The 62662-nt window shown below is 43.1% G+C and overlaps 1 protein-coding gene across 1 annotated transcript; it reads right to left on the bottom strand.

Moving 5' to 3' along the window:
- Window positions 1–412: 412 nt before the first annotated feature.
- On the bottom strand, window positions 413–24845 carry LOC140212217 (non-selective voltage-gated ion channel VDAC2). The gene is made up of 8 exons (XM_072282934.1): window positions 24774–24845; window positions 20516–20565; window positions 16215–16367; window positions 13750–13802; window positions 13435–13662; window positions 12878–13028; window positions 12731–12788; window positions 413–8064 (listed from the first exon to the last, which is right to left on the bottom strand). The coding sequence occupies exons 1-8, from the start codon at window positions 24838–24840 to the stop codon at window positions 7973–7975; spliced, it is 852 nt and encodes a 283-aa protein (XP_072139035.1). The 5' UTR covers window positions 24841–24845; the 3' UTR covers window positions 413–7972.
- Window positions 24846–62662: the final 37817 nt, after the last annotated feature.

The raw sequence follows: 62662 nt of genomic DNA on the forward strand, positions 1-62662 counted from the left end.
AGACAGCCCACCATGTCCACGATCATCACTTGCACTAATTTCATGTCCTTGGTGATACATCTCAACTGATATGATTCAAGCAGTGTGTTCCATATCCCAACCCACCTCTAGTTGAAAAAATTCCCCAGATCCCTTATAAAATCTTCTTCTCACTTCCTACTTTCCTACTTCCTATAATTCCTCTGGCTAGGAGATATGTCCCATTATATACACCTGTTATATCTTCATACCTCTTACCCAGGATTACAGTGTTGCAGCCAGTAAGAACACATGCTTGATCTGGGGGTCAGAAGTATATTCAGAAGATTGAATAAATGCAATTCTGCCAATGTGGATATGGACATCTTCAAGTCTCATTAGACAGAAATGTATGGCAAGGCAAAGAGAATCAGTTACACAAATATACCACCTGTGCTGTGCACATTTCTTTATTGGTCACTGTTAAGCTAAAGGCACATGACATGAACAAAGTTAATAATACAAGGTTAATGATATATTCTAATCATTCATTTTATTTTAATTCCCACAAATCCCTTGTTATTTATACTAGAATAATGGTCCAACCTAATCATAAGATGCAGTGGGAGTGTCCTAAACCAGATCTTCACTGGCATCAATATCGTTGCACAGAAATCCCACGTCAGGGTACTGAAGCACAAGCCTTAAACATATAATCTTTATTGTTTACACACATCTTCCCTTAAATTATAAGTAAGATTCAGGCAAACCTGGATTTCCACAGATCCTTTCCAAGAGGACCTAAGCAAATTATTCTGAGTGTGTGGTTCAGAACGTTTCACATCAGTAGGTTATTCCTCAGTCAGACACACACAACAGTAACACCGAGTATTGAAAATAAAATTTAACTTCAGGCCCTGCAGTATCCTCACTGCCAGAAAGATCTGCAACTAGTAGCAGTGTACGATTACACAGTATGTTAACTTTGATGAATGTGAATAATCGACAGTGAAATCACCACGACAGAGAGTGGAATTCATTTACCAATTTACATCTGCTCTGCTGTGCCGTTGCTCACTGCAGCTGATTATTAGAGCTGTTAAAATAGTTGCTTACCAGGACCACAGAGCTACTCCCATACCTCGCAAAGATCAGCCCTCTCCTGCCACTGAAATTCTCAGGGCAATGAAAGCCGCAGCACAACTCTAATCAAATGCACATATCTTCATTAATGAAAAGAATGGTGAGTTTCCTTTCCATCCTGTAATTCCTCAACCCATTCAGTTCTCATGTACTGACAGGTTTCAAGATTTTATTTTTATTGAGATACAGCACAGACCCTCAGGGTCTTTGAACAGTGCCGCCGAGCAACCCCCAGTTTAACCTTAGCCTAATCACAGGACAAGTTACAATGACCAATTAACCTACCAACTAGTACACCTTTGGACTATGGGAGGAAACTGGAGCGCCTAGAGAAAATCCACGTGGTCACGGGGAGACGTAAGACTCCTTAGACAGCAACAGCAGTTGAACTCAGATCTCTGGTATTGTAAAGTGTTGTGCTAATCACTACACTACCGCGCCATGCGATGCAAGATGTCCAAAACACTAGACTTTAAAATATTGAATTTTAGCTTCCAGGATTTTATTATTGGTATTTTTCTCACAAAGTAGCTACAAGTAGATTAATTATGTTAGACTCATCCCCACAGATTTAAATTTTGCTTATGGGTCATTTCTGCTGCCACTGCAGAGAGCCACAGGAAAAATATCAAAGTTTCACGGCAATAGAGACCTCTACCTGGCATCAGAAGGCAGCAACCCTTCTTGCACTATTCTCAAAACCAAGTGATACAAATGTAGGGAATGAATCTTCAGAAAATGTAAAATGGAGATGTGCCTCCTTTAGCTGCTGTACACTGCTTTCTGCTTTTCACACCCACAGACCACCCTGAAAAGTGGACAAGAAAGTAGGGAACAGACATTAAAACTGGGGAAAATGTCTGAAAATAGTGGCCTCCACTACAAAGCTAGCTTCACTTGAGCTGTGCTACAGACTTATTCCTGACAACCTCCTCCATAATGATGGGTTTTATCTTATTCTCTGTAGTGATCTAACATTTAGGTGACAAACTCGTCAAGGGTGTGTAAAAAGATCTACCTTTTAATCAGGAAGGCAATCACGATTTTAAAAGCAGAGTTTCAGGCAGCTTCTCTTAAGTTGAGGTGCGACCAATTAGCAAGAGGCAGTGCATAAAAAGAGTTACCTTTCAGTCAGGTCCATGTTTAAGATTTAAAAAGCAGAATTTTGCGGCAGCATTCTCAGAGTTGGGTAATCAACGTCAGGGCGCATAATTACAATGGCTATTGAGATTTTAAAAGCAGAGCTTCGTTGAAGTTTTTCCAAGTTGTGGAGCGTCCAACTTAGGGAGCAAGAGGGATTCATTAGAAAGGGCCAATAAAAATAACTTAACTGCAAGCAAAGCAGCTATTTTTTGCAACTGTGCCAGTCTTTCAAATAGCTTAGGCTCATCAGGCTTGGATGAGGTAATATCTTGTAAATTGCTGTTTTCTTATTTGTTCATTCTTCATCTGTTAGGGCATAGTAATTTGGTCAGAATAGCTCCAAAGGCAGTGTTTTGTACTGTGTGTGGGACGTGGGAAGTCTCCCAGATAAATATATCTACATCAGGTATATTAAGGAACAGGAGCTGCAGCACAATGACCTTCAACACACATGGGAGAATGAGGTGTTAAGACGGGAGCTAGTCACCCCTAGATTGCAAGAGACAGGTAACTGGGTGACTGTCAGGAGGGGAAAGAAGACCAAAGATATAGGAGAATTAGGCTATTCAGCCCATCAAGCCTGCTCCAGCAATTCATCATGGTTGATCCAAGGTTCCCCTCAGCCTCAGTCTGCTGTCTTCTCCCCATATTCCTTCATGCACTGACCAATCTAGAATCCATCACCCTCTGCCTTAAGTATACATGAAGACTTGGCCTCCACAGCCGCCTATGGCAACAAAATGAATGATTCACCATTCTCTGGCTGAAGAAATTCCACTTCAGCTCTGTTCTAAAAGGACCCCTTTCTCTTCCGAGGTTGTGTTCTCTCGTCCTAGACTCTCCCACCATAGGAAAACATCTTCTGCACATTCACTCTGTCTAGGCCTTTTACTGTTCAATCGGATGGGGTCCATGGCATTCTCAAGGTAAGGATGAGCAGCCACAAGTCTTGGTACTTATTGGCACCAATGGCATAGGTAAAAGCTGAAAAACAGGACCTCCAGGGTAATGGTAGTAATCACTGGATTGCTATCCACGCTTTGCACCAGTGAGGGTAAAAATATGATGATTTGGCAGGTGAATACATGGCTGAGAAACTGGTGGAGGAGGGATTCAGATTTATGGATCGTTGGGATCTAGTCAGGGGAAGGTACGACGTGTACAAAAGGGACTGAATGGTTTACACCCGAACCCGAGGTCCAATATCCTTGCGGGTAGCTTGGCTAGAGTTGTTCGGATAGGTAACTAATTTGGCAGGGGAATAGGAACCGGAACAATAGTGTTGAAGATAAGGTAGTTGGTGCTGACAATAGGACAAAATTGCAGTCAACAGGATGAATTGCAACATTAAAAGCAGACAAAATCAAAAAAGGTGAATAAAGGACTGAAGATGTTATTTGAATGGTTGTAGTATGCAGAATAAGGTAGATAGTTACAGACTGGCACATATGTTGTTGTGGGCATCACTGAACCATGGCTGATATTATAGCTGAAAGTTTAATGTCCAAGGATAGACACTGTATTCAAAGGACAGGGAGGAAGGCAGAAGGGGGTGGCATTGCTCTGTAGGAAAAAAATGAAATCAAATTAGCAGAGGTAACATAAGAATCATAAGATGTTGAAATATTGTAAATAGAACTAAGGAACTGCAAGGGTAAAAAGACCCCGATGGGAGTTATATACAGACCCCAAGCAGCAGTAAGGATGTGGTCTACAGATGACAACGGGAGACGGAAAATGGATGCCAAAAGGGCAATATTACAAGTCATGGGGATTTCAATATGCAGGTAGATTGGAAAAATCAGGTTGGTGCTGGATCCCAAAAATTTCTAGAATGCCTCATAAATGCCTAGGCTTTTTAGAGCAGTTCGTGATCCACTAGGGGATCAACTATTCTGGATTGTGCATTGAGCATTGAACCAGAATTGATTTTAGAGCTTAAGGTAAAAGAACTCTTAGGACCAAGAAATAATAATAATATCAAATTCACTCTGAAATTTGAGAAGAGGAAGAAAGTCAGATATATCAATATTACAGTGGAGTCAGGGGAATTACAGAGGCATGAGAGAGGCGTTGGCCAGAATTGATTGGAAAAGAACACTGGCAGGGATGACAGCAAAGAAATGGCTCAAATTTCTAGAAGCAAGTTGGAAAGCACAGGATATGTACATCCCAAAGAGGAAGAAGTATTCTAAAGGCAAGTTGACACAACCGTGGCCAACCAAAAAAGTCACTAAGGTAAAGGTGGAACACGTAAGCTAACCAATAATATTAAAGAGAATACCAAACATTTCTTCAGAAACGAAGTGTGAAAGACAGGCAAGAATGGTTATTAGACTGCTGGAAAAGGATGCAGGAGAGGTAATGGGGGACAAGGAAACAACGGGCAAACTGAATAAGTATTTTGCATCAGTCTTCCGTGTGAGACACTAGAAGTTTGGTGGAAGTTCCAGGTGTCAGGGTCATGAAGTGTGTGCAGTTAACATTACAGTACTAAGGAGAAGGTTTGTAGAAAACAGAAAAGCTCCATGTATGTATCCAAGTCTCTTAAAAGACCCTATTGTATCCACTTCCACCACCATCGCTGGAGTTGACTGTTAAGGACGAGTTCTCAGGGTACTTGCAGGCACACAATAAAATAGGTTGTATTCAGCATGATTTCCTCAAGGGAAAATCTTGCCTGACAAATCTGCTGCAATTCCATAAGCAGGATAGAGAAAGGAGAATCTGTTGATGTAGTGTACTTGGATTTCAAAAGGCTTTAACAAGGTGTCACACGTGAAGCTGCTCAACAAGCTACGAGCCCATGGTATTACAGGAAAAACTCTACCATGGCTAAAGCAGTGGCTGATTGGCAGGAGGCAAAGAGTGGGAATAAAGGGAGCCTTTTCTGGTCGGCTGCCGGACCCTCGTGGTGTTAGGACCTGTATTAGGACCGATGCCTTTTTTTTTAAACATTTTATAGCAATGATTTGGATGATGGAATTGATGGCTTTGTTGCAAAGTTTGCAAACGATACAAAGACAGGTGGAGGGGCAGATGGTTTGTGGAAGTAGAGAAGCTATAGGACGTAGACAGATTAGGAGAATGGCCAAAGAAATGGCAGATGAAATACCATGTCATGAAATGTAGTCATGCACTCTGGTAGAAAAAATGAAAGAGTTGATTTTTTTCTAAACAGAGAAAAAATACAAAAATCTGAAGCGCAACAGACTTGGGAGTCCTTGTGCAGGATTCCCTAAAGGTTAATTTGAAGATTGAGTCTGTGGTGAGCTAGGCAAATGCAATGTTAGCATTCATTGCAAGAGACCTAGAGTACAAAAGCAAGGATATAATGTTGAGACTTTATACAGCACTGGTGAGGCCTCACTTGGGGTATTATGGAAGTTTTCAGCTCCTTATCTTAGAAAGGATGTGCTGAATCTGCAGAAGGTTCAAAGGAGGTTCACAAAAATGATTCCAGGATTGAATGACTTGTCATATGAGGATAGTTTGAAAGTTTTGGGCCTGTATTCACTAGAATTCAGAAGAATAAGAGATGATCGCTCATTGAAACCTATTGAATGGTGAAAGGCCTTGATAAAGTAGATGTGCAGAGGATGTTTCCTATGTTGGGAGAGACCAAGACACAGTCTCAGAATAGAGGGGCCTTTTAGAACTGAGATGAGGAGGAATTTTTTTTTTAGCCAGAGTGGTGAATCTGTGGAATTTGTTGCCATAGGCAACTATGGAAGCCAAGTCTGTGTGTACATTTAAGGCAGAGGTTGATAAATTCTTGATTGGTCAGGGCATGAAGGAAAAAATGGAAGGTAGGAGACTGGGGCTGAGAGGAAAAATACCATGATGAGCAGACTTGATGGGCTAAATGGCTTTATTCTGCTCCTATATCTTGTGTTATGATCTTATTAATACAGCAACATATTCACCATTCAGCACCTTAACTGCATTATTATCCACATTAACCAATCACAGCTTGATGATTTATTAAAAGGTCTTTGAAAATGGACTGAAAGGGCAAAGGCAGATCTTTGAAAAAGCAATACACAACGATTCCACAAAGCTGAAGCTTTCACTACTATTAAAGATAGAAAAGGCAGACCCAGCTGACCTACAGGAAAGAAAAGGCATTTCTGGCTGACCAGTCAGAAAACGCAGGATGAAAGGCAGTCCTGGCTGACCTGCAGGAAAGAAAAGGCATTCCCAGCTGACCGGTCAGAAAATGCAGGATAAAAGGCAGTCCTGGCTGACCTGCAGGAAAGAAAAGGCATTCCCAACTGACCGGTCAGAAAATGCAGGATAAAAGGCGGTCCTGGCTGACCTGCTCAGTACTTCCAGCGCCTTTTGCTTTTATTTGGAATTTCCAGCACCGGCAGGATGGATTTTATGAAGCGTTAGCACTACCTCAAAACAGCAGCACTCCTGTAACGTCATTACCATATGAGCTGGTGCCTGCTACGTCTGGCTTCTGATGAAGCTAGAACAACTTTAGACAGGCAAAAGCAAGTGAGAGGGCCCAACTTCTATCAACAGCTGATTTGAAAAAACAAAATCTTTGTGTAATTCCAGAAAAAGATCAATGGCAAAGTAATAAAGAAAATGTTAGTAAAATGTTAGTTGACATTGTAAGCACATACACCACCCAGCAACCTCCCTCAGTGATGTAGTGTCTGGGTGAGCCTGGACCCATTTTCACAACAAAACTCCAATATTCACCAATCTCCAGAATTAATTGAAGCAGCAAACTACTTGGCACCTTCATTAATTTGTGGTTACAAGTATCCTGGCTATATTTTATTTGAAATATAAGTTCTATTATTTTACCAATTAATGCAAACCCTCCACATTAAATGATGATGTTGCATGTAATCTTTGACTCTGCAGTGAGTAATTCTAAACACAATAGTGGAAAGTAAAATGTAAACAATACTTTAAGTTGAGAGCTTGGGTACCATTCTGCTGTTCCCCAGATGTCAGCACAACCCTGGGCTCACTCAGTCACACAATGCTGCTGAAGCTAGCATCAACTTATGGGTTTGTTCTGCAGTTTTATTTTACAAACATTTCCCTTGGGACAAGGATTTGCAAAATTTTGCAGTTTCTTCATCCACATAGGTGAGCAAAAGCTGAAGATGTGAGCTCAGTTCATAAAGAGCCTGGTATCTTTCAGAGCCACAAAAATGTGCTGCAAGTAACCCACTGTGCCCTCCAAAGGACAGGTAGCAGATTCAAACAGTACATACAAAAGAGTAACAATTCACTGGATTTCATTTTTTTTAATTATCATTCAGCATTAACTGTATGGATTTGGGATACCGAAAATAGTTTGAATTTTTGCTATACACAGAATCCATAAAATGTTTTAAGAGCAATTTGGATAATTTCATTTTATCCGGTCACAGCTGAACTGACATAGCACAACGTCTCAAAGTGGACATTAATCAGGAAACATGCACTCACGACTTCCTTTATATAGGCTTTTTCATTATTTAGATTGGTGTATTAAGAGTTAAATACATTTTAAATTACGAGTGATCTATGACTTCTGTATCACCTTCTAGAGAACCAATTTCACACTAAAGAACAAATGACATAGTAAAGTACTAAAAATACAGGTATGCGGCTGATTTGAACCTTTCTTTCTGGAAAAGCCTGTTGCTCAAGTTGGAATTACATGTCACGGCCAAACGTCGTGCTCTTCTGATATCCCTTTCCATCGGTGGTTCTCATCTTAAGCTTCCAATTCAAGACCCAGGCCAAGTTTGTGACCACCAGCATTGAAGCCCTTCCCATCAATCAGGGTGCACAGATTGAGTTTTATCCCTGAAATCAACAAGCCAACGATTAAAAACATTAGTGCTGTATTAGCATCCTTGTATTGAAATCTACTGACAAAATTTTTGGCAGAACAAGACACTGCATAAAATAAGCAGACCAGTAAAACCCAGTGCACAGGTTTCCTCTGCGTCCTCTGGTTTCCTCCCACAACCCAAAGGCACACCTGGTCATTGTAAATTGCCCTGTGTTTGGGCTAGGGTTAAACAGGTGGGTTACTGGGCTGGTAGAGCAATTCCTCGCTATATCTGTACAATCAGCTGGCAGCTGAAGTTGCAGCCCAAAGCCTCCCTTCAGCATTCCTTCCACTTTAGTAGACAGGAATAAGGCAACTGGGAACAGCCCACATTGATATACTAAACCAATCATCCTCAGAGTGCAACTAGGTAACCACTGGCAAGGTAACTGGACAACAAGATTGTGCACAGATATTCACTGACAGCGAATACCCACAGGTATTGTAATTTAGAACCTCCATCCCCACAGACCACCACTGTCTTTTCATTTAACCTTATTTAGTTTAGAGAAATAAAACAACTAAAAGGCATTCGGAAGCATTCAAACAATATATTTTCTGCTCATAAGACTTAGGAGCAGAATTAGGCCATTTGGCCCATCAAGTCTGCTCTGCTATTCAATCATAGCTGAATCCTTTCACCCCACCCCTCCAGCCCACTCCTAGGCCTTCTCCCCAAAACTTTTAATGCCATGTCCAATCAAGAATCTACCAATCTCTACCTTAAATACACCCAACGACCTGACCACAGCATACCTGTGGTAATAACTTCACCACCTATTGGCTAAAGAAATTACTCCGTATCTCTGTTTCAAATGGACACCCTTCTATCTTGAGGCTGTGACCTCTTATCCTGAAACCCCCATCATTGTAAACACCCCTTCTACACCTACTCTGTCTAGGCCGCTCAACATTCAAAAGGTTTCGTTGAGATCCTCCCCCAGCCCCACCCCTCTAAATTGCAGTGAGTACAGACCCAGAGCCAAACGTTCCTTGTATGATAACCCTTTCATTATGGAAACATCCTTGTGAACCTCCTCCAATGCCAGCACATCTTTTCTTAAATGCGGACCCCAAAACTGTTCACAACACTCAAGGTGAAGCCTCATCAGTGCCTAATAAAGCCTCAGCAAAATATCCCTGCTCTTGTATTCTACACCTCTTGAAATGAATGCTAACATTGTATCTACCTTCCATACCACCGGCTCAACCTGAAAGTTAACCTTTAGGGTGTTCTGTACAAGGACTCCCAAGCCAGATTTTTGGATTTTCTCCCCGTTTAGAAAATAGTCTGCACACCTATTTCCACTACCAAAGTGTGTATTTTCCAACAGTGAATTCATTTGCCACTCTCGTAATCCAAGTCCCTCTGCAGCCTACCTGTTTCCTCAACACTACCTGCCCTTCCAATCTTCTTTTTGTATCATCTACCAACTTGGCAACAAAGCCATCTATTCTATCAACTAAATCATTTATATACAGCATAAAAAGTGGTCCCAACACTGACCCCTGCAGAACACCAGTAGTCACTTGCAGCCAGCGAGAAAAGGATAATTTTTATTCCCACTCGCTGCCTCCTACCAATCAGCCAATGCTCTAACCATGGCAGTAACTTTCCTGTAATACCATGGGCTCTTAACTTGGTAAACAGCCTCATATGTGGCACCTGAAAGTCTAAATATACAACATCCACTACATCCCCTTTATCTATCCTACTTGTAATCTCCTCAAAGAATTCCAACAGGTTCATCAGGCAGGATCTTCCCTGAAGGAAACCATACTGACTTTGTCCTACCTTCTCCTGTATCACCAGGTATTCCGTAACCTCATCTTTAACAATTGACTCCAACATCTTCACAGCCACTGAGGTCAGAATAACTAGTCTATAATTTATTTTCTGCTGCCTTCCTCATCTCTTAAAGACTGAAATGATATTTTCCCAGTGTCCAATGATTTTTGAAAGATGATTCCACAATCTCTACTGCTACCTACTTCAGAACCCTGGGGTGCAGTTCATCTGGTCCAGGTTACTTATGTACCCTTGGGTCTTTCAGCTCCTTGTGTACCTTCTCCCTTGTAATTGTAACCTCTTTCAGAACCCTAGGGTGCAGTTCCCTTGGGTCTTTCAGCTTTTGAGCACTTACTTGTAATAGTAACTGCACTCACTTTTCTTGCCTCACACCCTTCAACATCTGGCACACAGAGAGTCATCCACAGTGAAGACTGATGAAAAATACTTAATTAGATCATCTGCCATCTCCTTGTCCCCCGTTATTATTTCTCCAGCCTCATTTTGTAGCAGTCCTGTATCCACTCTCATCTCCCTTTTTTTAAAAAAACATACTTGAAGAAACTTTTACAATCCACTTTGATGTTTGCTAGCTTGCTTTCATATTTCATCATTTCCTTCCTAATGATTATTTTAGTTGCTCTCTATAGGTTTTTAAAAGCTTCCCAATCCTCTATCTTCCTGCTAATTTTTGCTTTGTTGTAGGCGCTCTCTTTTGCTTTTACATTAGTTTTGGTCAGCCACGGTTCTACTATTTTGCCATTTGAGTATTTCTTTGTGTTTGGAATACATCTATCCTGCACATTCCTCATTTTTCCCAGAAACTCAAGCCATTGCTGCTCTGTTGTCATCCTTGCCAGCATCTCCTTCCAATTTACTTTGGCCAACTCCTCTTTCATACCACTGTAACTTCCTTTAATCCACTGAAATACTGCTATGTCAAATTTTACTTTCTCCCCATCAAATTTCAAGTTGAATTCAATAATATTGTGATCCCTGCCTCCTAGGGGTACTTTTACCTTAAGCTCCCTAATCACCTCTGCTTCATTGCATAACACCCAATCCAGTATAGCTGATGCCCTAGTAGGCTCAACAAACTGCTCTAAAATGCCATCGCATAAGCATTCAACAAATGCACTCTCGAGATCCATTACCAACCTGATTTTCCCAATTGAACTGCATGTTAAAATCTCCCATGACTAGTCAAGTCACTTTTTATTGTCATTTCGAGCATAACTGCCGGTGCAGTACACAATAAAAATGAGACAACGTTTTTCAGGACCATGGTGCTACATGAACAATACAAAAACTACATAAAACAACACAAAACTACAGACCTACCCAGGATAGCATAAAGTGCACAAAACAGTGCAGGCATTACAATAAATAATAAACAAGACAATATGCACAGTAGAGGGCCGTACCATATCATTGCCCTTTCCACACGCCTTTTCTATTTCCTGTTGTAATCTATGGTCCACATCCCAGCTACTGTTGGGAGGCCTGTATATTACTGCCATCAGGGTCCTTTTACACTTGCAGTTTCTTAGCTCAACCCACAAGGATTCAATATCTTCCCATCCTATGTCAGATCTTTCTACTGATTTGATGCCATTCTTTACTTGAAAGGTCTAGAGTGGATGTTTCATGTTTCCTATAGTGGGTGAGTCCTTGAAGGACATCAATTTCCTTTGGAAACAATAAAGTATTTATGTTTAGAACAGAGATGGAGGAACTTCTTTAGCCAGAGGGTAGTGAATCTGTGTACTGAAATTCATTGCCACAGGTGTGTGGCAGAGTCATTGAGTATACTTAAAGTGGAGGTTAACATGTTCTTGATTAGTCAGGATGTCAAAGGTTACATGAAGAAAGCAGGAGAATGGGGTTGAGAGGGATAGATCAGCAATGATGGAATGGCGGAGCAGACTCAATAGACCGAATGGTCAAATTCTGCTCCTTTGTCTTACCATCCAAAGCAGGAGCAGCATGGACAATAAATCAGCCACGATGGAATGGCATAGCATTCAATAAGTTGAACTGCCTAATTCTGCTCCAGTGTCTTATAGTTATGGGTCTTGTGAGCTGCCACTCATTTCTTGGTTTGGCTTTTATCATATATTGACAGGAAAAAAGGGGAGTGGAGTCAGCTGAATGGTTTTACAACCAGCATTTTTAAATCGGAAATCAGTTGAAAGGTGGGGAATTTCACTGAACCCCACGGGAATCTTATTCCAACCATTTTACACACAAAATGCTGGCAGAACTTAGCAGTTCAAGGTCAATGGTGGGTCAATGCTTCAGGCCGAGACCCTTCATCAAGACTGGAAAGGAATGGGGAAGAAGACAGAATAAGAAGGGGGCGATGAAATAAGAAGCTGGGAGGTGATAGGTGGAAGTAGTTAAGGGCTGCGGAAGGAATCTGATAGAAAAGGAGTGGACCATGGGAAAGATGGATGAAGGGGCAGCGGAAGGTGGTGAATGAGCAGATAAGAAAAGGCAAGGGGGTAGCCAGAATGGCGAATGGAAAAGGAGGGGAGGAGGATGAGAAATCAGTGCTCACGCTGCCAGGTTCGAGGCTATCCAGACAGAATGAGCTTTTGATCCTGCATCCTGAGAGTGGCCTCTTCATGGCAGTAGTGGAAGCCATGGACCAACACGCTGGAATGGAAATGGGCAGTGGAATTAAAATGGTTGGACACTGGGAAATTTGCTTGTTGTAGACAGTGAAGGAGCTCCGACCGCAACAGGCTGGATTTCCCATGTAAATCGTTATACAGACTGGCAGCTTAGACCTCATTTAACTATTTATCACAGCAGCCAGAAAACAACTCAAGGAATTGGAGACTTACCTGGCCTAAGAACCTGGCTGTACCCAATTCCAATTAGGCTCGAATTGTCGACCTTTGCCTAAAACAACAATCAGTCAATATTAGAAAGGCAAAAAATTTTAATTACATTAAAAATTCAAGGGAAGAGAACAAGAAAAGCATACTCACAGAAACAGAGGCCGTGGGGTCAAGTTGGTATTTAGCAGCAATGCCAAAGCGAGTACTGTTGTTGCCTGCAGTCCAGGCGAGGTTCACCGCCGTTTCCAGATTATCACTCACTTTCTGGTAGATGGAGCCTCCAAATTCAGCACCATCATTCCTGCAGGTTCAAGTAACCAGCTGCATCAGCTACTTCATGCAAAACTCAAAAGAAACTTTACAAAACAAGATCATTCACCAATACAAATATTTAATTAAAATAGAAATAATTACCTACAGAAGTAAAAAAAAAACTCCAAATATCTTCATTATACTATTAACACAACTTAAAACATTAACACACACACACACACAAAGTGCTAGAGGAACTCAACATCTATGGAAATGAACAACCAGTCAATTTTGGGCCAAATTATTTCTTCAGATCCTGAAGAAGGGTCTTGGCCCGAAACATTGAAACTTTCTTCATTTCCACAGATGCTACCTGACTTGCTGAGTTCCTCCAGAATTTTGAGAGTGTTGCTCTGGATTTCCAGCAACTGCAGAATCTTGTGTTTACAACTTACACATTGGTGTGTAACTGGAAGTCGCCTGTTTTGTAACCTACTGCGAAGTTGTTTTTGGTCAGTTTTGACTTAGCCGTGTCAAAAGACATTTGGTAACCAGCAAGCCAGCCCTCGTAACCAGCTACTGCCGAGGCGTGGATGGCGGGGCCTGCAAAGTCAAAGTCTACATCACAGCCCAGGTTGATATATTCTCGCTTGTAGGCAGTCTTCACCCTGCCACTCTTCTTGCTGAAGAGGCAAAAGGGGAAAGTTTAGCACCCTTTCTATACCAAAAAACAATAAAAATACTGCAATATTGTTCAGTGCTGGCATTACCCAGTGTTAGGCGAGAAGGTGGTGTCAAATGTTAACTTCAGACCTTTGGCAAGCTGGCAAAGTAAAAACAGGTTTCAGTGCACAACCCAACATTGAAGTCACTACTCTGGTACAAATGGAGCCAAAATACATTATGCAATATCACAAGGATAATTAAGAAAACAAAGAAACGAGAGGAACATGGAGATCAAGTACCCACAAAAATAGCCCCACAATTTCTCCCTCAGAACAATGAACACCAGTGGGCGAGTTGTACCTCACTGACACTACCAGCTATCCAGACAGGTAGCCGCATAGCCTGAATCCTTTGCTCACAACCCTCAAGTCAACTTCCAACACACCCTGTCATAATTCAAATCTTGGGGTCTGAGTCCATAAGACACTCAAAGCTGCTGCGCAGGTTGACTCTGTGATTAAGAAAGCATACGGTGTATTGGCCTTCATCAATCGTGGGATTGAGTTTAGGAGCGGAGAGGTAATGTACAGCTATAAAGGACCCTGGTCAGACCCCACTTGGGGTACTGTGCTCAGTTCTGGTCGCCTCACTACAGAAAGGGTGTGGAAACCACAGGAAGGGTGCAGAGGAGATTTAGGAGGATGTTGCCTGGATTGGAGAGCATGCCTTATGAGAACAGGTTGAGTGAACTTGGCCTTTTTTCCTTGGAGCGACGAAGGATGAGAGGTGACCTGATAGAGGTATATAAGATGATGAGAGACATTGATCGTGTGGATAGTCAGAGGCTTTTTCCCTGGGCGGAAATGGCTAGCACGAGAGGGCAGTTTTAAGGTGCTTGGAAGTAGGTACAGGAGGTGGGGAAACTGCTAGGGTCAGTTATCAAAGATGTGATATCGGCACATTTGGAAAGCGGTGAAACCATCGGACAAAGTCAGCATGGATTTGTGAAAGGAAAATCATGTCTGACGAATCTCAGAATTTTTTGAGGATGTAACTAGTAGAGTGGATAGGGGAGAACCAGTGGATGTGGTATATTTGGATTTTCAAAAGGCTTTTGACAAGGTCCCACACAGGAGATTAGTGTGCAAACTTAAAGCACACGGTACTGGGGGTATGGTATTGATGTGGATAGAGAATTGGTTAGCAGACAGGAAGCAAAGAGTGGGAATAAACGGGACCTTTTCAGAATGGCAGGCAGTGACTAGTGGGGTACCACAAGGCTCAGTGCTGGGACCCCAGTTGTTTACAATATATATTAATGACTTGGATGAGGGAATTAAATGCAGCATCGCCAAGTTTGCGGATGACACGAAGCTGGGCGGCAGTGTTAGCTGTGAGGAGGATGCTAAGAGGATGCAGGGTGACTTGGATAGGTTAGGTGAGTGGGCAAATTCATGGCAGATGCAATTTAATGTGGATAAATGTGAAGTTATCCACTTTGGTGGCAAAACAGGAAAACAGATTATCTGAATGGTGGCCGATTAGGAAAAGGGGAGGTGCAACGAGACCTGGGTGTCATTATACACCAGTCATTGAAAGTGGGCATGCAGGTACAGCAGGCAGTGAAAAAGGTGAATGGTATGCTGGCATTTACAGCAAGAGGATTTCAGTACAGGAGCAGGGAGGTACTACTGCAGTTGTACAAGGCCTTGGTGAGACCACACCTGGAGTATTGTGTGCAGTTTTGGTCCCCTAATCTGAGGAAAGACATCCTTGCCATAGAGGGAGTACAAAGAAGGTTCACCAGATTGATTCCTGGGATGGCAGGACTTTCATATGATGAAAGATTGGATGAACTAGGCTTATACTTGTTCGAATTTAGAAGATTGATGGGGGATCTGATTGAAACGTATAAAATCCTAAAGGGATTGGACAGGCTAGATGCAGGAAGATTGTTCCCGATGTTGGGGAAGTCCAGAACGAGGGGTCACAGTTTGAGGATAAAGGGGAAGCCTTTTAGCACCGAGATTAGGAAAAACTTCTTCACACAGAGTGGTGAATCTGTGGAATTCTCTGTCACAGGAAACAGTTGAGGCCAGTTCATTGGCTATATTTAAGAGGGAGTTAGATATGGCCCTTGTGGCTAAAGGGATCAGGGGGTATGGAGGGAAGGCTGGTACAGAGTTCTGAGTTGGATGATCAGCCATGATCATACTGAATGGCGGTGCAGGCTCGAAGGGCCGAATGGCCTACTCCTGCACCTATTTTCTATGTTTCTATGTGTCTATGTCAGGGGTAAGTTTTTTTTTTGTTGTTGTTTTTTTTTAATATATACGCAGAGTGGTGAGTGCGTGGAATGGGCTGCCGGCTGTGGTGGTGGAGGCGGATACGATAGGGTCTTTTAAGAGACTCCTGGATGGCAACATGGAGCTTACAAAAATAGAGGGCTATGGGTAACCCTAGGTAATTTCTAAGGTAAGGACATGCTCGGCACAGCTTTATGGGCCGAAGGGCCCGTATTGTACTGTAGGTTTTCTATGCTTCTATGTTAAACCAAAACAACTATTACCTGGTCTTCAATAGCAATTTCTGTGCCCAGAGTGTTGTCGGTATTCCATTTCTCTGTGAACGTCAGACCATATTCAGACCATTTATACTTGGTTTCCAAGCTTCCGGAGACTTTGCCGCTTTCGGTGTTTGATGATCCAGAAGTTGTGAATTCCTGTTTAATTTTGTTGAGAAATAATTACAATTAGCACTCAATAATGTTGGTAAATACACACAAAGTTAAGTAGTGGATTCTTAAAAACCAATCCAGGGTTGGCTCCCCGGTTCAGTAGGACTGCTACAATGAGAAGATGACAGCCCATGATATTTATGAAATATGTATTACAATTCTATAGAGGACACAGAAGCACCTCAAACAGTATATGCCATTAAAGCTTTTAAAACTGGCATTATCCTAAGGATAGATTTATATTTCAATGTTTATTGTAATTTAAGGATCAAATCAGATGACTCAAGAAATTAAGTGCTTGGTACAAAATTCGTAAAAATAAAAATCACAGAACCCAGTTCAAAACTGAAGCAATTAAAAAAAAAATCCTGGTTTCAGATTTGCTGCTGCTACAACCATTCAGTAATTTAATTAACATAGCAAGTTTAGCACAACCATTGATGCACAAGTTATAGTTGAATTTCAGGATTTTGTCAAACTCTGTAAAAATATTTCCAATCTGAAAACAGTTCAGCATCAGGAAAGATAGAGCATGACTGTATTAAACTTCCTGGGAATGAATAAATGTTACTCTGGGCTCGATTAACATAGAGGCTAGTCAGGCAACAACCTAGAAAGATAAGTCAGTTAATTGCAAGTTTCCACTCAGCCACAAAAGGCAATCTTGTACCTGCATTATGTCAGATCCCAAGGTATCCTTGTGCCTGAGAGTATGACAGGCACATCTGCACTTTGTTACGTTTATAGCTGATTGGCGAATAAGCTCTCTTCCTCCTGCTGCCGCCGTCAGGAAGGAAGGACAGTAGCCTCAGGACCAGTTATTACCCCTCAACCATCAGGTTCCTGAACCAGAGAGGATAACTACACTCACCCCAACACTGAGTTGTTACCAAAACCTATGGACTCACTTTCAAGGAATATTTATCTCGTTGTCTATTTTGATTGCTTTATTTATTTATTGTTCCCTTTCTTTTTGTATTTGCAGTTTGTTGTCTTGTGTACATTGGTTGCCTGTCCGTATTGTTGGGTGCAGTCTTTCATTAATTCTATTGTGTTTACTGAGAATGCCCACAGGAGAATGAAATCATGGTTATGTATGGAGACATATAAACATTAATAAATTTACTTTCAACTAGAACTCTAATTAACAGCAGCCAAAAAAAAAGTAATTGGGGTGAAGCATAAGCAGCCAGCATGACAATGGGCCAGTGTGAGATTGGGGAGTCAAGGCTCCGGCTCAGGAGGAAGAATAAATGGCCCAGGTACGAGAAGCGAGAGCAGCTCTTTGAAGGTTTCAGTGAGAAAGCACGGGTAAGGTTTTGATTTCTTGTTTCTCTTTGGTCCTTGGTTTATTGTTGGCAGGATTAGATGTGGGAAGTCGGGGAACCCCGCAGTCTCCTAGATGATGTCTGTGGGACCAGCTCCTGACAAACTGGGTCAAGGAGCTGCATCTGGAGGGTTTCAAGAGCTTATGAGCATAAGAGAGCTCAAGAGCAAGGGTTTCATAAATGACTTTTAGTGGGGTGGTCAAAGTTCAAAGTAAATTATCAAAGTACATCTATGTCACCACGTGCAACTCCCAAGACCAATTTTCTTGCGAGCATTCACAGTAAATACAAAGAAACATAATACAAGCAACGTTAGACGACACCCAGCAAGGCAGACAAAGTGAGCAAAAGGCAAAAAACTGTACAAATGCAGAAAGAGAAAATAATAATAAATAAGCAATAAATATCAAGAACATGAGATGAAAGGTCCTTGAAAGTGAGTCCATACGTTGCAGGAACAGTTTGGTGATGGGGCAAGTGAAGCTGAATGAAGTTATCCCCTTTGGTTCAAGAGCCTATTATTTAACAGGTAATTATTCCTGAACCTGGTGGTGTAGGTCTTGAGGCTCCTGTACCTCCTTCCTGATGACAGCAGAGAAGAGAGCACAGCCTGGGTGGTGGTGGGGTCCTTGATCATGGATGCTGCTTTTCTGCGACAGCACTCCATATAGGTGTGCTCAATGATGGTGAAGGCATTACATGCCTAAGGTACAGGCTTCAGATAGACTGGTGACTACTAAGAAACTTAAGGTATAGGCAACTAGTACATATTTCTCTGTGGTCATTCCCCTCACTAACTGGGATACCTCTTTGGATACTGTTGAGGAGGATGGTCTTTCAGGGGGGTAGTAAGTGGCAGTAATCAGGTTTCTGGCACTGAGACTCAGAGAAAGGGTGCAGAGTGAGTGATTAAGACTTGATAGTGAAAGAGATACTATGGCCGCAGTTGACACGCCAGGATGGTGAGATGCCCTCCAGGTATTAAGGACATCTCTGAGCAGCAACTGAAAATTCAAGGGAGAAGGTGGACAGTCAGAGATCATTGTAGTGATATAAATGATACAGGCAGGACAAGAGATGAGGTCCTGCAGGATGAGTATAGGGAGTTAGGCAAAATGCAGAACCCAGTAGCGACCTCCAGATTACTGCTGGTGCCACATAGTAATAATTCTAGGAACCGAAAGACTAGCCAGATCAACGTGTCACTGTGGAGCTGTTGCTCAGGCAGGGATTCAGATTCTTGGATAATCTGGATCTCTCCTGGGGTGAAGGCAACCTGTACAAGATGGAAGGGGTCGCACCTGAAACCAAGTGGATCCAATATCCTACCTGGGAAATTTATTTTACCTCCAGGGAAGTTCTGCACTAGATCTAAGCTGGGCGGGCAGTGGAACACAGCCACTGAGAATACAGGAGTACATGTAGCAACTGGAGTCTCAACTGCAGCTAGTTTCCTCCTTCACTATCAAGTCTCAATCACTCACAGTGCATAGTGTAAGCCTTGCAATCTGGATAAGCAAGTTTACAGTAAAAGGGCAGACAGGTCCACTGCTTAAAACTGCATCTATTTCACTGCACAGAGCTTAATGGGCAAGGCAGATGAAGAGGATATAGATTTACTCTAGGAACTGGGATACCGTGGCTATAACCGAATCATTGCTGAGAGAGAGGAGAACTGACATCTTAATGTACCAATGCTTTAGGCATGACAGAAATGGTGGAGGGGTGTTGCATTTTTCATAAGGGAGGATCTTACAACAGTGCTTGAGGATATTCCTGAGATGCCATTTGGGTAGAATTTAGAAAAATGGATTTGGTTACTACAGACCTCCCAGGAGTGAACAGTAGTGAACCAGTGGAAGTAGTAGAGGTGGGTACAGTTGCAACGTTTAAAAGGCATCTAGATAGGTACATTGCGAGGAAAGGCTTGGAGGGTTATGTTCAAAACATGGGTAAAGGAGACTAGCGAGGAGGACCTATCCTCCCTGCTATATTATTCCTACTGTATAAAATCTCAGTCTGGTGGGCATCTTAAAGAAATGTTTTTCACACAGCATGTAGTTCCCATTACACTGATGTTACACAAGGTAAAAGAAAGCAGGAAGATAATTTTGAACATCTACAATGGGATTTACCAGTTTGCACTGCAAATTTTAAATATTCATACTTGGGTATCATGATGAAGCAATAAATTGTGCATAAATACTGTTTATGTTATAAACAGACTTCACATTTTGCGATGTACTCAGTTCACAATATTACACAACTTTAGTAAAGGTGTCTACAAGATTGAAAAATGACTCATGCTCCCAGCTGTAATAAGGACCAACAGAGGCAAGGAAACTCCCTGTCAGGGGAGGTGAAAGGTGGTCTCTGCTGACATATTGTATTGGAATAGGCCAGTCACTTTCGCAGTATCAAATTCACATCTCACCATTGCTCCTCACAAAGGCTACAGTTGAGGGACAAGAGACAATAAACAGGTTAAACCCCCAATTAATTTTTCATGGACAATCAATTACTGTAAACATTTCTTAAAAGATACTCACCAGCCAACACCGGGAACTAAACCTTGAGTTATGAGCATATAACACTTCCCATACACCTTATTTCAACATCACCATCAGTGTTCTAAACCTCCCAGCAATGTGAAAAGAAGCTGTCACATTCTGCCGAACAGCAATTCTGAAATTGATTCAGGCACACCGTTACAACAGGAAACAATGTACATTGTTGCCTGTAAAAAAACATGCTGTACACAAACATTACTGAGGACACGAGTAAACTGGAACAAGCTGAGCTCACCACTCCACTCTGTGACTTTGTTTTCACTTCGAGTTTTACCAAACCGAAACCTAGGATACAGGAACAGCCAGTCAGACAGGCCTTTACACTTATGAAGAATAAAGAATCAATTTGAATTGGTGACTAAAATCCATCCTTGTTAATGGCATCTAAATGTGAAATATTTAACAGGGAAATAGAAAGCAACTGAGATATGAAGTGACTTTAGTGACAGCAAGATACACTGACAAAAAAAAACAATGTTTTAATGAATATGAGAAATAACAAATGTTATATTCATCAAGAAAGGCTGAATAAAATGAAAACAAGTCTTAAGATTTGATGGGGAGCCTCCTATGACTCCATTTTAGGTCCATAAAATCAAGAGCCATTAATTGATTCAGCAGAACATTCTCTGAGACAGCGGTCATGACTAGAATTAACTCCTGCCTGACCAAAGACCTAGACCCACTGCCCCTTGAAAGGCCTATGAGTGGATGTGGAAAGGACGTTTCCTATAGCTTGGGAGTCTAGGACTGGAGGGCACACACTCAGAATATAATTTCTCTTTAGGACAGTGATGAAGAGCATTTCTTCAGCCACAGTGTGGTGAATCTGTAGAATTCATTGCCACAAGAAGCTGTGGAGGCCAAGTCATTACGTATATTTAACGCAGAGGTTGATAGGTTCTTAATTAGGAAGGGCATCAAAGGTTATGGGAGAAGGCAGGAGAATGGGGTTGAGAGGGATAATAAATCAGCCATGATGTAATGGTGAAGCAGACTTAATGGGCTGAATGGCCCAATTCTACTCCTATGTCTTCTTATGGTCTAATTTTCCACCACAACAGACACAATTTGACTGGCTCTGTACTTGATCTTTGACTACCTGGACAACAGCAATACCCATGTCATGCTGCTGTTCACCAATTACAGCTCAGCCTTCAACACTTCCATCCCCTCAGCACTAATCAACAAGCTTCACGTCCTGGGCCTCTGTACCTCCTTTTGCAAATGGATTACCTTCCATTAAATAACATCTCCTCCTTGCTGACAATCAGCACAAGTGCTCCAAAAGGATGCAAGCTCAGCCCACTGCTCCACCGTCTCTACACTCATGACTGCGTGGCCAGGCACAGCTCAAATTCCGTCTAAAAATTCATTGACATCACAATTGGCAGAAGCTCAGATGGCAATGCGGACATGTGCAGGAGTAAGATCGATTGGGTGGTTGAATTGTGACACAACGACCTTGTGCTCAATATCAGCAAGAGCAAGGAAATGATTGCAGACTTCAGGAAAGGGAATTCAGGAAAATAAACCAGTCTTCATCACAGTCAGTGATGGAAAGGGTGAGCAACTTCAAGCACCTGGGCATCAACGTAGAGGCAGGAGCTTCTATCGTGGCCCTAAGTCATTGCCGCCTTCTTGATTGTGTCATGCCAGCAGCTCTACTTCATTGCTTGAGGAAACTTGGTATGTCACAAAAGACTCTTGGGTGAGGTGGAGAGCATTCTGACTGGTTGCATCACAACCTGGTATGGAGGCTCCAAATTTGCATCATTGGCACAACCCTCTACACTACCCAGTACATTTTCAAGGGGTGGTGCCACAAGGTGGCATCCATCCAGCACATGATCTCTCTTGTGGAAGAAGTACATGAGTCTGCAGATCTACACTCAATGCTTCTTCCCCTTCACCATCAAATTCTTGAATGGTCCATAAACCCTACCTCATTATTCCTCTTTTGCATGCTTTTAGTAACTTTGAAATTTTTGTCTTGTACTGGAAAATGTTGCAAAACAAATTCACAACGTTTGTGATAATAAACCTGATTCTGATTTGATGTAACATTCAAAGGCTGATTTAGCAAGAGTGTTATTCTGTGTGCACTAGACATCATGTACAGTTGGTACATAGTCTGCATGGAAGTAGCTAACAATTGCCCTACTGAAGAATCACTGTCGCAGAAGCAGGCTAAACCAAAGCTAAAACTCGATAGTACAAGTAACACAACATACTGGTGAACCTTAATGTCCCAACAGCCAGCTGGTGAATTGTCCATTCTAAGGCTATCCCAATTCCAAATGGCAGGATTACCCAAGTGTTTCAAAGTGAGAATAAGATTAGTGGCAAATACAGGAATCTCAAACACTAATCCAGTAAAGATGTGGAGATGCTGCAAACCTGACCAACCCAAGCGAAAGTACTTAAATCTGCTGGATACCTAACCACAATACAGGCACAGAGCCAGTCTCCAGGTAAAATGAAATCATTTCATTTCCAAACTCCCATCACAAGCTGTTTATCATTTCTACACAATAGAAAAAATACAAAAATATTCATTCATTGTGCATAGGCTGTGTCTATCAGTCTCATTTATCTCAAATGCAACAACATCCCCACTTGTTTATGACTGAGTAACAGTACAGCATTCACGCCCAGCGGATTATCAGCACCCAATTGCCCACCATTGAGAATATAAATGCTGCCTGGGCAGGGTGAAAAGCATCATCAAGGATGCATCTCACCCTAACCATGGACTTTTTACTCTCCTCCCATCCGGTAGGCACTACAGGAGCCTCCGCTCCTACACCAGCAGGCACAGGAAGAGCTTCTTCCCTGAGGCTGTGACACTGTTGAACCTCACATCACAGCGCTAAGCAGTATTGCACCCATATTGTACTGTCTCAGTACTTTTATATTTGTGTGCTGTAGCACTTTAATTTTTATTCGCAGTTATTTTGTAATTAACACTATTCTTTGCTTTTCTGGTCAGATGCTAACTGCATTTCATTGGCTTCGTATCTGTACTCGGCACAATGACAATAAAGTTGAATCTAATCTAATCTAATCTAAGTCAATGCTCCACTTTTCCTTGGAAACCAAAACACACTCACTAAACATTCCACAATGAAGGCTTGAGATTGGTCATTTACAAGACTCCACAGGATCAGAAGAAGCTGCCCAAAGTTGTAAATTCATCCAGCTCCATCATGGATACTAGTCTCCCCAGCATACAGAACATCTTCAAAAGGCGGCATCGACCGTGAAGGACCCCCTTCACCCAGGACATACCCTCTTCTCACTGCAACATCAGGAGGTGATACAGGAACCTGAACACACACACGTTTCAGCAGCTTCTTCCCCTCCACAATCAGATTTCTGAATGGACAATCCATGAACACCACCTCAGTAAATTTGTATTTTATCTCTTTTTTGCAATGTTAATTTAATGTTTAAAAAATATAATTTACAGTTTTTGTTACTTTGTACTGCAATGTACTACTGCTGCAAAACAGATTTCATGACATACAAAACTGTGCAAAAGTCTTTTACTATATTTATCAACATTGAGCGGAGAGTGAGTTTGTAGATTTGGTGGGAGTGAAGGATGTTGGGAATGACAAAGGTGGAGCGCCATGGAAGGGGTGTGGGACAGGTGGTAAAGAAAGAGTGCCAGGGGTGGCAGAGGTGGAAACACACCCAGTCCTGAGACACCAGGCAGGGTCATTTGATTCCAAACAATTGGCTTATTGATTACAGAATATCTTTCTGGTGCTTCCTGGTCCCTCCCCTCTCCCCAACCACAATTTCCCTCTCCTTGCCTTCTTCCCACTCTCAGTCCTTAACAGAGACCCATATCATGATTTCTGTGGCAACAGTACAGTGCAAAACATGAAATTACTACTGTACCATGCAAAAGTCTGAGGCACCCTAGCTATATAAATGTACGTTAGACTTTTGAACAGTACTATATGACAGGTGATATTAAACCTGATTCTGATTTCAGAGAAGCAAATAGTCATCTGTGACAGTTGAGCTACTTTTGAAATAAAAAGTCACCTCAAGTCTGTCACACAGTGAAAGGGAAAGAGCCAACTGAAGATCGGCTCACACTGAGCAAAGAGCTGAAGAAACACACGCTTGGTTATTCATGAACAAGGTCAATCCCAAAAATCACAAATGACTTTCGAGAATGTATGAAAAATATTTCATTGGTTATACAAATTGGCAGTTGAGGAACAGAAAAGAAGATGGGGGAAAATTCAAAATGAGTAATAGGAAAAAATTCTAAATATACAAGGAACTTAGTTGAGCATTTGTAAAGGAGCAGAGAGTAGATTACAGGCGACAACCGGAGATAAAGAGCTGGAGCAGCAGTGGTGTGCTACCTGAAAGGCATTCTTCAATAATCTAATTGACGATGATGAAACAAGCTCAAAGAATATGCAATCTAATCTATGTATTAAAAACAGAATGGGTGTAGAAATATTTACCATAGCCTTTGTTGAAAATATCTCTGGCTGATTTGCCAAGGTCTGCATATGATGGAGGTACAGCCATTGTATCTGTGGAAAATAACATTTAATGATAAACCAAAGGACTTAACCAGATCATACCAATCCCTAACAGCCCACTTCAAACAGGAACGGGATAAAACCAACTCTAAAATGCTTAAAGATAAGCAAATATCTTGTAGGTATTTACTGTAAATTCAACTGCAGGGATTTCCAATAATCAATGTAGATCAACAAATTCAAGAGTTTAAATGTAACCTGTTACAGTGAGGAAATTTATGCCAACTTCAAATAACCTATTGCAGGAGGTATAAAAGGTTCTAACCCAGCCTGAAAGTACATTGATGAATCTGTCAAACTTTTGCCCTTAAATCTACATCAGGTTTGTCCTAGACCTCACACAAATTTGATGACATTACAGGAGTTTGGGAAAATATGGTTAATATTGACTAACAAATGGATAGCAAGGATTTTAAAAAATGGAAGTTATCCATCTAAATGTACAAAAACATTAGCTATGGAATACAGAGTTTAAATTGTGAAGTACACAAGTTTACAGTTTAAACTCCAATCCAACCATTTTTAAGTCATCTACTGTTCAGCACAAGGATTGCTTTATGTATGATTTTGTTGCAGCCAATATGACAGCAAAGCTTAGTTTCTTTAAAACACAACTACCACACGAGAATATCAAAGAGACTTACTGCGAACACTAAAATAACTGGCCACAATGATTGAAACCCTGCACTGGTGAAAATAGTTCACAAAACCTTTACAGATTCACCTGTGACATTTTACCATCTCCCATTTCACATGATTACTTTCTTAAGCACAGAAATATACAAGATGGAACCATAGTTTTCAATACAATATTCCATCAGGTCCCACACCAAATCAGATTTCACATGCCACCCAGCAACAACAAAGAACTGGTGTCATATTCTGCTAAAGGGACACAAATCAACATGAAGAACTTGTTGGTTAGAATCTTTCTGCAATCCAACTGAGATTGAGCGTTCCATGTGTGGTGAAGCAGCAGCTACCTGGCAGACACTAATTCAGCCTTCCGGTACACCACATACAGAGGCCACATCCAATTATGCACACGTTTCTTTAAAGAGCCTTCAAATTTATTACTGTGCTAGGTTGCTGTTGAATTAGAACAGGGAACAGTACAACATAGAAACTGGCCATTTGGCCTACAACGCTGTGCTAAACCAACTAAAGTAATATTCAACTTGCTAACTAAATTAATCCCTTTTGCCTACAATGTCCATATCCTTCTGTTTTTCTCACATTCATGTGTTGATCTAAACAACTCTTAAAAATCCTTAATGTTTTTGCCTCTTCAGGCAATGCTTTCTAGGCATTCAGAGCTGTGTAATAAAACTTGCCCCTCAATCTCCTTCGAAATTTCCCCCTCTCACTTTAAATGCAAGCCTCTGGCAAGACATTTCAACCCTGGGAAAATTCTGCATTTAACAGGGGTTTTATAACTTGCCAAGTCCATTCAGAACATGGAAAGACGTAAGAGACTGCAAGTGTGGTGAGACAAGGGCTACAGGTCATTGGCCTGAAGAGGGGGTGAAGGATGAAGGGTAAATTGAGCCAGGCAGGGAAAGATAAGTTGGGAGACAAATAACTCGGTGATTGACGCAGCCAGGCTGGGGAGGGGGTGGGAGTGGACACAGCTTGGCAGGAACAAAAAGGCCACCAGTACTAGAAGGTGATAATAGGAACCATTAGGGGGAGAGCAAGGTGAAGAGCAAATGAACCAGAAGCAGATTGGGAGGGGGGCAGAAAACCCATGAGCGAAACGTGTGGGGAACCGGTGGATTCAACTAGGACAGTCATCATCATTCAGGTGTCTTGCTGTTTGGCGTGGCCGATCACATCTCTCCATCCATCACGGTCCCTGACCCTCCGAATTGTAGTTGTTGCCTTCCCTGTTTCTAACCATGATGTTATTCCATCTATCATTTTCATTCTCTGTCTGCCTCAGCTTCTTTCCCCTTCAAGCTTTCAAGTTGTAACTAAATGTTCTAATGTCTCTCTTCGCATGGTGTGTCCAAAGAATTTTGATTGCTGTTTTCTGATTTTTTAAAGTAATGTAAGTTGTTTTCATTCTCTGTAGAACTTCTTTGTTGGTTATCCTGTCTGTATACGATACGCACAGCATTCTTCTGAGGAACCACATCTCTGCTGCATTGATTTTTTCCAGTGCATTTGTGATGGTCCATGACTCGCAGCCATACATCATTATAGGAAGAATGTAGCAGCTGAGAGTTCTAAGGCGGATGTCAATTGCTATTTTCTTGTTCGTTAGGATGTTTCTCATTTCTGTAAATGCTGTTCTTGCCATTGCTATTCTTGCTTTTATGTCTGTTTTGCATTTGCCATCAGATGTTACCCATGATCCAAGGTCATTGAAGTTGTGAACTAGGACAGTAAGATGGACAAAAGTGGGTGTAGGTAGGGGACTAGACAGAGGATAAATGAGAAAGGAGTCAAAAAGAGGAGCAGAATGATGAGAGAAACACCAGGGTGGGGGTGACCAGAAATTACAAAATTCAACATTCATGCCACTAGCTTGTGGAGAATCCCGACAGAATGCGCCGGTCAGCGGCCAGCCGCCGCTCTTCACGGGTCTGCAGCATTCAGGCGGCACGGCCGCCATTCTTCACGGAAGGACTGAACTTGATTCTGACAGGAGGATGCTTTCGAAATTCTATGATTTATATGATTATTGGACTTCATGTTCCAACTACTGTTTTCCATGTGGGCAATCTGTTAGCTTTTGAGTGAGGGAGAAGGTGGGGAATTTTGGAGTTTGCTAGTTTTGTTACTTTTTCTTTCATTGCGGGAGGGGGTTGGTTTTTTCCTTCAACAAAACCAGTGTTCCCACCCCTCCTCCCGTATTTCATGGCTATCCAGAGAAGATAAATATCAGAGTTGCACACACAAAATGCTGGAGGAACTCAGCAGGCCAGACAACATCTATGGAAAAGAGTACAGTTGACATTTCAGGCTGAAATCCTTCAGTAGGACCCAGAGTTGTGTTGTCCATGCATAGTTTGACAATAAAACGAACCTTTGAGAATGTGACATCTTGTTCCTCCAGCTTGTGTTGGGTTTCATCATGGCAGTATCAATGCCCAAGGACAGAAATGACTGTGTGGGAAGGGTGGAGTCAGATGCACATGCATCCCTTAGCTGGAGAGACTGTTTGGGTCCCTGAACAATGGTGAGGAAGGAGGCACAAGAACAAGCAACTCCTGTATCTGTAGGGGAAAATATTAGGGTAACACACACAAAATGCTGGAGGAACCTAGCAGATCTGGCAACATCAACGGGAAGGAATAAACAGTCAACAATGAAGGGTCTCAACCTGAAACACTGACAAGATTATTCCTCTCCATAGATGCTATCTGCTCTGCTCAGTTCCTCCAGCATTTTGTGTTACTCTGGATTTCCAGCATCTGCAGAATCTCGTGTTAGAAGATGTCCAGGGTCTGGGAGAAATGCGTGAGGTATGACTAGACCAGGGAGTCAGAGGGACTGGTCCCAGTGGAAGGCAGGAATTGGTAGAGGGGAGAAGATGTGGCAGGTGGTGAGATCTCTGGAGCATGCAGAGGACTATATGATGGACAAAGAGACCCACAGGTGTAAGATAAGGACTAGTGGAACATTAAAACTGGTGTTTAAGCAGTTTTGTGATGATGTATGAATTCATAAAGGTTATGATCAGTTAGGAAAGGACAGAGAAACTTCCATGACATCATGCACAGCGAAGTGATTATGAACAAGCAGGCAAGACCCAAAGGTACCTAGGTATACCGCATTCCCCAATTGGCATGATTAATAAATTATAGCAAAGGCAAGCATAAAAATGTGGGCAATACTGATCATGAAATAAGATCAAAGTAGACATTAATTTGTAACGTACTGCAATTATTACACTAACCACAAACCATCTCTTTTCCTGATATTAACCAACTTATTTGAAAATTTTTTTAGCTATTTTTAAAATGACTCTTTATTCCACTGTCACTAACACTAAAAATATTAGTAGACACCACAGGGGAGGGCTATCAAGGTTTGAAACTTTCCTTTAGTTTGTTTCATTACCTCTAACTTCCTACTAACCATTTCTTAAGTGAAACGTAAATACTAAAAAACGTTTGGTCTGTGGCAGTTAAAAAATAAATCCCACAGAAGGGTGCCCATTTGTTGGCATGGATGTAGCTGGGATTACAATGGAACAAAGTCAATCAGGATTGAAATTAAATCAACAAGTGTAGACAGCAGCAACAACTGGGAAAGGAGCAGCTCCAAAAGACACAAAGCAGTATCTCTGACTTGTTTCCTCCTGCTCAATTACCACATACTAAATTTCCACAAATTGCGACAACGCAATTGTGTAAATAGAGCAAGTGACCCAAAACTACAGAAGATTCCGGTTAAATGAGCCATCAGTCAATCGAGGTAGCTGCTTATTTGAGACAACGCTTCAAGAGCAAAAACCACAGAAAATGGTTGGGATTCCCCTCATTTATTATACCACTTAATTGGGACAGGAGACGGTTGCCAAACAGTTTCTAACCAATGTGAGTTGTGTACACTTGTGTGGCCATTAGACACTATAGATCACTTATAGCAAGCAGTTGTTAAATAGCATCAGTTGTGTGTTTGTGTTCAAAAAGCAGTGATTTTTGTCACTGACAGATGGCGAGAAATAAGCAGTAAGACAATTCAAAGCTGTTTTGCTCATTACAGTTTTAAGCATTTAGTCTTGGAGATACCAGAAATGGCTGGGAGAGAAAATGAAATGATTTCACTACTTCAAAAAGTTCGGAACTACGAAGAATTAAGGCATCAACAATCATCGTGAAAGTTACAATGAGAATGAAGATTTGGAGAATGCAATCATCAAAAGCATTGAGTGAAGGCAGTCCATCACCTGCACTAGGTGTCTGTGATGATTTTGTTCATTTACAATCAAAAGAACATGCCAGATGAATTTCTCTGTAGATAACTAGTCGGAACTAATACAGGTACTGCAGTAATATTGACTGTTCTGATTTGTTTTGTATTTCATTTACATACAGTTGTTAATAAGTTACAGTACTTCATCTTTTTTTAAAATCAGTTCCATGAAAGCTTAGCTAATTGGGTAGCTGCTTAATTGGGCTAAAATGTACTGGTCTCTCTGTCCCAATTAACTGTGGAATCCACTGTATATTGCTGCTACAAAATGAGTGAGTGGCAAATAAAGACAAGGTAGACCAGAAATAGCCCCGGCTACACAATCCTCCCAGCCACAAGAAAGACAGATACAATCTATTTAACGCAGAACCTCACACCAACCACTGATTTTTCTCCCCGCCTGTTAAGCCCAGTGTCTTCTATAATTATTAGGCAAGCTCACAATTAAAAGTTATTCAGTTATTCATCATACCAGCAAAGACATCTGTTTATTTGTGAATTAAGAACAGTCAATCCAGGATTATTTAAAATTGTATTTCTCAACTAGCAAAAACTACCAGTTTCCAATTTTAAATACAGTTAAGATTATTTCCAAAAGGATATCTGCAGCAGCTATGAATAACTGAATTTGTTTACAAAAAAACATTTAGAAAAAAGCTGTTTCAGAACAAACTTTGTAATTAAACATAGCTAAAGAATTCACACAAAACGAAGAGGACCTGTTTTGTTAAATTAGTAATTGCAATAGTAACAAGACTGACATACAAATGAACAGAAAAATAGGTTGAATATTGCATTCTCTGTTCACGCCCTAGGCCACTACATTGCAGGTCATTAGTACACATCCCAGTCAAAAAAGCCCGAGTACTGAGCTATAAAAACTAAAACTATTCAGATGTCACTGCAACCATAAATAACCTAATACTCATTCAACCAGCGCCACAAAGCCCACCATCCATAGTCACCCGTGCCCTAAAGAGCTGATGTTACAGGCCACGTTCACCGCTCTGATCCACGCTGCTTCTGGCCTCACCCGTGGTTCACCAGTCCCGTCACCACCCATACTCCGCGACTACTGTGCCTGGTGCCTGTACCGGGGCTGGGATCTGGACAGCGCAGGGACAGGCAGAAGGTGGGACCGGGAATCCAGGCTCAGTCACCTTGCAGCAGCCCCTAACACCAGGCCGCATCGCAGAGACTGAAGAGGATACTGGGCTGGCTGGTCGCTATACCCCACCCCCAGTCCCCGGGACTCCCCTCGATCCCGGAATTGTGGCTCACAGGCCCGAGACCGGATGCGGGATGCGGGATGCGGGATGCGGGATGCGGGATGCGGGATGCGGGATGCGGGATGCGGGAGTCGGGTAGGAATCGGCCCGGATCCCGCCGCACATACCCAGTAAACCCCCTCCCCAACGCTCCCCCGCCCCCCCGTGTACTTCCGCTGTTTCGCACCGCCCAGTGCCCGTTTCTGATGCCCTGCCCTGCCCGGTGCTGCCCCCGCCATGTGGCGGATCCCGGTCACCCCGCCGCTCCCACCTACCGACTCTCCGCGGGTTTAAGGGCGAACTGAAGGAGACTGCGCCGCGCATGCGCACTATCACTGCGTGAGGACCTCGGGCCCTGTTCACGCTGTCCGCCTAACACAAAGTCTCCAGACACTAAAAAAAAACACACCCTCCACGTATTTTAATATTTAGGATTAAATTCGTTTACATCAAACAGCAGGGATAACATTCCTTGACGGGTCGTATTGCGATGCAGGCAGGGTGCAGGTTCATTAGGGTCCAAAGGCCCTCGGACTGCCCCTAGTGGTAGCAAAGTGTCACAGCAGCGGCCGTGCGCTCACGGAATGGTGCGGGAACTCCACCGGTCAGGCTGCATCTGTGGAAAAAATACCGCCGGCCGTTCGGGCTCAGACTCTTCAGCAGGACTGTAGCGAAAAAGATGACGAATCGGTGTCAGAGGAGGACGAACGTGAAACCGGGAGAGGGAGGGATAAAGTGAAGAGCGGGGAAGTGAATTGGTGAAAGAGATACAGAGCTGGAGAAGGGGAAATCTAATAGGAGAGGAGGGAGTGGGGGAGGTGGGCATGTGAGGGGATAAGGGTGGGGGGGTTGGGGATGAGGGTGAGGGGTGGGGGATCTGAGGGGATGAGAGTGAGGGGTGGGGGGAGTGAGGGTGGGGAGAATGAGGGGTGGGGGGTTCAGGTGGGGGTTTGGGTGGTGGAGTGAGGGGTGGGGGGGAATAGTCATTAATTCCGTCATCCAAGTCATTGAGATATAATGAGAAAAAGAAGCTGTCCCAGCAGAGACCCCCGTGGAATATGACTCGTTATTGGCAGCCAACCAGAAAAGGCTCTATTTACTCCCACTCTTTGCCTCCTGCCAGTTGCCCACTACTTTATCCATGCTAGTATCTTTGTAATATCATGGACTCTTAACTTGTTAGCAGCTTCATTTATGACACCTTGTCAAATGCCCTCTAAAGATCAAGTACACAACACCCACCGATTCTTCTTTGTCTATATTGCTTGTTGTTTCTTCAAAGAACTTCACCAGCTTTGCCAGGCAAGATTTTCCCGCAAGGAAACCCTGCTGACTATGGCCTATTTTATCATGTGCCTCCAAGTACCTCAAAACCACATCCTTAACAATCGACTCCAACATTTTCTCCACCACTGAGGTCAGACTAACTGGCCTTTCGTCACCCTCTCTCCCTTCTTGAAGAGTGCAGTGACATTTGCAATTTTCCATTCTGCCGGAACCATTCCAGAATCTAGTGATCCTTGAAAGATCATTACTTACGCCTCCACAAGCTCTTTAGCCACCTCTTTCAGAACCCTGGGGTGTACGCCATCTGGTGCAGGTGACTTATCTACCTTCAGACCTTTCAGTTTCCCAAAAACCTTCTCCCTAGTAATGTAACTTTACACATTCAAACTTCCAGCATACTACTAATGTCTTCCACATTGAAGACTGATGCAAAATACTTATTCAATACACCTACCATTTCCTTGTCCCCCCCAATACTACCTCTCCAGCATCATTTTCCAGTGATCCGATATCCAATCTCGCTTCTCTTTTACACTTTATGTATCTGAAGAAACCTTTGGTATCCTCTTTAATATTATTGGCTTGCTTACCTTTGTATTCCAGCTTTTCCTTCTTAATGATTTTTGTTGCCTTCTGTTCATTTTTAAGAGCTTCCCAATCCTCTAACTTCCCTCTAATTTTTGTTCTATTATTTTGCTTTTACATTGGCTTTGACTTCTCAAGATACCCACAGTTGTGTCATGTTTCCTTTAGAACACCTCTTTCTCTTTAAGATGTATATATCCTGTGCCTTCTGAATTGCATCCAGAAATTCCAGCCATTGCTGCTCTGCCATCATCTCTGCCAGTGTTCTTTTCCAATCAATTCTGGCCAACTCCTCTCTCATGTCTCTTTACTCCACTGTAATACTGATACATCTGACTTCAGCTTCTCCTTCTCAAATTGCACGGTGAATTCAATCATATTATGATCACTTTCCCCTAAGGGAAACTCTCTAGTCAATTGTGGTTTGTTGCACAACATTGAATTCAGAATAGCTGATTTCCTAGCGGGCTCAACCATGAGTTCCTCCGAGAAGCCATCCCATGCGCGTTCTAGAAATTCCCTTTTTGGGATCCAGCACCAATCTAATTTTCCCAATCTACCTGCATATTGAAATTTCCCATGACTATTGTAACGTTGCCCTTTTGGCATGCATTTTCTATCACCCATTGTAATTTGTAGACCACATCTTTACTACTGTACATAACTCCCATAAGGGCCTTTTAACCCTTGCAGTTCCTTAGCTCTACCTGCAACTATTCAACACCTTCCATCCCTATATCACCTCTTTCTAATGATTTGATTTCTTTTCTTCGCCAACAGAGCCATGTCACCCTCTCTGCCTACCTGCCTTGTCGTTTCGACACAGTGTGTATCCTTGGACATTAAGCTCCCAGCTATAATCTTCTTTCAGCTATGATTCAGTGATGCTCACTACATCATACCAGCTAATTTGTAACTGTTCTACAGGTTTATCTACCTTATTCTGTATACTGAGCACATTCAAATATAACACCTTCTGTGCGGGTGTTAACATCCTCTTCGATTATGTCTGCCTTTTACGTTGCAGCACATCCTGTTGACAGTAATTTTTTTTATCATCTGTCTCTCTCCATGCTAGCAGCCTCACTACACACTGCCTCCATTTACAAAGCAACTACCTAATCCTCAGCACTATCACTCTAGTTTCCATCCCCCCGCCAAATTAGTTTAAATCTCCCGAATAAACTCCAGCAAGCCTGTCCACGAGGGTATTGGTCCCCCTCGAGTTCAGATGTAAGCCATCCCATTTGAAGAATCATACCTTCCCCAGAAAAGATCCCAGAATGATCTATAAATCTGAACCCTTGCTCCCAGCCCCCTGCGCCAGTTCCACAGTCGCACATTCACTTGCCAAATCATCCTATTCTTTCATCACTGGTGCAAGGGACAGGCAGCAGTCCAAAGATTATTACCCTGGAGGTCTTGTTTTTTAGCTTTCTACCTAGCTCCCTAAAATCTGTCTTCAGGACATCCTCACCTTGTCTATCTATGTTATTGGTGCTAATATGTAACAACAGCCGGCTTGTGGCCCAGTGGCATCAGTGCTGGACTTTGGAGCGAAGGCTCCCAAGTTCAAATCCAGCCGGCTCCCTTATACACTTTCCATCCGTGTTGGGTTGAGCGTTGAGCTAGCAACTCGGCCTCATAAAGACAAGAAAACCTGCTAAAAAAAACGCTGCCATGACTCGGAGTTCAGGGCTTTCTTCCTCTTCTTCATGTAACAAGACTTTGGGCTGCTCACCCTCGCCCTTGAGAATGTTGTGGACCCGATGCAAGACAGCCCTGACCCTGGCATCTGGGAGGCAACATTACAACATTGCCCACAGAATCTCATCTCTGTTCCTCTGACTATTGAATTTCCTATCACCATTGCAGTCCTCTTCATCTGTCTTCTCTTCTGATCACAGCACCAGAAAACTGTAGCTCTGCCCCCCGCAAGGTTGTCTCCCTCAACAGTACGTAAGGTGGTATTCTTATTATTGAGGGAACTGACCACAGGGGTATTCTGCACTGGCTGCCCATTTCCTTTCCCTCTCCTGACAGTCACCCAGGACCTGCCTCCTGCAACCTGGGGTGGGGGGGGGGGGGACTCCTCTCACCTCCTCATTCTCCTCTATGAGCCAAAGGTCATCAAGCTGTAGCTCCATTTCCTTAATACGTTCTCTGAGGAGCTGCATCTCAATGCACTGGTGAGGAAGTGGTTATCTGGAAGTCGTGAGGTGCACAATGCAAACTCACCGTACCTGTGCACATTACAGTAACCTCACCAGATCTGTGTTTGCAATGACAATCTCACTGTACCTGTGCATGTGACAGTAAACTCACCATATCTCTATGCGAGACAGTAAAGTTACTATACCTGTGTATGAGACAGTAAACACACACCTGTGCACATGACAATAAACTCACTGTACCTTGATACTTTCACCTGGAACATCCGATAATCCTAAATCCAGAGAAAAGTATCTGCGACTTGGGAATTCAGGTCTGAATCTCTGTGCCTGTGATGGTCCTGCAGTTTTCCATTGTACCTGTAACTCACCGTACCAGTGCACAAGACAAATTCACTTATCGTAACCATGCTTGAGACAAACTCACCTACCATACCTGTGCATGAAAACTCTCACTACGTGTGCTAAGGACAAAAGCACAGAACCTTGTGCGGGATAGAAACTCACTGTACCTGTGCACAAGACAAACTCATCGTACCTGTGCACATGACAATAAACTCGCCGTACCTGCGCGCATGACAATAAACTCACCGTACCTGTGCACATGACAATAAACTCACCGTACCCGTGCACGTTTCAATAAATTCACAAACAGTAAACTGATTGTACCTGTGCATGAGATAAAATACTCACCATACCTGTGCTCAAGTCGAACTCATTCACCGTACCTGAGTATGACAGAATAAACAGATCATACTTGTGTTGGGGACAATAAACCCACCAAACTGTGTATGTGACAAACTCACTCACTGTACTTGTAATTGGGACAATTACTTCATTGTAGCTGTGTAGTGGATAAATAAACTCCCGTACCTGTGTACATCACAAAATCACTCACCATAACTGTGCATGTGACAATAAACTCAACATATGTACAAGACAATAAACACACTGTACCTGTGGCACAAGACAACAAACTTACTGTACATGTACAAGTTTTACAGACAGAATAGAAGGAGGTCCCTTTGGAACAGAGAATGAGAAGTTCTTTAGCCCGAGGGTGGTGAATCTGTACTTGATTAGTAAGGGTATCAGTGGTTATGGGGAGAAGGGAGTGGAGACGGATAATACATCTGTAATAATCACCAACAGAATGGCAGAACAGAGTTGATGGGCGATAGGCATAATTCTGCTCTAGGTCTTATGGTCTGAAGGAACATAATTCCAGTTGTTGTAATGCTACAAACTGTACAACACTGTTCCAATGACTTCCAATGATGGTTTCCCCAGAGCAAAGGTTCCAGCAATTCATCTCTTCCCGAACTAACCGTCCTGGGATAACTGCAGTAACTCACCTTGGTGTCTGTTTGCCCTTGTAAATCTAAATTAGTATTATCAAACTGTAATGGGTAATGGTTCATTCTGACACGGTGATGTTTCCAGAATACCACATAGCTCCTCTACCCAAACATTGGTTCCTTTGCTTCTGAAAATAACACAATTTACCACTTGCAAGTTTTTTACTTGTACTTTTCTTGAGCTTGATTTCAAGGAATGCTGCCACTGTCAGAGGAAAACAAACCCCCTCAACCCCTATTCTCCTGTATTCTATCCATAACCTTTGAGTGAGGCTTCCATCAGTCAGGGTCAACCATGGATGTTGTGTCCTTGCTGTCTAAATACACAAGCCAGGACGGTGCGATATGGAGAGCAAGGTGTTGCCCATATAGCAAGCTCTCCCTCTCCATGCATCTGATGAACCCAAAGGAACGGCAGAGATCAATACAGTTTGATACCAGCAGCATTGCAGGAGTTGCCAGTCACTGTTGAGCTCAACATAAGATTGCCTTAGGGACTCCAGCTCTGCATTTTACTTCAGGTTTACTCCCAGGGCCTTCCTCATGAGTGGGTATAGCCACAAGGCAGCAAAGGTTTGAGCTCAGAGTTTTCCTCCTTCTTGGTGAGCCGCAAACCAAGGCTGACAAACCACATCTGTCCGAAGCAACTGCTCTTAAGGCGGCAGTAACCGAACTTTACCCCTTCCCCTGTCAGTAGAAATGATTCCACTGGGCTTAGTAGCTAGGTCGCACATGAAGGCCAGGAGCTGGTCTTGGTTATCACAGACTATTTGAGGTGCACGCCATTGGGAGCATTTAATAGATAGTGGGTGGTTGTCCCCATTACCACCTCCAGCTATAACAACCTTTGATGCCCTGACTTTGCTATTCACGACTTGGCCTCCACAGCTGCTGTGGGAATTAATTCCACAGATTCACCATCTGGCTAAATAAATTCTTTCTCAGTTCTGTTCTAAATGGACTGCCCTCTAGTCCGAGGTTGTGTCCTCTGTCCCTTGACTCACTCACTACCAGAAACATCTCTTCACGTCCACTCTATCTTGGCCTTTAAACATTCGATATGTTTCAATGAGATCCCTCCCCATTCTTCTAAACTACAGTGAGTACAGGTCCAGAGCCGTCAAACGCTCCTCATACTGTAACGTTTTGATTCCCAGAATCATTCCTGTGAACTTTCTCTGAGCCTCTCTAATGTCAGCACATCCTTTCTTAGATAAAGGGCTCAAAACTGCTCACAATACTCCAAATGCAGTCTGACCAATGCCTTATAAAGACTCAGGATTACATCCTTGCTTTTATATTATAGTCCTTTCAAAATGAATGCTGACATTGTATTAGCCTTCCTCATCACCAACTCAACCTGCAAGTTAACTTTAAGGAATTCTGCACAAGGACTCCCGTGTCCCTTTGCACCTGTGATTTTGAATTTTCACCCCGTACAGAAAATAGTCTACATCTTTATTCCTCTGCCAAAGTGCATGACCATATACTTCCCACACTACATTCCATTTGCCGCTTCTTTGACCATTCTCCCAATCTGTTCAAGTCCTTCTGCAGACATACTACTTCCTCAACACTACATGTCCCTCCACCTATCTCTATATCATTTGAAAACCTCGACACAAAGCCATCAATTCCATGATCCAAATTGTTGGCATATAACATGAAAATAAGTGGTACCAATACCACTTGTCACCAACAGCCAAACATAATAGGCCCCTTTATTCCAAATTGTTGCCTTCTGCCAATCAGCCTATCTTCTATCCATTCTAATAAGACAAAGGAGCAGAAATCGGCCATTCGGCCCATTGAGTCTACTCCGCCATTTTATCATGAGCTGATCCATTCTCCCATTTAGTCCCACTCCCCCGCCTTCTCACCATAACCTTTGATGCCCTGGCTACTCAGATACTGATCAATCTCTGCCTTAAATACACCCAATGACTTGGCCTCCACTGCTGCCCGTGGCAACAAATTCCATAGATTCACCACCCTCTGAAAAAATTTCTTCGCATTTCTGTTCTGAATGGGCGCCCTTCAATCCTTAAGTCATGCCCTCTCGTACTAGACTCCCCCATCATGGGAAACAACTTTGCCACATCCACTCTGTCTGTGCCTTTCAACATTCAAAATGTTTCTATGAGGTCTCCCCTCATTCTTCTAAACTCCAAGGAATACAATCCAAGAGCAGACAAATGTTCTTCATATGTTAACCCTCTCATTCCCAGAATCATTCTAGTGAATCTTCTCTGTACCCTCTCCAACGTCAGCACATCCTTTCTTAAATAAGGAGACCAAAACTGCCCACAGTACTCCAAATGAGGTCTCACCAGCGCCTTATAGAGCCTCAACATCACATCCCTGCTCCTTTCCTCTATTCCTCTAGAAATGAATGCCAACATTGCATTCGCCTTCTTCACCACCGACTCAACCTGGAGGTTAACCTTAAGGGTATCCTGTACGAGGACTCCCAAGTCCTGTTGCATCTCAGAACTTTGAATTATCTCCCCATTTAAATAATAGTCTGCCCGTTTATTTCTTCTGCCAAAGTGCATAACCATACACTTTCCAACATTGTATTTCATTTGCCATTTCTTTGCCCATTCTTCCAATCTATCCAAGTCTCTCTGCAGACTCTCTTTCCTCAGCACTACCAGCCCCTCCACCTATCTTTGTATCATCAGCAAACTTAGCCACAAAGCCATCTATTCCATAATCCAGATCGTTGATGTAAAATGTAAAAAGAAGTGGCCCCAACACTGATCCCTGTGGAACACCACTGGTAACCGGCAGCCAACCAGAATAGGATCCCTTTATTCCCACTCTCTGTTTCCTGCCAATCAGCCAACGCTCTATCCACGTATGTAACTTTCCTGTAATTCCATGGGCTCTTATCTTGTTAAGTAGCCTCACGTGTGGCACCTTGTCAAAGGCCTTCTGAAAATCCAAATATACAACATCCACTGCATCTCCCTTGTCTAGCCTACTTGTAATTTCCTTAAAAAATTGTAATAGGTTTGTCAGGCAGGATTTTTCTTTAAGGAATCCATGCTGAGTTCTGCCTATCTTGTGATATGCCTCATCCTTGACAATCAACTCCAACAACTTCCCAACCACCAATGTCAAGCTAACAGGTCTATAATTTCCTTTTTGCTTCCTTGCCCCCTTCTTAAATAGCGGAGTGAATTTGCAATCTTCCAGTCCTCCGGAACCATGCCAGAATCTACTGATTTTTGAAAGATCATCGCTAATGCCTCCGCAATCTCCACAGCTACTTCCTTCAGAACACAAGGGTGCATTCCATCTGGTCCGGGAGATTTATCTACCTTTAGACTATTCAGCTTCCTGAGTACTTTCTCTGTCGTAATTGTGACTGCGCACACTTCTCTTCCCCGCCACCCTTGAGTGTCCGGTATACTGCTGATATCTTCCTCAGTGAAGACTGATGCAAAATACTCATTCAGTTCCTCTGCCATCTCCTTATCTCCCATTACAATTTCTCCAGCATAATTTTCTATCGGTCCTATATCTACTCTCACCTGTCTTTTACTCTTTATATACTTGACAAAGCTTTTAGTATCCTCTGTGATATTATTTGCTAGCTTCCTTTCATAGTTAATCTTTTCCCCCTTAATGACCTTCTTAGTTTCCTTTTGTAAGCTTTTAAAAACTTCCCAGTCCTCTGACTTCCCACTAATTTTTGCTTCCTTGTATGCCCTCTCCTTTGCTTTAACTTCGGCTTTGACTTCTCTTGTCAGCCACGGTTGCATCCTCTTTCCATTCGAAAATTTCTTCTTTTTTGGAATATACCTGTCTTGCACCTTCCTCACTTCTCGCATAAACTCCAGCCACTGCTGCTCTGCCGTCCTTCCCGCTAGTGTCCCTTTCTAGTCAACTTTGGCCAGTTCCTCTCTCATGCCACTATAATTTCCTTTACTCCACTGAAATACCGACACATCAGATTTCGGCTTCTCTTTTTCAAATTTCACAGTGAACTTAATCATGTTATGATCACTGCCTCCTAAGGGTTCCTTCACCTCAATCTCTCTAATCACCTCCAGTTCATTACACAATACCCAATCCAGTACAGCCGATCCCCGAGTGGGCTCAACAACAAGCTGTTCTAAAAAGCCATCTCGCAGACATTCTACGAATTCTCTCTCTTGAGATCCAGTGCCAACCTGATTTTCCCAATCCACTCGCATGTTAAAATCCCCCACAATTATCATAACACAGCCCTTCAGACAAGCCTTTCCTATTTCCTGTTGTAATTTGTAGTCCACATCACTACAGCTGTTTGGAGGCCTATAAATAACTGCCATCAGGGTCCTTTTACCCTTGTGATTTCTTAGCTCAACCCATAAAGATTCTGCACCTTCTGATCCTATATCATCTCTTTCTAATGATTTAATATTATTTCTTACCAATAAAGCCATGCCTCCCCCTCTGCCTACCTTCCGATACACCGTATATCCTTAGACATTCAGCTCCCAGAGACATACATCCTTTAGCCACATCTCAGTGATGGCCACAATATCATACCTGCCAATCTGTATCTGTACGACAAGATCATCCACCTTTTTCCTTATGCTGTGTGCATTTAAGTATAACACCTTAAGACCAGTATTCGGTACTTTTCGCTTTGATTTCACTGCAACCTTATTGCACTGCAATTCATCCCAAAGGCTATGAATTTGCCCCATCACCTGCCTGTCATTCCTGACATCTTTACTGCTCACTATCTTAGATTTATTTCTGTTTTCCCCTTCCTCCGCTCTATCCGTATGCCATCAGTCTTATGAACATTTGAACTTTAGTTTATTATAAACCAAGTCCACCTGTACATACACAGGTATACCTCATTGTATATAGTGCACGATTATTTGCACTATTGTTTTGTTTGCTTTTTGATTCTGTACAGCAAGAGCTCAGGGAAACCGGCATCAAATTCCCTGTATGTGTCCACATACTTGGTGATAATAAAGGATTTTGATTCTGATCATTCCGGTTCCCATCCCCCTGCCGAATTAGTTTAAACCCTCCCTAACAGCTCTATTAAACCTTCCCACCAGGAAATACCTGTAATACCATGAGCTCTTATTTAGTTAAGCAGCCTAATGCGTGGCACATTGTTAAGGAGTTAAGTATAGCTGACAGTTTCAAATGATGAGAGAATCAGTAACAAAGCAGAAGCGTTTCGTTAAATTTGAAAGATTTCCATTGAGGGATTGCTTGCAGCATTTGGTTGAAGCTGAAAGATTTCAGCATGGATTGTGTCAGTGAAGGATTGCCTGTAGAGTTTGGTTAAATCTGAAAGATTGTTTTTCCCCTAGTGGGCTCAACCACAAGCTACACTAAAAAGCCATCTTGTAGGCATTCAATAAGTTCCCTCTCTTGGGATCGAACACCAACCTGATTTTTCCCCTCTATCAGCATATTGGGATCTCCCATGACTGTTGTAACATTGCCCTTCCTACATGCCTTTTCTAGTTCCCATTGAAATTTATCTCTCACATTCTGGCTACTGTTTGGGAGCCTGTATATAACTCCAGTCAGGATCTTAGGATCATAGAGAAGTACAGCCTGAAACAGGCCTGCACCAAACAACCTGCACCAGGACCATAGCCCTCCATACCCCTACTATCTATGTACCTATCCAAACTTCTCAAACATTGAAATCGAGCTTGCATGGTCCACTTGGGCTGGCAGCTCATTTCACTCTCTCATGACCCTCTGAGTGAAGAAGTTTCCCCTCATGTTCCTCTTAAGCCCTCTGGCTATATTCCCACCCAACCTCAGTGGAAAAAGCCTGCCTGCATTTACTCTATCTATACCCCTCATAATTTTGTATACCTCTATCAAATCTCCTCTCAATCTTCTACATTCTAAAGAATACAGTCCTAACCTATTCAATCTTTCCTTATAACTCAGGCCCTCCAGACCCGGTAATATCTTTGTAAATTTTCTCTGCACTCTGTCAACCTTGTTTACATCTTTCCTGTAGGTAAGTGACCAAAACTGCACACAATACTCCAAATTAGGCCTCACCAATGTCTTGTACAACTTCAACATTACATCCCATCTTCTGTACTCAGTACATTATTTTACAAAGGCCAATGTGCCAAAAGCTTTCTTTACGACCCCCATCTATCTGTGACATCACTTTCAATGAATTATGGATCTGTATTCCCAGATCCCATTGTTCTACCACATTTCTCAGTGCCTTACTGTTCACTACGTAAGATCTATCCTGGTTTGTCCCACTGAAGAGCAAAACCTTGCACTTGTCTGCATTAAATTCCATCTGCCATTTTTCAGCCAATTTTTCCAGCTGATGCAGATCCCCCTGCAAGCAATGATAGTCTTCCTCACTGTCCACTACACACCCAGTTTTGGTGTCATCTGTAAATTTGCTGACTCAGTTAATCACATTATCCAGATTATTGATATAGGTGACAAACAACAAAGAATCCCGCACCAGTCTCTGCAGCACACCACTAGTCCCAGGCCTCCAGTCAGAGAGGTAACCATCTACTACCACTCTCTGGCTTCTCTCGCAAAGCCAATGTCTAATCCAGTTTACTACCTTACCCTGAACGCCATGCAACTGAACCTTTTCTGACCAGCCTCTCTTGCAAAACCTTTCCAAATGTCTTACGAAAATCTATGAAGGCAACATCTACTGCCTTGCCTTGATCCAACTTCCTCAAAAAACTCTTAAGATTGTTAAGACATGACCTAGCATGTACAAAGCAGTTTTTTCCTTTTTACCATTACAGTTTGTTAGCTATACCCAGAAGAATTCAACATCTTCTGATCCTATTGCACTTCTAAGGATTTGACTGACAGAGCCTCTCCACCACCTCAGCCTACTTTGTAGAGTTTTTGAAAGCGAGTCTATAGGTTGTGGAGTCAGTTCAGTATTGAGATGAGTGATGTTACCCACATTGGTTCAGGAGCCTGATGGTTGTAGGGTAATAACTGTTTTTGAACAGTTGGTATAGGAACTAAGGCTCTTACATCTCCTGTTTAATGGTCGTAAGTCCCAGCGCCAATTCCTGCAGAACAGCACTAATCACAGATGTCCAGTCAGAATTCCCCATCCCCCCCCCAACCCCGTTATGTCTGTTCCTAATAAAGACAAAAATGGGTAAAACCACAAGCACATCAAGCTCATATTTATCTGCAGGACACTCCAGTTATGGCTTCAGCTTGACACAAGCACGCGCGAACAGTTCCCCAACAACACTTCCAATTCCGAGTGAACAGCCCACATTGCACACTGGAAACTGCAGTGGTATGTACACACATAATACATCTTCCCCCTTTAAAGAAAAACCAAACAGATAATTATATCCTCATAAACCTGCAATAAACAATAATGTTTTCCAATTAAAATACCTACATTAACTTCAATTGTAATGAGCAAATACATCCCTTATTCACTCTAAAACTTTCAATCAGTCTCCGAGGTGGCTTGATGATCCTTTTTGTCTGCTATTTGTCTCCACAGATGTATTGCTTTCATTGCTGTGTTAATATTAGTGTATTTCTGAGAACTCTGATCAACAAGTTTATTTTTCACACATGCTGGTCCTTCAGGGGTACACTCAGACTCCACAAAACGTTGTCCTGCTTGGCGCTAATTCATTACAATGTGGTTATTCAATTTTTATTGGAATGTTTTTAAATAACAAAAATTCATTCTAAATGACACTAAAACTTCTCAAGAGCAGCCTCCATTACAGTAAACTTTCATTCAGCCAATGAGAGCGCTTTACATACGCTTTGAGCCACTCACAGTGTATCACATTTAGTTCACTCTCTGCCTTCCTAACATGTGTAGGTGTTCTCGTTCCCTCACCAATTTATTCCATTTTTTTTCGCCCATAATGTCTGGAAAACGTCCTGGAACTTCAAACTGCATGAACGGAGTGTGGAAGAAGCTGTGGTCAGCAGCATGAAACAATATCCTAGGATTTCGGGTGGAACCAGTCATCCAAAACGTCGTTGAACGGGCCAATGAAGCAGGATTAGAGGACGTTAACAATGGCAGTGTTACAGTTACTGCATTCTCATGGTGAGCGTGTAAGTAATGAAGAGCTTCGAGAATGGCAGAGCAACACATCCTGAGTGAATCTGAGGACACGGGTGGAGAAGAGGAAACACCAGCAAGAAACCTCACCACAAAATTCCTGAGCACTGGCACCACCACAATCACACAAATCATAGACGAGTTCATTGATAATGACTCTGACTGGGAGCAAAGCAATAAGGCAAAGAGAGGTGCCTTCGACATGATTTCCTGCTAATGAAGACTGCTCCATGAGGGGAAATTTAAGAAAAGGCAGCCAAATCTCAATTCTTACTTGAAGAAGAAGCAAAGTTAGAGGAGGACCAGAGCCTGGTCCCTCCTCTAAGATGTAACCAACACCCGGTTGCTTCCTCTGCTGCTGCAACGTGTTGCTGCTGTACTGATGTACAGGTTAGGCCTATTTGTGTGCTTGTTACTCTACAAATTACTGCATATACATCAATTAATATATCATACATCTTGGGTCAGGTTTTTTTTTTAAATCAGGCACACATGTCCATTAAAGTAATGTTATAATGACCCCACAAAGTGCTGGTTTACATAGTGCTCCACCTCCGAGGAACACATCCTCAGCGTTAAGCAGGGTCTGAGTCTACTGACAGGTGAGATGTCACAGCTGTCATTTGGAGCTTGTGGTGGTAGATCCATGCAATTCCTTCTCAGTGCTGTTCCTCGCTCCATCAAAATCTGGTCGGAATGCAGAGCAACTTCCACTTGAACATATCCTTGCATGGACCATATGCCAGAATCATGATTTTGGATTCGCACTTTATCTCCAGGCTTCAGGACTGGTAGGCTTTTCGCAGTCTTGTCATGATATCGTTTCTGTTTTCCTTTTCCTCTCTCTTTAACCAATTTGATCTTGTGTGCTCCTTTAGGTGACAAAGGTTTTTGTGCACTGGAAGGTTGGTGCATTTGTGTCAACCCATCAGCCATTCTGTAGTGGTACTCTTCTGTAAATCATCAGACTCCTGTGGAACTCCTCTTGTCCATTGTGCACCTTGTTCTTGAGGCACTTCACTAGCTTGACCTAACTCTCTGCTCAGCCATTAGACGTTGGGTGACGTGGGCTTGAAGTTACAGATGAAAAACCCCCATCATTGGCAAAGAACTCCAATTCACAACTCAAAAATTGTGGACCATTGTCTGATACCACCTCACATGGAACTCCATACCGCACAAACACAGCTTTCAGGAAGGTGATAACCGCTTTGCTAGATGTTGATTTCATTGTTGCACCCTCTGGGTAATTTGAAAAGTAGTCTGTTATAACAATATGACTCTTCCCATTACAATCAAACAAATTCACTCCAACTTTGAAGTATGGCCTGTCTGATACAATGTGTGGTGTAAGTGGTTCTGCTTGCTGCTTTAGTCTGTATGCATGTCATATTTCACATAAAGCAGTGATCATCTTTGGTCTGTGAAGCCACTACGAAAACTCCTTCCACCAGGAGTTGGGTTGGGTTTTTCCACATGCACTCAGATCTAGTGTTGGCTGTAGTCACTTTTCAACAATCAGTAGCTGTGCCTTTAGGTGCTGCCCCCTTGTGTTTGAAGGGCACTATACAGCCCCTTTGTACTGGAACATTCTCTCCAGTATAGCCTGTCACTTTTAACTTAACTGAGTAAATCGTGCTCTTCACTATGAGTCTTGTAATCATCCGTGGATAACAGATTCACCTGAGCTCTTCATTGCATTGAATGGAATTACTGTCTCATTCACAGTCATTGCAACAATCTATTCTGTCTTACCAGCACCAGTCTGTAGAAAGCAACACACACAACACGCTGGAGAAACTCAGCAGGTCGGGCAGCATCCGTGGAAATGATCAATCAACGTTTTGGGCTGAGACCCTTTGGATCCGCCCAACCTGCTGAGTTCCTCCAGCGTGTTGTGCATGTTGCTTTGACCCCAGCATCTGCAGAGTATTTTCTGTTTACCAGTCTGTGGAAAATTTACGAAGACTGTCTCCATTTCCTCAACAACAGTGTGCACCTTTTTCTTGGGAGCCCAGCTTTGTAGCATTTTGCAAAATGATTCTTCTTCCCACAATTATTGCAGGACATCCCATGTCTTTGGGATGTGCCTACCTCCACGTTTGCTGCATTTACTGCCTGAGTCTACCTCTTTGCTTTGGGAAATGCCTTGTGCTCTGCCCCTCTGTTTTCATAGCATGTAGTGTCGTTTCTGCCCTGTGCACCACCTTGACTTGTGTTTGTGAGGTCTCTGCTGCGCTATATGCGTCCAGCCTTTTCCAGCATTAAACCTTTTTCACGGAGCAGGCTTTGTCAAAGTCCATTATCTGGGATTGCGCAGACTATTCTGTCTTTAACTAGTGAGTCTCTCAAATCTCCAAATTTACAGGACTAACTCAATGTGTGAAGCTCAGCTAAGTATTAGTCAAAGCTAACACCTTGTTTCTGGTCACAAGAAAAGAAACTTGTATCTTTCAATCTTGATGTTTTTACTTGAGACGAAATGCTCCTTAAATTTTATCATCAGAGTGTCAAGCGTCAAGGCTGTCTCATCAGTTTGAAAGCTGTTGTAGCTGCTGTTGAAAAAGAGCTTTGACCAGTGGCCAAGCCAGATATTAAAAGTTTAGAGAGTAGGAGACTTCAATCAGCTCCATGGGCCAAGGATAAAAGGCAGCAGCGGGTCAATACAGCAAAAAAGAGTTTTGACCAGTGACCAATCGGCATTTGGGATTGATTAGCAAGAGCAAATTCAAGGAAGGCTGGGGCAAAGTGCAGCAGCCATCATCAGAGTGGTGATCTTGAGACTTTAGCCCTTGAGGCTTCAATGAAGAGAGGCTTCAGTCAGAGAAAGCGAAGGAAAGAAAAGCTCAAGTTTTTTCATTCTCTTCTTTATACTTGCTCAGCTAGGACAGTAGAGATGACAGGCAGGATAGTGGAATGCTCCTCTTGTGGGATGTGGGAAGGCAGGGAGACCTCCAGTATCCCTGATGGCTACAACTACAAGAAAGTAATCCAGCTGCTGCTTCTAACAAACAAAGTTAAGGAGTTGGAACTGGAATTGGATGAACTCAGGATCATTCAGGAGGTTGAGGCGGTGAAAGAGAGAGCATAGACGAGAGGTACACCAAAGGTGCAGGACACAGGCACCTGGGTGACAGTCAGGAAGGGGTGGGGGAAAGAGGTAGAGTAGAGTACCTCTGTGCCCATCTTCAACAACAGGTATATCACTTCGGATACCGTCAGGGTGGGGGTGTTGTGCTTTGACCTAACAGCAGGGGAAAGTCGCAGTGGTCGAATCTCTAGAAAGCTGTCGTAGAAAAAGAGCTTTAAACAGCGGCCAATCAGGACATCAGAAAAAAAAAACTTCTGGTTAAAGTGGCACTTCTGGCTGGTAGCTAACAGAACAAGGATAGAAGCTAATTACTTCATTAACCACACTATTTCTGACGAACGATCATCACAAGTAATAGTCTGTAACTTCCCTTTGGACTTGGAGGCAATTCAGTGTGGCAGAACCGAGGCAGCAGGCCCATTGTTGAGAGTGTGGAAGAGCATGAAAGGTCGACCATAGACAGAATCGAAGCTACGAGGTCCAGGCACCAGACATGACCGAGGATGATGTGCAGAGATTTACAGACCGAATTGAAGTGGGGGTTCAGTGTATCCAAGCTGCAGAACCTGTTGTTCGGACAGAGAGTTAAGCGACGGGCCAGATTGAAAAGGTCAAGGTATCAAGGCCCTAGGTGCGTACGGGCTGGTTCAGATCACTGCTTGAAGTGGAAGAAATCGATGTTGGGATGGAGCCGGGCCAGATTGAAAAGGTCAAGGTGTCGGAAAGATCAGGGCCTGAGGTGAGGTACAGTCCGATTAAGATTGCTACTCCGTGATAGTATTAATGGTAAGACTCTTGGCAGTGTGGAGGATCAGAGGGACCTTGGGGTCCGAGTCCATAGGACACTCAAAGCAGCTGCGCAGGTTGGCACTGTGGTTAAGAAGGCATGTAAAGGCAGGTTAAGAAGGTATTGGCCTTCATCAATCGTAGAATTGAATTTAGGAGCCGAGAGGTAATGTTGCAGCTATATAGGACCCTGGTCAGATCCCACTTGGAGTACTGTGCTCAGTTCTGGTCGCCCCACTACAGGAAGGATGTGGAAGCCATAGAAAGGGTGCAGAGGAGATTTACAAGGATGTTGCCTGGATTGGGGAGCATGCCTTATGGAAACAAGTTGAATGAACGCGGCCTTTTCTCCTTGTAGCGACGGAGGATGAGAGGTGACCTGATAGAGGTGTACAAGATGATGAGAGGCATTGATCTTGTGGATAGTCAGAGGCTTTTTCCCAGGGCTGAAATGGTTGCCAGAAGAGGACACAGGTTTAAGGTGCTGGGGAGTAGGTACAGAGGAAATGTTAGGGGTAAGTTTTTTACGCAGAGAGTGGTGAGTGCGTGGAATGGGCTGCCGGCAACGGTGGTGGAGGCGGATACGATAGGGTCTTTTAAGAGACTCTTGGATAGGTACATGGAGCTTAGAAAAATAGAGGGCTATGGGCAAGCCGAGAAATTTCTAAGGTAGGGACATGTTCAGCACAACTTTGTGGGCCGAAGGGCCTGTGTTGTGTTGTAGGTTTTCTATGTTTTTTTCAGCTCTGCACTGAACCACGGGTCTCGGACTCCTGCAGATTTCAGTTCAGGAACATTATTTGCTTGTGGTTACCATTTACATGATTTTTTAAAATTGCACATTGGGTGTTCAATGGTCTTTTTATGAATTATTTGATTTTCTTAAGGGTATGATGTGTTTTTTTATTCTCTGAACTTTGGGTGTTAGACTGTCTTCTTTATATATCTGGGGTTTGTTATTGGGTTTCTTTGTTTGTTGGCTGCCTGTTAGGAGACGACTATCAAGGTTGTATAGTGTATACATCCCTTGGTAATAAAATGTACTTTGAAGTTCGAACACCGAGTCTGCCTCTGTGACTCAGGAGGGAAGGGGGAGAAGAGGCACACTGTGGTGATAGGGGACTCATTAGTTAGGGGAATGGACAGGAGGTTCTGTGGGCGAGAATGAGATTCCCAGATGATATGTTGTCTCCCGGGTGCCAGGGTCTGGGATATCTCGATCGTGGTCCATGTAGGTACCAATGACATGGATAGGCTGAATGACAAGGTTCTGCATAAGGAGTTAGATGCTAAGTTAAAGGGCAGGACCTCCATGGTTGCGACCCCAAAATTGCGACCGATGACACGTGCTAGTGAGGCCAGAACTATAAAGATTATGGTTTAATACAGGGGTGGGGGGGGGGGGGGATGGATGGATGCCAGAATTGTTAGTGGAGAGTTTGTGGAGGCAGATGTTGGTAAGACCTCAGACAAAGTTATGAATCAAAATGTTATGCATGGTGCGACTAGAGTTCTGAGCTGCGTATATTTCAGTGCAAGAGGTAACATAGGAAGGGCAGAAGATGAGGTAGCTCGGTTACAAACAGAGACAATGTGTGGTGAGGAGAGGCTGCTGATAGGGCAAAATTGTAGTCGTTGCAACATAAAAGGCAGACAAAGTTGAAAAGGGTGAATACAGGTCTGAAAGTGTTGTATTTGAATGTGCAGAGTATACAGAATAAGCTTACAGCAGTTACAGGTTGCCAGGTATGATGTTGTGGCCATCACTGAATCGTGGCTGAAAGAAGATTTTAGCTAGAAGCTTAATATCAAAGGATACACATTGTATCAAAAGGAAAAGTAAGAAGGCAGAGTGAGCAGCGTTTCTCTGTTGGTAAAAAATGAAACCAAATTTAATTAGAAAGAGGTGACACAAGGTAGGAGTGTGTTGAATCATGATGGTAAGGGTAAAAAAAAACCTGATGGGTGTTGTATACAGACGCCCAAACAGTAGTAAGAATGTGGCCTACAATTTACAGTGGGAGATAGAAAGTGCATGCAAAAGGGTAATGTTACAGTAGCCGCAGAATGCTGGAGGAACTCAGCAGGCCAAGCAGCATCGATGGAAAAGAGTACAGTTGACGTTTCAGGCCAAGATCGTTCATCAGAACTGGTCCAAAACATCAACTGTACTCGTTTCCATAGTTGCTGCCTGGCCTGCTGAGCTCCTCCAGCAATTTGTGTGTTGCTTGGATTTCCAGCATCTGCAGATTTTCTCTTGTTAATAGAAATATAGAAACCTTACAGCACAATACAGACCCTTCGGCCCACAAGCTGTGCTGAACATGTACTTACTTTAGAAATTACCTAGATTTACCCATAAGCCCTCTATTTTTCTAAGCTCCATGTACCTATCCAGGAGCCTCTTAAAAGACCCTATCATATCCGCCTCCACCTCCGTCGCCGGCAGCCCATTCCATGCACTCACCACCCTCTGCGTAAAAGAACTTGCCCCTGACATCTCCTTTGTACCTACTTCCAAGAAACTTACAACTGTGCCCTCTCATGTTAGCCATTTCAGCCCTGGGGAAAAGCCTCTGATTATCCACATGATCAATGCCTCCCATTGTCTTATACACCTCTATCAGGTCACCTCTCATCCTCCGTCGCTCCAAGGAGAAAAGGCCAAGTTCACTCAACCTATTCTTATTGGGCATGCTCCCCAATCCAGGCAACATCCTTGTAAATCTCCTCTGCACCCTTTCTATAGTTTCCACATCCTTCCTGTAGTGAGGTGACCAGAACTGAGCACAGTACTCCAAGCGGGGTCTGACTAGAGTCCTATAAAGCTCTCAACTCTTAAACTCCTCCACAGTTGATGAAGACCAATGCACCATATGCCTCCTTAACCACGGAGTCAACCTGCTCAGAGCTTTGAGTGTCCTGTGGATTTGGACCCCAAGATCCCTCTGATCCTCCACATTGCCAAGAGTCTTACCATTAATACTATATACTGCCATCATATTTGACCTACCAAAATGAACCACCTCATACTTATCTGGGTTGAACTCCATCTGCCACTTCTCAGCCCAGTCTTGCATCCGATCGATGTCCCGCTGTAACCTCTGACAGCCCTCCACAATATCCACAACACCCCCAATCTTTGTGTCATCAGCAAATTTACTAACCCATCTAGTCCATATAGACTACATCTACTACTGTACCTTCATCAATGTGTGGAGTCACATCCTCAAAAAATTCAAATCAGGCTCGCAAGGCACGACCTGCCTTTGACAAAGCCATGCTGGCTATTCCTAATCTTATTATGCCTCTCCAAATGTTCATAAATCTGCCTGTCAGGATCTTCTCTATCAACTTACCAACCACTGAAGTCAGGCTCACTGGTCTATAATTTCCAGGGCTATCTCTACTCACTTTCTTGAATAAGGGAACAATATTGGCAACCCTCCAATCCTCCAGAACCTCTCCCATCCTCATTGATGATGCAAAGGTCATTGCCAGAGGCTCAGCAATTTCATCTCTCGCCTCCCACAGTTGCCTGCAGTATATCTCGTCCGGTCCCAGTGATTTATCCAACTTGATGTTTTCCAGAAGTTCCAGCACATCCTCCTTCTTAATGTCTATACCGTATGCTCAAGCTTTTCAGTCCACTGTAAGTCATCCCGGCAATCGCCAAAGTCCTTTTCCATAGTGAATACTGAAGCAAAGTATTCATTAAGTACCTCAACTATCTCCTCTGGTTCCATACACTCTTTTCCATTGTCACACTTGATTGGTCCTATTCTGTCACATCTTATCCTCTTGCTCGTCACATACTTGTAGAAGACCTTGGGGTTTTCCCTAATCCTGCTCGCCAAGGCCTTCGCATGGCCACTTCCGGCTCTCCTAATTTCATTCTTGACTAATTTCTTCTTGACTAGATTTTCAACAGCCTTTGTACACCACAGTTCCTGTACCCTACCAACATTTCCCTGTCTCATTGGAATGTACCAATGCAGAACATCATGCAAGTATCCCCTGAACATTTGCCACATTTCTGCCGTATATTTCCCTGAGAACATCTGTTCCCAATTAATATTTCCAAGTTCCTGCCTGATAGCTTCATATTCCCCCTTACTCCAATTAAACACTTTCCTAACTTGTCTGTTCCTATCCCTCTCCAAAGCTATGGTAAAGGAGATAAAATTGTGATCACTATCTCTAAAATGCTCTCCCACTGAAAGACCTGACACCTGACCAGATTCATTTCCCAATACCAGATCAAGTACAGCCTCTCCTCTTGTAGACTTATCTACATATTATGTCAGGAAACCTTCCTGAACACACCTAACAAACTCCAACCTATCTAAACCCCTTACTCTAGGAAGATGCCAATCAATATTTGGGAAATTAAAATCTCCAACCACGACGACCCTGTTAATATTACACCTTTCCAGAATCTGTCTCCCTACCTGTCCCTTGATGTCCCTGTTACTATTGGGAGGTCTATAAAAAACATCCAGTGGAGTTATTGACCCCTTCCTGTTTCTAACTTCCACCCACAGAAACTCAGTAGACAATCCCTCCATGACTACTTCCTTTTCTGCAGCCATGACACTATCTCTGATCAGCAGTGACACACCCCACCTCTTTTGCCTCCCTCCCTGACCTTTCTGAACCATCTAAAGCCTGGCACTCTAAGTAGCCATTCCTGCCTCTGAGCCATCCAAGTCTCTGTAATGGCCACAACATCATAGCTCCAAGTACTGATCCACGCTCTAAACTCATCCGCTTTGTTCATGGTGCTTCTTGCATTAAAATAGACACATCTCAAACTATCAGTCTGAGCGCATCCCTTCTCTATCACCTGCCTATCCTCCCCCTCACACTGTCTCCAAGTTTTCTCTATTTGTGAGCCAACCGCCCCTTCCTCCATCTCTTCAGTTCGGTTCCCACCCCCCAGTAATCCTAGTTTAAACTCTCCCCAATAGCCTTAGAAAATCTCCCTGCCAGGATATTGATCCCCTTCGGATTCAAGTGCAACCCATCCTTTTTGTACAGGTCACGCCTGCCCCAAAAGAGGACCCAATGATCCAGAAATCTGAATCCCTGCCCCCTGCTCCAATCCCTTAGCCACACATTTACTGTCCACCTCACTCTATTCCTATACGTACTGTCGCGTGGCACAGCCAATAATCCTGAGATTACTACCTTTGAGGTCCTGCTTCTCAGCTTCCTTCCTAACTCCCTAATGTTGCAATAGTCATGGAGGACTCCAATGTGCAGGTAAATTGGGAAAACTGGGTTGGTGCTGGATTGCAGGAAGGGCAATTTCTAGAATGCCTACAAGATGGCTTTTCAGAGCAGCTTGTGGTTGAGGCCACTAAACAATGAGCTGCTTGGATTGGGTGTTGTGCAATTCACCAGAATTCATTAGACTACCTTGCATTTGTTGGGATTACTTTCTATCTGCCAAATCTCCAACCAACTTTCCATCTGATCTGTGGCCTGCTGTAGCCTGAGAAAACCTTCTTCACTGTACTCAACACCATCATTGCTCATGTCATCTGCAAGCTTACTAATCCTAGCACCTACATGTATGCCCAAGTTTAAAATATTGTGACAAGCACTGATTCCTGCAGTACACTACTGGTCACAATTTAAATCCACCTCTGCCTTCAATCACCAAGCCAATTTTGGATCTGATTAGCTAGTTTTCCATTTATCACCATAAGACATAGGAGCAGAATTAGGCCATCTGGCCCATCGAGTCTGCTCTGCCATTCAATCATGGCTGATCTGTTTTTCTATCTCCTCCTCAACCCCAGTTCCTGGTCTTCTCCCCGTGACCTTTGATGCCATGTCCAATCAAGAACCTATCTATCTCTGCCTTAAATACATCCAACGACCTGGCCTCCACAGCTGCATGTAGCAACAAATTCCACAGATTCACCACCCTTTGGCTAAAGAAATTTCTCCACATCTCTGTTTTGAAAGGGCACCCCAATATCCCGAGGCTGTACCCTCTTGTCTAGACTCTCCCACCATGGGAAACTTCCTTTCCACATCTATTCTGTCTCGGCCTTTCAACATTCAAAAGGCTTCAATGATATCCCCCCCATCCTTCTGATTTCCAGTGAGTACAGACCCAGAGCTATCAAATGTTCCTCGTATTATAACCCTTTTATTCCTGGAATCATCCTTGTGAACCTCCTCTGGACCCTTTCTAATGCCAGCACATCTTTTCTAAGATGAGGGACTGAAAACTATTCACAATACTCAAGGTGAGTCCTCACCAGTGCCTCATAAAGCCTCAGCATCACATCCCTGCTCTTGTATTCAAGCCCTCTTGAAATGAATGCTAACATGGCATTTGCCTTCCTCACCACCGACTCAATCTGCAAGTTAACCTTCAGGGCGTTCTGCACAAGGACTCCCAAGTCCCTCTGCATCTCAGATTCCTGGATTTTCTCCCTGTTCAGGAAATAGTGCACACATTTATTTCTACTACCGAAGTGCATGACCATGCATATCCCAGCATTTGCCACTTTCTTTCTCATTCTCCTAATCTGTCTAAGTCCTTCTGCTTCTTACCTGTTTCCTCAACACTACCTGCCCCTCAACCAATCTCCGTATCATCTGCAAACATAGCAACAAAGCCATCCATTGCATCATCTATATCATTTTTATATAGCATAAAAAGAAGTGGTCCCAACACAGACTCCTGTGGAACACCATTAGTTACTGGCAGCCAAACAGAATCAGCTTTATTATTACCGGCATGTGATGTGAAATTTGTTAAATTAGCAGCAGCAATTCAATGGAGAGGGAGAGAGGGAGGGAGGGGGAGGGCAAGAGGGAGAGATGGAGAGAGGGAGGGAGGGAGGGAAGGAGAGAGGGAGGGGGTAGGGGAGGGAAGGGGAGAGAGGAGGGAGGGGGTAGGGGAGGGAAGGTGAGAGGGGAGGGAGGGGGTAGGGGAGAGGGAGGGGAAGGGGGTAGGGGAGGGTGGGGGAGAGGGGAGGGGAGGGAGGGAAAGGGAGGGGGGAGGGGGGGAGAAGGCGAGAGAAAATAATAAATAAAATAAAACATAATAATAAATAAACAAGTAAATCAATTACGTATATTGAATAGATTTTTTTTAAATGTGCAAAATCAGAAATACTGTATATTAAAAAAAAGTGAAGTAGTCCAAAGCTTCAATGTCCATTTAGGAATTGGATGGCAGAGGGGAAGAAGCTGTTCCTGAATCGCTGAGTGTGTGCCTTCAGGCTTCTGTATCTCTTACCTGATGGTAACAGTGAGAAAAGGGCTCGCCCTGGGTGCTGGAAGTCCTTAATAATGGACGTTGCCTTTCTGAGACACCGCTCCCTAAAGATGTCCTGGGTACTTTGTAGGCTAGTGCCCAAGATGGAGCTGACTAGATTTATTAAGAGGGGATCTTATAGAAACATACAAAATTTTGAAAGGGATAGATAAGATAGAAGTAGGAAAGTTGTTTCCATTGGTAGGTGAGACTAGAATTAGGGGACATTGCCACAAGATTCAGGGGAGAAGATTTAGGACGGAGATGAGGAGAAATTGTTTTTCCCAGAGAGTGGTGAATCTGTGGAATTCTCTGCCCAGGGAAGCAGTTGAAGCTTCTTCATGAAATATATTTAGGATACAGTTAGATAGATTTTTTCATAGTAGGGGAACTAAGGGTTATGGGGAAAAGGCAGGTAGATGGAGCTGAGTTTACGGATAGATCAGCCATGATCTTATTGAATGGCGGGGCAGGCTCGATGGGCCGAATGGCCTACTCCTGCTCCTATTTCTTATATTCTTATGTAAACAAAATCTTTAGGGGAAAGAGATCATAATATGATCACCCTGATATCTGAGAAGGAGAAGCTAAAGTCAGGTATATCAGTATTACAATGGAACAAGAGGAATTACAGAGGCATGAGAGGGGAGTTGGCCAGAACTGATTGGAAAGAGCTGGAATTTCTGGGAGCAATTTGGAAGGCACAGGATATATACATCGCAAAGAGGAAGAAGTATTCAAAAGGAAAGATGACACAACCGTATTTAACAAAAGAGGTTAAAGCCAAAGAGAGGGCATGTAACAGAGCAAAATGAGTGGGAAGTTGGAGGACTGGGAAGGTTTTAAATGCCAACAGAAGGCAACTAAAAATTCATTAAGAAGATAAAGATGGAATATGAAGGTAAGCTAGCCAATAATATTAAAGAAGATACCAAAAGTTTCTTGAGATACGTGGAGTGTAAAAGAGAGGCGAGAGCAGATATCACACCGCTGGAAAACAATGCTGGAGAGATAGTAATAGGGGACAAGGAAATGGCACACAAACTGAATAAGTATTTTGCATCGGTGTTCACTGTGGAAGACACTAGCAGTATGGTGGAAGTTTCAGGTGTCAGGGGTCTTAAAGTGTGTCAAATTACTAGGGGGATGGTTTTTGGGAAAATGATAGGTCTGAAGGTAGATAATTCAGCTGGATCAGATGGTTTACACCCCAAGGTTCTGAAAGAGATGGCTGAAGAGATAGTAAAGGCATTAGTACTGATCTTTCAAGAACCACTAGATTCTGAAATGGTTCTGGAAGACTAGAAAATTGCAAATGTCACTCCTTTCTTCAAGGGAGAGAGGCAGAAAAAAGAAAAGAAAACTCCAGCTGTCAGCAGTAAGATGTTGGAGTTGATTATTCAGGATGAAGACTCAGGGTACTTGATAAAATAGGCCGTAGGCAGCATGATTTCCTCAAGGGAAAACCCTGCCTGATAAATCTGTTGGAAGTCTTTGAAGAAATAGCAAACAGAATAGACAAAGGAGAATTAGTAGATGTCATGTACTTAGATTTTCAGAAGGCTTTTGACAAGGTGCTACATATCAGGCTGCTTAACAAGCTGCGAGCCCATGGTATTACAGAAAAGACTCTAGCAAGGATAAAGCAGTGGCTGATTGGCAGGAGGCAAAGAAAGGGAATAAAAGGAGCCTCTTCTGGCTAGCTGCCAGTGACTAGTGGTATTCCACAGGGGTATGTGTTGGGACCGATTCTTCTTACCTAACCCTGATGTATTTTTAATCTCTTCCTTTCCCAGTGTAGAGTGCCCTCCTGCTTCAAAACATCCACCATTGTTCCTGTACCCAAAAAGACCAAGGTAACATGTCTGAACTACTGGCATCCTGTCGCACTCACCTCAATAATAAGCAAATGCTTTGAGAGGCTGGTCAAGGATTACATCTGCAGCTTGCTACCACCCACACTGGACCCCCTACAATTTGCCTACTGACACAACCAATCAACAGATGATGCAATAGCCACAGCTCTACTAACCATCCTTACACTTCTGGAGAAGAAGGATGCTGATGTGAGAATGCTGTTCCTGGACTACAGTTCAGCATTCAACACCATAATTCCCTCCAGGCTCGACAAGAAGCTCAGAGACCTCGGCCTTCACCCTGCCTTGTGTATCTGGATCCTGGACTTTGTCAGATCACCAGCAGGTGGTAAGAGTGGGCTCCCTCACCTCTGCCCCTCTGACCCTCAACATAGGTGACCCACAGGGCTGTGTACTAAGTCCCTTCCTTTACTCCCTGTACACCTGTGGCTGTGTCGCCACCCACAGCACCAATCTGCTAATTATATTTTCTGACGATACTACACTGATGGACCTAATCTCAAATAATAATGAGGCAGCTTACAGAGAAGTCATCACCCTGACACAGTGGTGTCAAGAAAACAACCTCTCCCTCAATGTCACAAAAACAAAGGAGCTGGTTGTAGACTACAGGAGAAATGGAGACAAGCAAACTTCTATTGGCATCAATGGATCTGGGGTTGAGAGGGTAAACAGCTTTAAGTTCCTCAGCATCCACATCACTGAGGACCTCACGTGGTTTGTACACACCAGATGTGTGGTGAAAAGGCTCAACAGCGCCTCTTTCACCTCAGATAGTTGAAGAAGTTTGGTATGGGCCCCAAATTCTAAGAACTTTCTACAGGGGCAAAATTGAGAGCATCCTGACTGGCTGCATCACTGCCTGGTATGGGGACTGTACCTCCCTCAATTATAGGACTCTGCAAAGAGTGGTGCAGACAGCCCAGCACATCTGCAGATGTGAACTTTTCACTATTCAGGGCTTTTACAAGGACGGGTATGTAAAAAGGGCCCGAAGGATCACTGGAGACCCAAGTCACCCTAACCACAAACTGTTCCAGCTGCTACCATCTGGGAAACAATATCATAGCATAAAAACCAGGACCAACAGGCTTCGGGACAGCTTCTTCCACCAGGCCATCAGACCGCTTAACTCATGCTGACACAACTGTATACCTATGTTATATTGACTATCCTGTTATACATACTATTTATTATAAATTACTATAAATTGCACATTGCATGTTTAGACAGAGACATAACATAAAGATTTTTACTCCTCATGTATATGAAAGATGTAAGTAATAAAGTCAATTGAATTCAATTCAATTCAACATTATATGTCAATGATTTGGATGATGGAATTGATGGCTTGGTTGCAAAGTTTGCAGACAATATGAAGATAGGTGGAGGGGTAGGTACTTTTGAGGAAGAAGAGAGGCTACAGAAGGAAGATGGATTAGGGGAATAGGCAAAGAAATGGCAGATGGAATACAATGTTGGGAAGTGTATGGTCATGCATTGGTAGAAGAAATAAAAGGGATGAAACTTTTCTAAATGGAGAGAAAATACAAAAAACTGAGGTGCAAAGGGACTTGGGAGTCCTTATGCAGGATTCCCTGAAGGTTAATTTGCAGGTTGAGTCCATGAGCCTGTGGTCTCTGTCTCAGAGGCCGATGTTAGGCTGTCTTTAAAGAGAGTGAACCCTCGCAAGGTGGAAGGTCTCGATTGAGCACCCAGTAAGGCTCTGAAAACCTGTGCCAACCAACTGGTGGGATTATTTAAGGACATTTTCAACCTCTCACTGCTGTGGGAGAAAGTTCCCAATTGTTCCAAAAAGGCAACATTTATACTAGTGCCTAAGAGCTGCCTTAATGACAATCGCCCAGTAGCACTCACATCCACAGTGATGAAATGGTTTGAGGTTGGTCATGACTAGACTCAACTCCTGCCTCAGCAAGGACCTGGACCCACTGCAATTTGCCTGTTGCCACAATAAGTCAATTGTAGATGCAATCTCAATGGCTCTTCACACAGCTTTATACCACCTGGATAACACAAATACCTATGTCAGGATTTTGTTCATTGGCTATAGCTCAGCACTTAATACCATCATTCCCACAATCCTGACACAGTCTCTGTACCTCCCTCTGTAATTGGATCCTTGACTTCCTAACCGGAAGACCAGAGGCTCCTCCTCGCTGACAATCAACACTGGCGCACCTCAGGGGTGTGTCCTTAGCCCACTGCTCTACTCTCTATATACCTATGACAGTGTGGCTAGGCATAGATCAAATACCATCTATAAATTTGCTGATGATACAACTATTGCTGGTAGAATCTCAGGTGGTGTCGAGAGGGTGTACAGGAGTGAGATATGTTAACTAGTGGAGTGGTGTCGCAGCAACAACCTGGCACTCAATGTCAGTAAGACGAAAGAGCTGATTGTGGACTTCAGGAAGGATAAGATGAAGGAAAACATACCAATCCTCATAGAGGGATCAGAAGTGGAGAGAGAGAGCAGCTTCAAGTTCCTGGGTGTCAAGATCTCTGAGGATCTAACCTGGTCCCAACATATCAATGTAGTTATAAAGAAGGCAAGACAGTGGCTATACTTCATTCGAGGTTTGAAGAGGTTTGGTATTTAACAAATACACTCAAAAACTTCTATAGGTGTACCATGGAGAACATTCTGACAGGCTGTAACACTGTCTGGTCTGGGGGGACTACTGAACAGGTCCGAAAGGACTGTAGTGGGTTGTAAATTTAGTCGGCTCCTCTTGGGTACTAGCCGACAAAGTACCCAGGACAGCTTCAAAGAGCGGTATCTCAGAACAGCAACGTCCGTTATTAAGGACCTCCAGCACCCAGGGGATGTCCTTTTCTCACTGTTACCATCAGGTGGGAGGTACAGAGGCCTGAAGACACACGCTCAGCGATTCACGAACAGCTTCTTCCCCTCTGCCATCTGAGGGGATTTGGCCCTTTGACACTACCTCACTTTTTAAATATACCTTATTTCTGATTTTTGCACAATTTTTAATCTATTCAATATACATATACTATAATTGATTTACTTACTTGTTATTATTATTTTATTTTGTTTTTTTTTCTATATTATGTATTGCATTGAACTGCTGCTGCTAAGTTAATAAATTTCATGACAGATGCTGGTGATAATAAACCTGATTCTGATTCTAATTCTGAGGAGGAAAGTAAATGTAAGAGAACTAGAGTAATTGCTCAGGGCTTGTATTCACTGGAACTCAGAAGAACGAGGGGTCACCACACTGAAAGTTATCGAATGGTGAAAGGCCTTGATAGAGTGGATGTGGAGAGGATATTTCCTATGGTGGGAGCGTCTAAGACCAGAGCACACAGCTTCAGAATAGAGGGGTGTCCTTTTAGAATGGAGATGAGGAGGTATTTCTTTAGCCAGATAGTGGTGAATCTGTGGAATTTGTTGCCACAGCCAGCTGTGGAGGTCAAGTCTTTACGTATATTTAAGACAGAGTTTGATAGGTTCTTGATTGGTCAGGGCATGAAGGGATACGGGGAGAAGGCAGGAGATTGGGGCTGAGAGGAGAATTGGATCAGCCATTATGAAATGGCAGAGCAGAGTCAATGGGCCAAATGGCCTAATTCTGCTCCTATATCTTATGATCTTATGTCCAAAGCATCTTTGCCAAGTTAGTGTAGAAAGATTGACGCTTTCAATTTTTCACCCGCCCTGCCAGCTCTGCTTGTCGCAAAATGACATTGAATCGTTTGAAGCGTTTCCAGTTGTCAGTTAGATTGCTGGTAAACTGCATAGGTGTGGGAGGACTTAGGTTATCTATTGCAGGTCTTTTCAAGCTCTCTCACCAGAACCTGCTGGTGAATCTGGTGAACTTCTGGACACAATCTGCTGGTTGACCTCACTTGCTGCGTTTTCTTTTGGAATCAGCTTCTCTTTCTCAGTAGTGCACAGCATTCATTTATACTCCATGTTTAGGCCTCTCCTGCCGACTTCTGACACCATGTTCTGTTTGTTCTTAATAAGTACAAACAGCATGGGTAAAAACACTGTTATCTATTTGTTTACAGGACACTCCACTTAAGGCTTCAGCTCGACTCGAGCACGTGCAACCAGTTCCTTATTGTCACTTCCACTTCCGGGTGAACAGCCCGCATTGCACACTGCGAACTGCAGTTCTTCATTATTTACACACATAATAACACCCATCAACCGCTACCATCTGTATTCTCTGACCAAGCCAATCTTGGATCAGACTTACCAAATCACCAGATCCGATGGAACTTCATCTTCTGCAGCAGCCTTCCACAAGGGGCCCTGCAAATATCCAGCTCCTGAACCTGAGAACCTGGGTAATATTTATTTTACAATGGTATAAGTGAGAACATACTAAGGGAGTGAGAAAACTTTGAAAATTTGATGTTTCGTAGGAAACTGAAATGAGTGGATGTGTCAGGAAAAGACCAGAGAGAAAAGAGAACTGACCAAAACTGGGGGCAAGCAACACACACAAAATGCTGGAGAAACTCAGTAGGCCGAGCAGTGTCTATGGTAAAGAGTACAGTCGACATTTCAGGCTGAGACCCTTCATCAGGACTGGAAAAACAAGATGAGGTCAAGGGTAAGAAAGTGGGGGAAGGGGAGGACGAAAAACAAGGTGATAGGTGAAACCAGAAGGGAAGGAGGGGTGAAGTAAAGAGCTGGGAAGTTGATTGGTGAAAAGGATACAGGGCTGGAGAAGGGGGCATCTGATAAAAGAGGACAGAACGCCATGGAAAAAAGAAAAGGGAGGAGGAGCACCAGAGGGAGGCGGTGGGCAAGCAAGGAGGTAAAGTGAGAAAATGGTGCGGGGGGGGCATTACCATCAGGTTGGAGACTACGAAGATGGAATATAAGGTGTCATTCTTCCAACCTGAATGTGGCCTCATCACAACAGTGGAGGAGGTCATGGGTGGACATATGAGAATGGGAATGGGAAGTGTAATTAAGATGGGTGGCCACTGGGAGATTTCAGTTCTTCTGGCAGAGTGTAGGTGCTCATTAAAAGCATTGTCCCAGTCTACATCGGGTCTCAGCGATATACAGGA

Source organism: Mobula birostris, chromosome 18 (genome assembly GCF_030028105.1).
Source record: "Mobula birostris isolate sMobBir1 chromosome 18, sMobBir1.hap1, whole genome shotgun sequence".
Classification (NCBI taxonomy): domain Eukaryota; kingdom Metazoa; phylum Chordata; class Chondrichthyes; order Myliobatiformes; family Myliobatidae; genus Mobula; species Mobula birostris.

Excerpts from the sequence above, each read along its gene's own strand:
- LOC140212217 (XM_072282934.1), bottom strand. The coding sequence starts at position 24,840 with ATGGCTGTACCTCCATCATATGCAGACCTTGGCAAATCAGCCAGAGAT. Across the intron at positions 20,566-24,773 it reads TATTTTCAACAAAGGCTATG|GTTTCGGTTTGGTAAAACTC; the intron begins GTAAATATTTCT and ends CCTGTATCCTAG. Across the intron at positions 13,029-13,434 it reads TTCCAGTTACACACCAATGT|GAATGATGGTGCTGAATTTG; the intron begins GTAAGTTGTAAA and ends TTGAACCTGCAG.